Below are 58,040 nucleotides of genomic sequence, written 5' to 3'. Positions count from 1 at the left end.
TGACAGGTGAGAACAGGTATACAAAAAAAAAAAAACGTTCCAATTGCCTAGATGAGTGTCTGCTCATTTTCATCCAAGCACTTATTGCTTCATTCAATCCGGTTGTTCTTGTAAACGCGCTACGCAGTCCAGAAGTTTTCACTAAAATTTGTGAAACTGTAGGTTGCTTGCAATGGCAAGCGCAATGTTAGAAAGGTTTGCCATCACAAGGAGAATACTTTTCCAGAATTAGATTTTTTAGGATAGTGTATTGAAATGATTGGACAGGAAGCTAGCTAGGAGATAGATTAGGATTTTTTATAGTTTTTTTCTTAAAGCTCTCTGGAACATGCATTTATTTCTGATAGAGTATGGGATTTTGGTCTATATGACTGGTCCAATATACCTTATGGATTGCTTAGTAATATTATGTCAACAGTAGATTAAATTTAATGAGCAACTGCTTTTCTCGTTTAGTTATTCGAATTTTCATAGGTAGCCTAATAACAGTGTGTAACGTTGAACATACCGTACTTGAATGTGCACTAAAAAGCGATGAAACGATTCGACTATCGAAGTATACGATTGAGCAACTTATTTTTAGGCCAGCTCTCAATTCAGCGGCACATAGTGGAGTAATTTTCAGAAAATAATACTTCCACAGGACATCAATTGGAAACTTCATTCGGTGACCGGGAGTGCGTCAATGATTGAAAGCCTCTTCAAGTAGTTGAAACTGTCAGGATCAAACGCTCAAAGAAGCTTGCGAAGGCATGTTACGGGATGAAAAGCGTCTTCAATGATATTGCTCATCAGCACAAGTGCAATGGGGCCGAGTGCCGAACCTGAGACCCTTCGACTTCCACAGACTTTACCAGTGCGCCACGCGCACCACATTATTGCAGTGGATTGAATCAGCCGATGTCACTCGTGTCACTGATGCGTATGAGAATGGCCGCTGGGAATTGATCTCTGGTGTTTGTACAAACTGTAATGAGATGATAGCAAATGAAATGATGACATGTGAGATGATGACATGTGAGATGATGACATGTGAGATGATGACATATGAGATGAACAGCATGACTGCTTAGTTGGAGCTGTCAATCAATTTGTGGCCAAACTCACTTTAGCTCAGTGTTGTTTCAGTGACTTCCAGAATTATTTGGTCAGAGTTGCAGTTATTTTTCAAAATTTTAGTGACGCTGAGAAACAGACGTAGATTGTGTCGTCACCAAAGGATATATATTTGATGTCATTTTGAGAGTTTCTCGCTCCTAATACCTCCTCCCTACATAAGCTATCATCCATAGGCGGTCTTTGTTGGAAGTAGAAGGCCGAAATGATGGCAATAATAATTACCGTTCTTAAACCGCAACTCTTTGTATAGCAGATATTCAAGTTAATTAGTCTGAGTGGATGTTTTAAGAAGCAATAATGACAGAAGATTTCAACTTTGACTCAAGGAGAAGCAAAGGCGGTTGCAAGGTGAGTTGGCAATCATTAAGTTTTCAGTTGCAAAATTGTGGCTTGTTGGTTTGGTAGACGGGGTGTGTTGTTCTGGGGACGCAGAGCTACTAGAGACGTGAGGGATGCAAAGAAGCAAAGTTAATTCTGTTCAATCCAAATCATCTTAGATAGGTAGACCTCATAGGTAAGCTATTGTAAACCCAATCTAAATAAGAAATTGAAACAATCTCATTGAAAATAAATGAATAAGAAACTGACCAGTTCGGTGTTTGGATATCACTGTTGAATTTATTGAACTTTAGTATAAAAGTACCTGTAGCTAATAAGGCCCGCTAATTTTCAAACCTCAATATTTTTCTAAATATTGCATAGTTTTGAACAAAACTTAGAAGATATTTTTAGTATAATGACATGTATCTCAACGTCATATTGTAAAGTTGATGACCTCACCACAGGGTTGGCAAGTGGCGATTCTGTGCTCTGTCTTGGTCGCGATTGGTCTAGCTGTTGGGTTGGGTGTCGGATTGACCAATCAGACGACAGTATATGTTACAGTAACAGGTCAGTATTAAGTATTCTCGATAGAAACGAAAAGAAAATTACAAAGCATGATTATGATTATTATTATAAAGATTACTGTCTGTAAAAATGTGAAAAAGCTAACAGGATTGATTGATTGAATCTTTATCCTCGGACTGGGAAAGCTTCTTGCAGAGCTTAATCCTGGCAGTTTCGCATACTTGTAGAGGCTTTGAATCACTGACGCAGGCCCGGTCACCGAGATTGACAGAGTGAAGTTTCCGATTGTTGAAGTCTTGTTGCCGGGGAATTATTCCATTCATTAGATGCCGCTGAATGGAGAGCAGTCCTTAACGTGCGTTGCTCAAGCGCACACCCCGAGAGTCGAACCAGCGCCGCTTGATCTTGCAGCTTCTTCGTTCCAGAAGTGACGCGCTAACCAATTGAGCTATCGAGGAATCCCCAACAGCACCTAATAACAAGAACGACTTCACTGCCGTAACAAATTTATCGGTGCTTCGTTGATGACGTGATAAGTAAACGCAACAATACTATACTTCAATTGCAATTTAAAGTAGCGGCAGTGGCGCCGGCAGGGGGGGGGGGCAGGCGGGGCAGCTGCCCCCCCCAATGTTTTGGGCATCATCTTTTTAATTTTTTTTTTTTTATTAAAACATATTAATATTATTTTTTTAATATTTGGATCCCAACCTCAAGTAATTCAACTCAAGTTGCAAGGGGGGAGGGGGGGTAAAAGTTTTCTCTTTAAAAAAAAAACCTTGATGACTAAATCGTACAGTAGATAAAAAGATTTTCTACAGAAGCAAAAATATAGACTTTTTAAAGTTTTAACTAACGTCACATTGATGTAGAATAATAACAACCTGTTAAATTTTTGATATCTCACACTCCCATGACTTCTTCCGCGCGCATTTTGGCATTGGTTGCTTGCAGTGATTCTTTCACTTAAACAAAACGTTTTGTTTCAGCAGTTTTGAGTTGTTCGATTATTAAGTTGTAAAGGAGACTCAATTTCTCCAATATTTATCATTTATGTTTCTTCTTTAATCTCAGCAGAGTATAAAACTTGTAAAAGTTTTTCATCCATACGACGTCATGAATGAAATTATATCTCAAATCGGCGTAATGACGTGACATCATCTAAACATTTTATCGAATAATAAATTAACAATTTCGATCGTCAAAAGTGGTGGTGGTAAATATTACGTAATGAAAAAAATGTGATAAGGTTGGAAGACATGACGTCATGTATTTTCAATACAAATTGAAGTTTAAAATTTATTCTTTTGTTCATAGTCGTAATCCACCTTCAAAGCGGTACTACAAAGAACAATTTTCGATAAGGGGGGCATCAAGAATAAGTCGACATGACTTTTAACCCTTAGAAGGTTGGGCTCCTGGAGTCTTGCTCAGTTTGGGGGGGGACTGTCGATTCTTCTTATGCTTTAGGAGTGATATCTCTGTTATTTTGGCACGGTTTTAAAATTTGCGATTCACTTTGTAAAAGTATTCACGCTGAGCATATCCGAAAATTAAAACTATGTGAATTTTAGAACTGCTCATATACGTTGAAATGTTGAGGTCACTTATGAGTGTAATTTGTAGCGTGAGTTTACACATTATTTTTTGGTAGAGTAATGAATAACGTGCATTGTAATGTTGTGATTAATTTTTTTTTACATTATTTTACATACAGCCAATGCCCTTCACGCTGTGAAACAGTTAGGATTAACGAGACATGGGCCAAATTAATTACTTTCATCCAGCTGGTGGAAAAACGTTTCACAATAGAATATGAAATATTTCAGAGGATGTGCTGAGAAATGCCTTACATCTTTCAATTTATAACCTTTATTCGCTCAAAATTTCAGCTCAATAGAGGTGAATAAAAATTAGGAAAAGTCAAGAAATCTCGTAGTCGCAGCCTCAGTGGTTTTAGAGATACATCTGTTGATACAAAAAAGTTAAATTGACAGCCCCCCAACCTTCAAAGGGTTTGCATTGAGTCCAGATCTATGCCTTGAAGTTTACGTCAGCTCCGGAGATCAGTAAAATATAAGGTTGTCATCTTCGGTGCAACAAGACTATTGATTGATTGGTTTAGTGAGGATTCGTAGTCCCATTGCTTTCATTTTGAGTGATCATACTGATTTTCAATTTATTCCTACAAGATGTTACGTAACGTAATGAAAAAATATATAACTAAGGTTGGAAGACATTACGTCATATCTTTTCAATTCAAAATGAAGTTTAAAATTTATTCTTTTGTTCATAGTCGTAATCCTCCTTCAAAGCGGTATTACAATAAACAATTTTCGATAAGGGGGCATCAAGAATATGTCGACATGACTTTTAAGGTTTACGTCAGCTCCGGAGATCAGTAAAATATAAGATTCTTATTATCGTGATTGTAAGCAGCGGGAAATTTTTTCTCTAAAAAACAGATTCCCGGGAAGGTAAACATTTTTTCCAGCCCTGGTAGAAAACAAGAGAAATTAAATAATATACCGCTGTCTTGCACCAGTGGCGTAGCCAAGGAAAGGGGGATCGGGGGTTTCAACCTTTCAAATTGAATTTACGGATGTTAACACATTGTTACAAGAAAAGCTTTAGCCTATGATGTAATTTCTCGTCAAACTGTGCAAGGATGCAAGCCATCTGCAACTGCTGAGATCGCTTGTTCGATCTAGATTAACATCTAAACAGCTATTCGTTATACAAAACTTGAATATATCAGAAATAGCCTAAAGTAACTTCATTGTCTCAAAGCTTTTTGTTTGACACTCATTAAGATGTATGACCTCTATGACGTTACATTTTCTAAACTTTGGGTTGACTTCAGAGCATAAAAGTTAGTGACTTACCGGAATAAGATCGCTTTTTCAATCAACCAAGGAGAAAATTGATAAATAATAAAACTGTAATAATCTCGCAAAAAAAAGCAATCAACCTATGTCTTTAAAACAAAGTTTGCCTAATTTTAAACGAAACTGCATTAAAAGAGCGAGTTTTGCCAATACCAAACATTCAAATATCTCAGTCTGGAATTAGCAACAAGAAAACATAGAGACTTAGCTTTATTTCCGAAAAATGCCGAAGAAAACATGATCTTATCCTTTTGCTATGCCACCGGACAGCACCATTTTACAGAAATATGCATACCCACAATTTTGTTGAAAATGCTCTCAGAATGCACCAAACTGAAAGTAATTTTTCAAAATTTTCTGGGGGAGGCCCCCCAGACCCCCCGCCGCTATGTGTCGCCTTTAGCGAGCACGCCATCGGGCTTCCCCCTTTTCAAAATTTTTGACTACGCTACTATCTTGCACTGAAAATGTTTTGCCCCCCCATTGTTGAAGGTCTGGCCGCGCCACTGAGTAGCGGTGCTGGCCAAAAGAAAGCTGGCAACACAAAATACAACAAAATGTGAATGGAATTAAAAAATGTTTTAGAACCACAAATGTAAAAAAATTTTTTTTTTATTTATATATTTTTTGAAACTCTAATGATTATGAAGGATACATAGTCGTCCAGCCACAGTTTCGCTTTCATGAAGTGGTCACTGCCATGGATGACTTAGACAAATCCCTTCCTTATAGGAAGCCGCTCCACTTTGTATGTGGATGCGGTGTCCGAATGGTTGGGGACAACACTACTTTAATACGAGATCAACAACTTTGATGGAAGATCATTGTGTGGAAGAGAGGAAAGCTTGTACTTTTTGTTAATTTGTATTGTGACATTTGTAAAACTAAGACCATAGTCTGAATAATCTCAAGCTGCGCTTAGTATCAAGAAGAACATGATTAGTTGTTAGTATCGCATGGCTTTCAAACTCATTAACAGCTTGATGTATCAATCCGCTAGCAATATTTTTACTACGGGATCTACGTTGTAACTAATTACTCCAAACGGTATTTGTGCAATTATTAATATGATGATTTCGCTTTAATTTCTCCTTCTATTCTCTGATAAAAATTCCATTTTAACGTTGACGAGACGAACAGTCGTATTTACGTAATAATTGCAGAGATGTCACAAAGTAATGAAATAAAGCAGTAAAGACGATGAAGGCGCAAACGAGCTGACCCATGCATTGCCACTAATCCTTCGCTAAACAAAATGCATTGTCGATTGAATGGAATTAACGATCTCGTAAAAAGCCAAATGAAACCTCAATAAGCCTGAACAATGGAAACATCTGTTGCCACAATTTATGTTTCGATGCTGACATGTTTGATCTTACTTTGATTACAAAATATAAAGTTTACTTATCAACAGATGGATATTTTGATGAGTTGACAAAACGTGCAATAAATTTTATATCACGTTAAAGTTTAATTTCAATCGTTGCGAACTGCGCATTATCACAAGCAACATGGTCTCTTTGGGAGCTTAATTATGGCTGTTTAGCATTCCTTACTTGTAGAGGCTTTGAACCACTGACGCAGAGCCGGTTGCTGAGATACAGCCAAGATGTTGCTCATTGTTGTCTGTGGACTGTCCACAGTGTTGGGCGCGATAACTCATTTTTCAGTTAAGCGATAACGATAATTGATAAACGAAAAATGCCTAAAGCGATAACGATAAACGATAAATCAAAAAAAAGTTAAGCGATAACGATAAACGATAAATTATCGCCGATAATGTCCGATAACGATAATTTTTTTTTCTTGATTAGCGCTGCCCCATCCCATGCAGCACGAACTGTTTTCATCAACATGACGAAAAATCGAACATAATATAGCCTACTGTAAAGGGACAAAACTTTTTGTAAGTTATGCATGAATAGAATCGCAACAGCGGCAGTAGGTATCGAATCTTCAACCTCTTGATCCAGAATCAAACCACTGAGGTAACCGCCGTGCTTATAATTATACCTTCAGATACCAGTTGGATGCTTTTATCAATTGAGTTACACTGCCGCTTACGTGCAGTAGGCAAAATAATTAAATCAAATGAAAATACCATAAAAAATTCCAAACTTTGTAGGCTGTATCGCTTTCTGTTTACAGCAAAGTCAGCAATAATTGAAAAAATTCCAAAAAACGCAAAATGCTTGAAAATTTATCAGTAATCTTAAGCGTTATTGGCAGTAAAAGTGTGCATACTGTGAAATCCATCAAGCTTGTCAAATTAGTCGTGTTTAATAATTATCGTACCGGTAATTTACAGATAATTTCAGATAATTTTTTTTTTTCTTTGTGAACACTATCATTAAAGCAATGGTAGAATGCTGAGTTGTTGAGATAAGAATTACAATATAGGCACTGTATTAGTGGGAATAAAAATATTTGATTGAGGTAGGCTATGTCGCATAGGTAAATGAGAAAGGTTACTTACGCATTTGGTTATTATTTTTGGATTAAAGTTATATCGCCAAGCTAGAAAAAAATCGATCTTACAGTCTATAACCCCGATCTTGTGTTGTTATTGTGTGTGAATTTTGTCTTTTAAACTGAGTTTGTGACGTAACCGCACGTCTCAAGGCAAGTTCTTGCAATTTTAGTTAATCTACTCATCTAAAGATTTAATGCGCTTAAAACAGTAAGTTTCATGTTTTGACGAAAAAGATTTTATTTTTTTACGACAATTACTAAAAACTAACACTTCCAACAAAAAAAGAAAACACAAGAATAAAATAGTTGATCGCGAGGTGGCGCGAAAGACCATGTTTCCGATGTACAGGCGGCCTCGTATTGCGACACTTTCACAAACCACTTGCCAATTTCTTTCGCTTCGCTTCAAAGGAATCTGTACCCCCTGTGCGCTTACATTTTAATTGTAAAATTCACACGCGATTGCCGATTGCAGCAAAACAACAAGAGACTTGTTGCATGCATTTCATTGCATTGCAATTTGCAACTCTAAAAATTATTGTGTTGTCAGGGCCGTCGCTGCAGGGGGGCGTGCCCCCTCTCCTGACAACGACCTGTGCACACACACTTCAGGCACTGAAGAAGAGGTTTTAATTTTAGTTTCATTAACTAGGTGGCTAGTCAAAGTATTACTTTTCATGGCCTTTTCACTTGTGTGTTGATCCGAAATAAAATTTATCGGCGATTAATTATCGGCGATAATCAAATATTGCCTTTGGCGATAACGATAAACGATAACTGAAAAAATAATTGAGCGATAACGATAAGCGATAAAAATTTATCGCCGATAATGCCCATCACTGACTGTCCACTAGGTGCCGCTAAACGTAGAGTTGTGTTTTGTCTTTAAAGTGAATTGTTCTAACTGCACATGTTAAGAATTAAGCTTTTGTTGGACTTGGCTGAGATTGTTCAGTGCTCTAGTCTTTATATACTAAGCTATCACGTATTGTTAAAAGCAACGACGCGCGATGTCGTCGCGATAGTTTGTTTATTTATTATATTTTATGTTCTACGCCAGGGGTCGGCAAACTTTCTGTACTACTGGGCCAAATCTACAAACTTCCGGTAACGTGCGGGCCGCATAAATTTCAAACAATCGCCACATTATCCTTAAAATCATGGCGCACCAGCAACTCCTATTCCTGTGTCTATTGCACAATGACACGTGTTTGTTGCCGTTTCATATTTATTATCAAACACGTATTAAAACGTAATGCTTTGTTTTTATTTACTTATCATTTATCAATGTGAAGGATGATGTTGTTTCTGTGTCATGGCCAAGGTGTTTAAATCAACTGGCAACTTTTTTGATGATATTTGCAATACCCGGTAGCCTACGTAATTCAAATGACGATCTGACAGGCGAGTGCAAAGTTTATTCTTTGCGTAATTCATTTTTGAAAAAAGCTGCTCACAGCAATATGTGCTTCCAAACATGCACATTACACGTTTTGCATTGTCAACACATGAAGATAGGTGGATTTCTGGACATATTTTTTATAAAAGTTGGAAACTGGAACTGAATCGTATTTGGCCTTCAATATGTTGAATGATTGAAGTTCAATTATTTCCATTTGCATCTTATGTGGAACAGTATTGACATCCATTGAAAATGGAAGGCAAATATATCGAATCTGTTTTTTTGATTTTTCAAATTGCAAGATCGAGATTCAAAGTTAGTTTTAGTGGAAACGATAAGTGATATTTACTTATCAGGGTTGGAAGACTTACAAAGGCCAAAATTGGAAAAATGAGCAAAGTTGGAACTGATTAATTGAGTTTCCCAAAGACGTACCGGTAGCTTGTTTACGAAGGCAGTTATATGATCATACATCTGATTAATGAATTGTTCCCTTTCCTTGTAGTTGTAAGTTTAGCTTGTTCATATCATCATATGAGAAGTGAAATCAGTGAGAAAGGCTAAATCTGTTAACCAATCAGGATCACTAAGTTCATCAATGCCGAAACCTGCATTGTTTTGTTTCAAGAAAGTCACTATTTCGTTTCGCAAATCATAAAACCGTTGTAACATAGCACTGCGACTTAGCCATCTAACCTCGCAAAAATACACCAGATCTTGATGCACAGCATTCATCTCCTCAAATAAACTTTTGAATTGGCTGTGGTTAAGGCCTCTTGCCAAAACAAAGTTGATTATTTTAACAACAGTAGCCTAGACATTGTTATGATATAAAATAAATTCATGCGTACATAATGATGAAACTTTAGTTTATGCACTAAAAGTAAGATCGTTCGAGGGCCGCAAAAAGTTTGTCCGCGGGCCGCATTTAGCCCGCGGGCCGCAGTTTGCCGACCCCTGTTCTACGCTCTAACTACTTACCTCTGTAATAACAATGTTACTTCCATCAGATCCTCCACCCAGTACCAGCAAATCTGATGTCATCACAGCTACAAGCGGAAGTGACGCAGCTACGACGACAGCACAACCAACAACGTCATCCATACCGGGTTTGTAGAACATAAAAGTCTATTGAAACAATTGCGTCATTGCCTGGATTTGGGCCTGGCCTACAACTTTGCAAGATTGCGAGATCAAAAAGGATCCTAGGGACAGTTATGTGCAAAATATACGAAAATTTTTAAATGAGCACCCTTTAAAGTTAGTTCATCATGAAATGGTTAACCTGCATTTATTTTATTTCATGTTGCTCATCAGCTGATGGTCCGTGGAAAAACTACAGACTTCCAACCTACATAACCCCGACCCACTACAGGCTCACCCTCCACCCCAACGCGACAACTGACACTTACACTGGAACCAACGCGATGAGCATTGTCGTGTCCATGGTAAGCCTCGGCGTTTGTATATGATCTAACAAAGCCAACCAGTGGATTTCGTGATTGATTAATTGATGGAATCTTCATCCTCAGACTGGGAAAGCTTCTTTGAGAGCATAATCCTGGAAGTTTCGAGTACTTGTAGAGGCTTTGAATCACTGACGCAGGCCCGGTTACCGAGATTGACAGAGTGAAGTTTCCGATTGTTCAAGTCTTGTTGCCTGTGAATTACTCCATCCAACTAAATGGAAAACAGTCCTTGAAATGCATTGCTCAAGTGCACACCCCGAGAGTCGAACTAGCGACGTTTAATCTTGCTGTTTCTTCATTCGTCATAAAATTTACCCGCCAAAGTCAAACAAAAGTATATCAACGTTTATTCATCGTATATCAACGTTTATTCATCGTATATCAACGTTTATTCATCGTATATCAACGTTTATTCATCGTATATCAACGTTTATTCATCGTATATCAACGTTTATTCATCGTATATCAACGTTTATTCATCTTAACCGAGCCTTGTAATTGTGTCCAGAGCACAAAGTACGTTCTTGTCCACGTGGACCAACTCGTGGACGTGACCTCCACAAAGCTGGAACAGGTTGGTTCAGATGGATCACTTACTGATGTTGAAATTGTCAATGAGTTTAGGTATGAAGAGTTTGAGTTTTACGTGGTGGAGACCAAAGACCCTCTTGATGGGAACAACCAGGGTGAGATTTTTAAACTAATTTTAAATTTTAAGATTAAATCCATTAAACTTTTGTGGAAATTTCAATGATAAGTTTTTTTTATTCATTTGAATTTATAGCATTTTTTTCTCTAGATAAATGTAGTTTTGCAACTCAGCGGACATGCATAGCATCACTTGCTATCTGTAATTGTATGGAAAGTTTTAGTAGTCCCCAATAAATAAAAATAATTCCGCGTATATGTTTTAATGTGCTTCCTGACAACATTATTCAGAATACCTTCTCACTTTCGGATTTGAGAGCTCACTTATTTTGAGGATTGTGGGTCTGTACAAGTCAGTTTACACCGATCCTATCAGTGGACAAGAAAAGTGAGTGCTTTTCAACTTTTCTTGATGAGTTTTTTAATTTTTTTTAATGTTGTTATTTTTTTTGCATCATCTTTCCTGAGTTAACAATATAACTCAGTGAAATAGTGGTGTTGCAATATAACTCAGTGAAGTTAAGGTGTTAAAGTGTTGCGACCGTGCCATATTTTAAATTGATTGTCCTGCTTTGGTATCATGCACGCTATAACGTCCACGTTTTGTCGCTTCTACCTTTTTCTGGACCTCTGCTATGTTTGTCATATATTGTTTTTTTTTCTCGTTGTGATGGTCAGAAATAAAAACAAACTGAAACTGAAATAGGTTGAAATAATTAGTGACCATGTCCACTGTATTGATTGATGAAACGAGAAATATAAATTCGTTTAGGCTACCTCTTTGTAACATATTTGAAAGTAGAGGAGTTTTCTCTTCTGCTTTGCCGTTTCATTCTTGTGCATTTCATTTTTCAATTCATTGTGTAGATCAGTTATTTATTTTAAATGTAGATGTAAAATCAGTTATTTTCGTTACTGGAGAAGGGCTAACTTGAGTATGGCCCAAAACGTTCGTAATTTGTAGTTTAGGTTCACTCGAATGTATGATGTTAAATGCCGTGTGGTTGCTTGGTTTTATTTGTCTATAATAGGATGTTATTGTAAAACTTATTATTATAAAATTGTGTTTCTATCCAGGGCGGTTGTGGGATCTGACATGGAGCCAACAGATGCAAGGAAGGCTTACCCTTGTTTCGACGAACCTGCAATGAAGATCAACTTTACAACCACACTGATTCATGAGCTCAACCTCACAGCTCTATCTAACATGCCGATTGCAGTGAGTGAATAATGATGAAACGTTTTGTTATTTGCAAAACAACAACAGAGAACGCTTAATTGTGTGACAGCTTAATTGCTGCACAGCTTTGCGGATAACCTCAGTTTTTTTAACCTCAAACGTTTAAATTTTGAAGATGAAACTACCCATCATAGCTTGCTACCCATCATAGCTTGCTTGAAAATGTATTTCGTACCAGAAGGTTTGTTTTCTGCAGTAGATAGGTCACAATTTATTTTCAATGAGAAAAAAACTGTCTCTTGTTTGCTCACACCAAACAATCAATGACGTGTGCAACAATTCAATAAGTTCTTGTGTTTGTAGGAACAAACAGTTAGAGATGATGGTTTAATGGAGACCAGGTTCGAGACTTCCCCTAAGATGTCTTGTTATCTCGGATGCTTTGCGATCAGTGAGTTCGTCTACGAAGAAGCTTTCAGCGAAAAGAACAATATTTCAGTGAGTCCATTGTTTACGTCATGGTTGCGAAAGTGAGCAAGTCACTGAAAGTTTACAGCAGCATTGCACAGATGGATTGCAACTGGAAACTCTTCAAAAAAATGGCAATCATATAAACTACAAGTTATGTATGGCACTCAAACTTTTATAAGTGATGACCCAGTTGAGAATTTCTTTAAATAAGATTTAAATTTTATGGCCATCTCTAACCAGAAGCATCAAAGAATTGTTTGCACCTGATAAAAATGGATACTCACTACTGTTTTGAAACAATGCCCTGCACCAATATTCATCTGCTTTCAGCTTCGCGTGTACATTCCTCCCCATCAGAAAGCAGCAGGACAAGCCAGGTACGCCCTCGGGGTCATGAAAATAGTCTTCGACTACTTTGAGGTGCTGTTCGACATGGACTACGCTTTGCCTAAATGCGGTAGGTAGTTATTGGAATGTTGAATGCTTCCACTGATGTCACGCTTTCTACCCAGACAGCAAAATACGTGATTTTTACATTGATTCAACGTCTGCAGGTGTGGAATCAATGTAAAAATGACGGATTTTGCTGCCTGCTGGGTAAGAAATGAGTTGTTGCACACCCAAAAGAATTTTTGGTGGCTTTTTACAGTGAAATAAAACAAGAAACTTTTGTGCACAGACATGATTGCTATTCCCAATTTTGGGACCGGGGCGATGGAGAACTGGGGCCTGATCACGTACAGGGAGACCAACCTTTTGTGGGACCGCCGCGAGTCGTCAACCTCCAACAAGCAAAGAGTCGCCCAGGTGGTGGCGCACGAGCTCGTGCATCAGGTGAGAGATGAGAAGATCAAACAAAGATACGTTGTTCCATCACAGATGCATTGTTGATTGGCAATACGAAGATCAACAATTGTTGAATGTATAATAAACAGCGATGCTAGGAAATGGCTCGAGTGTGTTTTGAAATTTGAACAAGGTCCCGACGTGACTGTTTTTCAACCAATCCCACCCGAATCTCGCTGTTTCATGCCGTAAGTGCAGAGAAACTTCTAATTGGAAAGCACACCAAAGAAGTGTCCATTTCTTGAAAACATCTTTAAATATCACCAAATTATTGAAGCTATCTTGTGGTCAGAAGAAATTCCATTTTTGTAGTTGATACAGGGGTGTTAAATTGTAGAACATCTTTTATTTCCCTCTAGACTGAGAAAGTGTGTGATGCCACGAACGACTGCACAAGGAGATCAGATCTACATTTTTTAGCCAGGGAGAGGCCTATGCAAACAAATGTGATCTTCATTTATAAAAAGTTGTTATCTGCTTCAGAAATGCTTACAATATTTAAAACTATCTTCTGCTCCTGTTTATGGATTCGATCACCAAATCTGTGAATGTTTTCATCATAGCGCTGACCATAGTGATACTTATGATCATTTTCCTTCAGTGGTACGGCAACGTGGTAACTATGGATTGGTGGGACAACATCTGGCTTAATGAGGGATTTGCTTCCTACCTCGAGTACTTTGGGGAGCAGGCCGCTGAACCGGACTGGCAGATGGTGAGCCGTTAGAATCGTGGGCTTGTTTATGACGCATTAGGAAAACCAATGCTCGGACACGAGCTGGAGCCGACGACGAGGATGACGTGATAGTCATTTTAAAATGACGTTTTTAATATTTTTCAAATACTTGCTTTTCTTGTAGTCAATCGCTATTTTTCCCACTGTGGTTGTATTGTGACGTTGTTGAGACGCCATTGATGACTTCACAATTTTTGTATTGCGCATGCATAGTTCGATCAGTTTGTGATTGATGATCTTCAACCGACCATGCTCAGCGATGACTCTGTGACGTCACGTTCAATTGTATCTCCCGTGACGACACCGAGCGAGATTACGTCAACGTTTGACAGCATTTCGTACAGCAAGGTCAGTTTTTAGTCAGAATATGGATTTGTAAACATTTTGAATATTTCATTTGCGAACTCTTGCAAAGATAAAAGTACTTTTTTACAAAAATCTTTTAAATGAAATATTCAACATGTAACCTTTTTTCCAAATACTTCTTCTTCTTCGTTTGAACCTTGTTCTTCGCCACTTCAAGGGTCGAGGGGCTCTGCCTTTTACCACCCTTGGGCAGTGGCGGCGACGCGGTTTAAATGTTTGGGCAGGTGTCGAGCAGCCATTGAATTGATTCTAAATACTGTAAGTGTAAGACAAGCAACTGCCATGATCTTTACAGCTCAGTTTGGTTGATGGTAAAGACATGTTAATAAAGCAATACCAACCTCCTACAGGGAGCCTCTGTGCTGAGGTACATGCACACCTTGCTTGGAGATGACGCTTTCTTCGGGGGACTGCAGCACTACCTCAAGAAGAGAGCATTCAGCAACGCCAATGAAACGCAATTGTTTGGTGACATTCAAGAGGTAAGTGACGTCATAAGGTCAAGATCTGTTTCAACTCGCAACAACTGCATGACACACAACATGAACCCAGGCAGTAAATCAGTCGTTTTACATTCAACGTCTGCGAACGTCAAATCAACGTGAAAAATAACTTCTTTTCTGTCTGGAAGGGTTGCCACGTGGCAGTGTGGCGCGATAAAGGAAACAGCAAATCACCCTTTTATTCGCTCAATTTTACCTCAAAACAAAATGAAAGACTTTCGCCTGTTGACTAGCCGGATGACGGCTATGAAATCTTGCATTTGTGTTTATTACATCAGGGTTTCCCAAACTTTTTTGGGCCACGGACCACTATTTGTGAATCTGTTTATTCGCGGACCCCCAATACAAAGGTAAAAATGAATAAAACCGAATTTTGTTTATTTAAGAAACTGACAACATCAATGGGACGGATGGGATTGCTTCTTGTTGCATAAGTCATCAATTCTCGGAGTTATTTGTGAAAGGCAAACTCGTAGGTCCACGGAAAGTCTAGTTCTTCTTCGCGTCCTGACAGATCAGTCATTGTAACAACAAAAGGGTTTAAAATCCAGTCAAAATTTTCCAATGTCTCTTTTAAAAAGTACTTCATGAAATGTGCAGAAAGCTGTTCCAAACGTTGTGTAACGTCAGAGAAAATTAACTCTGTATTAATTAAGGATTTGTTGGTAATGTAGTCACACAGAACAGGAAACATATCCACAAAATTATCATTTATCCTTGTTTTCCATATGTTGAGTTTCTTGATGAATGCTGTTATTTTGTTTTGAGTAAGTAAAATGTTCGCATTTCTTCCCTGAAGTGACAAGTTCAATTGGTTTAGAAGGTTAAAAATGCCTGCCAGGTATGCAATAGTTTCCCAAGCCAAATTTCATTGGCTACTAGTGAAGCTAAGTCAGCATTGTGTGCTTGCAGGAAAACTAAAAGCTCCTCTCGCAGTTCAAATACAAGTTCTACAAGTTTTACTAGTAGTCCAGTTTTAATCTGGTGATGTCCCCGTTACTGAGGGTGGCCGGATTCACCTCCAAGTGCCGCAATCTGCCTCCACATCAATCTGTCTAACGCGTCCTCTCTTGTCAAGACCAGCTTGCTGCTTTCCTTCTCAACTTGCCTTTTCCACGTTTTCTTGGTCTTCCTTGTTTTCTACGACCCTCCACTTGCAATTCCAGCGCTCTTTTCAAAACATCATCTTCATCTCTTCTCAAAACATGCCCATTCCATCTCACACCAACAAGTTAAATGAGAATGTTGAATACGAGAATTTTTCGTAAACAACTTTTTAACTGCGATGAAGGTGCAACAAGTAAGATTTACGACACTGGATAGCAAAAGCTTTCGAAATCATTCAAGTTCTAAAGAACTGCGGCAATTATCTTTGACAGGGCACGTAGGCTACTGTACAACGTATATGTGTGACTTTCTAATTTCTAGTCATATCGCCACGGACCACCTGTGCAGTCGTCGCAGACCACCAGTGGTCCGCGGACCACAGTTTGGGAAACCCTGTATTACATTATACAAACGACATCTCCGTCATAAAACAGATACTGCCAAAGTTGCTGAGCTTTTAACTTCTCCACTGCAATCTAACGCGTATGAACTAACTCGAATGAACTTCTCATATTATTTTTTACTTAGCTTTCTAGATGAGCCTGTGTGTGCATGTTTGGACTCAATCTCATTCAACATTCTGCCCACTTCCACTTTTTGAAAATGTAATCACTTATTGCACTCCTCCCTTGTGGTTGGAGACAAACCTGTTCCGGGCTGTTGAGAGAATAATTTTGTGCCAATGGAAAGCCTGAATCCCACAAACAAGATAAATTTGAAGAAAACGACTCCACTAATATGCTGTGTTGTCTTTGATATTGTTCCTCCTGAAACGACTTCGGGCTCCTAAAATCACTCCAGGCCCAGGTCCACAAGTACCCCCTAGATCCCATGTCAACGCTACTGCTACTGTGTCCGCTGTTGTGAGGGTGACACCTATTGTTACAAACAATGAAAGGTTGCTTGCTCTTAGTCATCAATGATGAAATCATTAACCGGTTTGTTACGTAGTATGTGGATGCATCTACCAGCCTCAACATTGACGTTTCTGCAATGATGTTGCCATGGGTGCAACAAATGGGATTCCCCGTCGTCACTCTGACGTCAAGCGGTGACGTTTCCCAGGTAAGACTTGTTGCTTCATCCATAAAATTATTTCCTAAGCTCAGCATAATGACATTTTCCGGGAGTTTAAACGTAGCTGGCATTCAGAGTGTTTATGATGTCCCGAGTTCATCAAACGATCCAGTTCCTGCCGCAGATCAAGCGCACAGGCCGCATCTCTACATGAGATTCTTTGCTGCGCAACGCTCCTTATTTCCAAACACTAAAGGCTTAGTAGATGTTGATCAGGTTTCTACAAGGCTCATTCCATAAATGTAATAAAATAATAGAAACATAATAATTTGTTTCTTTATCGCATCACTGACGTTTCACGCGCCATGACAATGCGCTTCCTCAGAGCAAACACCGTGCAATATAAAGTTTCGAAGTTATGTAGAAAGTTATGAGTGGTGGTAACAGTGATGGCTATCTGTACTAATACCGTCAGATTGGCATTTTTTTAACTCTTCTATGATATTTTGAAGAGAATAATTTGAATTACATTGTATTTACTCGGGTTCTTTTACAGTTGTAAGAGGTTTTAGAAAGCAATAACTATATTTGATGTAAATTTCGTTTGTATGCTTAGGATCACTTCCTTATTGACCCCAATGCAGACAGGGACACCCGCCCCTCTTCACCGTACGATTACAAATGGCCCATTGAGCTCACTTTTATCACAAGTGACAATGATACAGTGATAAGCAAGATGATGGAAATTGGGGATGCTTGTAAGTGCGTTGATTGATTGTGATTGGTGCATCATCAATTAACCAACAACATTACAATGCACGATTACGTGGTAATAATTGCAACTAATGATCACAATATATTCATTAGTTATAAGAAGTTATATATCACATTATGTTGTAATTACCACATAAAATTGCCCGTGATTGTGCAATGAAACCAATCTTGTAATGCCCACCCTTCAGGTAGTTGGGTCAAAGAATTTTCAACACTTATATTTAGTTATCTGAAAAGATTAATTGAACCTGATCCAGTTGTTTAGACGCTTTGCAAGGGATAAACGTATAGCCGAAAACTTTCGTATGTTTTGATTTGCACCATTACAAGTTGCCATAATTTGCTTAGTTGTTTGTTTACGATTGATTTGTGGAAGCAATAACTTTCCCGGATGTTTACTCTTCACTGCATCAATTTTAACAGATGGCATCTTCATAGCTTTTGCAACTTCAAGTAAATTTGCAACTGCCATGTTGCCCTGAACGTGAAAATTACGCTGCCATGACGCAATAATGATCGATAACACAGCTGTAACCCACAGCTTGTTTGTTGATATCCAATGTATCATACATCCTCATTCCAGCGGTGATGCTCGATATTGGAAGCCTTGGGGCAGATTCATGGGTCAAAGTGAACCCAGGAGAGACGGGATTTTACCGAGTTAACTATGACGACATAACGTGGGAAACCATTTCCGGTCAGCTGATCTCTAACCGATCTGTCTTCAGTGAGATCGATCGTTCAAACCTCGTCGATGATGCCTTCAACTTAGCACCGTATGACATCACAGTTCTTCTGTTTTGAAATTATTTTTAAACTTTACATTACGTAAATTACAAAGATTGTCGTCATAAGCTTGACGTTACCATGGAAATCGAGTCGAAAGTCAAGTTAACGCTATTTACTCTGTGACGTCAAATTTTCTATTGCTTCACTGGTATTCTCAATAAAGTAAAAGTTTCCACCTAATTCCTCTTAGGTTACTTATTCGACTTACATTATTTAGTCGCTTAGTCTCAGAAGACATGCGTCTCAGGGGGAAGTTACAGAAGCACTAAAAATTGAACAAAAGGTTTAATTTTGTTTCAAACTGCTTTGGCATCGACAGTGAGACTTATGAAACCTGAACGAGTTAAGAAACGCTGAATGTCTAACATAGACAATTTTTTAACTTTATTTTATGGCTTGCCAATTTGGTTTATATGCAACTTACATTTATTTCTGAAGATGAATATTGATATGCTGAACGAAAATCTAGTAACATAAGTGACACTCCTCCACAGAGCTGAGTTGATCACTTATCCTCAAGCACTCAACATGACGAGGTATTTAGATCAGGAGGAAAGCTTCTTCGTCTGGGATGCGTTTTCAAGAGGAAGCTCTTACATCCAGAGCATGTTGTCAGCGACTTCCTACTACTCTGACTTCACAGTAAGTTGATTTGCTTCGACTTATTTTTATTTATATGTTTACGTTCTGAGTATCTGTCTGTATATTTCACAATATAAATTACATCGGAGTTGTGTGAGGAGAGCAAATATCGTACGTACGGGAGCAAAACATGGATATTAAGAGAGAGTGAACTGGCTATTCTAAAAAGAACGGAAAGGGCAATGGTGAGAGCAGTGTGGAGTAAATCAGAACGAAAAAAGGAATGAACAACTGATATATATGCTTGAAATGAAGGAGACTATTGAACAACTTGCCAGAGTAAATGGACTAAGATGATATGGATACAGGACGGTGTGAGCACCATCTCGCTCCCCCTCCTAGAAATCCACTAGTAGGCCCCTATGTTTAGTGATTGCTCTTAAAAATAGGACAGAAAGCGTTTGGAACGGAAAACTTTTTCAATGTGGGAAAAATTTACATTCATCAATTTACCAAAAAGTAAACAACTTGGCTTTGTAGAAAAAATTGTTAATAGGCTATGCCGACAATGCAGAATGGAATTTAGAAAAGCGTTGGGAAAGGACTAGAGTTTTATCACAATCAAATTTATAACATAAATGAACAATGCAAAATTTAATGTCAAAATAAATGAAACGGAAAGGGAGTGTGGGGAATTGACCGCCAAAAAAAGTGACAAAAATAATCTTGATTTGGTCATTTTAGGCATTTTTAAGAGCACTGATGTTTTTTGTTATCAAGATGCATATTTTGTATGTAACCAAATTAGAATTGAATTAGGAGTAGAAGGTTTGTTTAAAATTTAAGTTGGCTTAACATTTCAAACATTTTTTATTTACAAACGCAGAAGGGTTTCAACAATTTATTTCTTAAAAGTTTGTATAGCCCATAATGTGTTGAAGCCTTTCAGCAGGTTAGAACTTCAAAATTTTATCTGAAGTGTCTCCACCTTCACAGATAACATTTTCACTTCGTAACTTATTTCTCTGACTTGTTGATGAGCGTCGTTTCGCCTTTTCATTTGTAATTGAACTCGGCTACTCATAGGAGGGACCACCTGAAGGTGCTCATCATCCCACCCCATCTCGATTTACGTTAAATATATCAATGTGATTATTATTAATTACCCAGGCCAATTGAGTGAGTAGTGTTTACTTCGAAATATTGCATTATTTTGTTAGTTTATTTTAAACACAAAAAACTTTTTACTTCCTCAATTCCCAGCTATACTTTCCCAACATCGCTGAGATGAACGAAATGTGGTGAGCGAGCGAAAATTTTTACAAAAATGGAAAAGAAGATTGTAAATTTTAAAGCCCAAAAACTCTGCACAAACGAAATAGAAGTGGGCCCCCAGTCGGAGTTTGGAAAGCAGTAAATAGGGCCTTGCATGATTTAATTAGCTATTGATTATCGAGCTTCTAAAGTAATTTTTAATTTTTTAAACAGTCAAAGAACATTAGACCGACCGAAATGAGTGGGCCCCTAATCAGTAGTGGCCCCCGGCCTGGGGATAAGGGAGGCGGTTAACACGGCTCTGTGTGGACATGTAGGCTAATAAGGACTGAGGAAATTGTCTTTGAAAGGGATTGACTTTGAAGTTACATGGGAAGAAGAAACGGGGTCGTCCATACAGAACGTGGAATGAACAGGTGAAGATTGAGGAGACAAAGTCGGACTAAAGAAAGACCATGCGATGGACAGAATGAGATAAACAATAGCAGTGAAAGCAATCGCTGCAAGGAAAGAGCCGGCCACTCCCACTAGCAAAGAAAAAACCAAATTTAGATGATGATGGTGAAATGAGGAATAAGAAATAAAAAACATGCTTTTAAAAGTGACGTTCCTACATATCCTTTTCCTTTGCAACTTCTATGAGTTACTGCAAACACCTATCCATAAATTTGAACTTCATTACATCTTTACTTTGTCGTCAACGCAGTTCATGATGATGATTGTTGTAGTCATTCGTTGTATCCTGCTCCTGGATAGGAATCTTTGAAGCAAACTATCTTGTTCGGATTGCAGTTTGGTGGATTGTTGCTGTTAATATCACGTCATATAAACATACAATTTGCTTTACTTTTTGTCCAGTAGTTCTGTTGTAAGGAACATCAGTAATAATTTGTCTTTCTGCAGAGATATTACCGTGGCAAGGTAAAGCCGATAGCAGTCTCGCTGGGATGGAACACCAGCGTGGGAACCCACATCCAGAAGTATGTATGAGCAATAACAGTTTTGCAATGACTTGTTTCTTTACACCTCATGCTATCTATTCACTTGCAGAGTATAGTGATTGATCTGCAAGCGAATATTTGATGTCTACTTGTGCTTAGAAAACAACTCAATAGTTTTTTTTTTAAGTCATAACCTTAAAATCATTTGGCTAGGCTATCACTCACAATAGTATTTCAATTTATTAGTAATATAAACATGGAAATATTATTATTATTAAATATAAATAATTTACAAAAAAAGTAAATATTCTACTTGTGAAGAAAGGGGTGTTCTTCCGGGTATCAGCACAAAGCTGAGCACTCACTAGTACAGCAGTTGCGATGCGCTAACCATTTTCCATTTTGCTGCACTTCCATTTTGCTACAACCATTTTCCAATCAATCAATGGTTTATTTGTCAGTAACAGGAAAATAGTACATGTTTGAAAAAATATGCAAATAATATACAGTAGGCCTACACAATGCAAAGTTACACAGGTTCCCATACCGACAGGGAGACAACGAGACGACCATACGGTCTACTAGTCAATTGCCACCCCACGGAAATGACGATTTTGCCATTTAAAATACAAGATAAAAAATAAAATAAATAAAACGTTAAAACGTTCCCTCGGTTCAACATACGCACCAAAAAGCATATTTAAGATAACGTACACACAAAATTCCAAGAAGCAAGCAGACATTACTCAAATTTCCGACTGAACAAGTTCTGCATTTTTGCTCTGTGTTGTGTTGTTTGAAGCAAACTGTGCAATGCCTTGAACTTGCCAGCTTGAATAATCCTTCGAAGGATTTTGTGGCTCGCATCATGTCTAACCCTTTCTAGCCGTGTTTCTGTTGCATTGACTGGTTTCTTGCTTCGCCAGATTACAGCGCAGTCTGGTGTTGGGGCGGGCTTTGTCATATGGCGACACGGACGCGATCAACAACGCGACGAGTTTGTTCAGACAATGGATCGACGATAAAACTTATTAGTAGGTTTGCTTTGCAAGTTTATGTAATTTTGTTTTCATAACTGAAGTTGTCCTTCTGCTCATGTCTATTTTATGAATGAACAATATGATTCGGTTTATACTCGTCATAATCGGCTCTATACATTGACAATAGCTTGGAGCCGGACACGCGGCAGCTGGTGTATCGGTACGGAGTACCCTCTGCAAGTGTAGAGGAATGGGAGGAGATGCTTAATAGATACGTCATCGAACCAATTGCCTCTGAGAAGACTAATTTATTGAGAGGATTGACATCTACACAAAACGTGGATCTGATTGACAGGTTGACTTTATCACTTACATATGCTACATAATTATGTAGCTGCTTATTGTTCATACAATTTACTTGCGTCGTATAGCTGCTTGTAATTATATGCTAATTGCTAATTGCAGCAACATCATTTTGAACTGTTAGAAGCCAAATTAACTTAGATTGCTCGGATTTGATTTTTTGTTTTTCTGTTGAAAAAACTCAAGTTTCAAACTTGTTATTGCCGATCAGACCAAGCAAATGCAATCAAATTGTTTTACAATGTTTTGCATTATTGCTTATTTACTTTTGAATAGTGCATACAGCACGACCTGCAATATTTTATGGACCTATTTATAAATAACTTGGAAAACGCAGAGAGTTTGAAAGAGATGATTGTGGTTACGTACCTATTGTTTCATACATTCTATTTGAATAAGAACCTTCTGATGATTCTCCTTTAGGTGAAACAGGCTGTCAAGGGTTTAGATAATAATAACTATGTTTGATTTTATTTATTTATTGTTTCATACATGTACATCCATCTCAGTCAGCAATCTTGAGAGTTGTTGATGTCCAATTCAATCGGGATTCTATGTTTGCGAATATTTCAGAATGCTTGAGTACAGCAAGAACGCATCAATCATCAAATCCCAAGATTTCTTCACTTGCATCACATACATTTCCTACACTGTTAACGGGAACAGGATGGCTTGGGCTTGGGTGCAGCTCAATTGGGAGTACATGGTAGACAGGTGAGGAACCATTGGTGTACATTTGTGTCTATCATTAATTGTCAACCACCCAAAGAATTTAAGTTATCCCGAGGAGAAGAAAGTATATCTTATGCTAGTATTGGGTCTCTGGTGAAAGGGGGTTTAGTCACGCGATGTTCAAAAAGATTTGTAAATGGCATCTTATTATGACGCAATGTTTTATGATACGTTTCGTTGGTTTAGATTTGGAATTACAGACCGGTCATTCGGCAGGCTCGTACCTAACATCGTTTCAGGATACAACACAGAGGTTCAACTATGGGAGGTATGGATGCGAGTGAATATCCACAATTAATGATATAAAAGTATATTATGATAAAAAAGTGACGATTTTTTAAAACTATTCATCATTTCCTAAGCGAGAATGAGCGCGGGAAAGCAAGAAAAAATACGTTCCAGTGCGAACAGCTCCGCCAGAACACTCGCTTAAGCGAGTTGTCTTGTTTGGAAATATTTTCGCGCCAAAATCTCTAGTCTATATTCTCAGTAGTCTGACTGCTGGTGAAGCAACTAGGAAAATTGTTGTTTTGTATTTGATACACCCAGTGTTCTTGGACCAGACCAATTTCTAACTTTTCAACTTCACTAAGGTGTCTGAATACTGCTTTCAGAAGTAAAGTCTCCCCGTTTACTCAGTGGTTAAGCTCCCCACTCAAAATCATGAGGCGCTGGTTCGGCTCTCGGGGTGTGCGCTTGAGCAACGCGTCTCAGGACTGCTCTCCATTCAGTGGCACCTAGCGAATGGAATACTTGTTCGTCAACAACACTTCAACAATCGGAAACTTCACTCTGTCAAACTCGGTAACCGGTCCTGCGTCAAAAGCCTCTACAAGTATGCGAAACTACCAGAAATAAGCTATCAAGGCTTTGTCAGTCCGAGGATAAAGATTTGAAACCAAAACCAACCGACCACATTGGGTGTTTGCAACCTTAGCTTTTTGTATTTTTTTTACATTAGTTTAGGTCTTTTGTTTTTATCTCTGATTATGACTATCACAACGAAAATAATACACGTCAATATTTGGAACCCATTATGGAATGACTGCAACAACTCGAAATGCCAGCTTACTCCGACTAGTTATTAATGAGCAGTTGGTCTCCTTCCTTGCCATAGCGCGAACTTTTTGGAGCATAAATCGTCGTTGTGGTATTTTTCTAAATACTGCATAATTTTGAACGAAACTTGGACTGAGGATACTTTAGGTCTATCTAAACAATATATCTGTGAAACAAGTTTCTAAGCGAGAGGAGTTGTGAAATATTAAAAAAATCTCAAGCGGGCCTTATTAGATGCATGTGTTGTGAATAAGGCCCGGTTTGAATTTGCACCAAAAGTGATGGAAAAGGTGTATTTTCACAATAACCACACCACAAAACAACTTCTAATCGACAACACAGGCACAGAACTAATAAGTAAATACACAGAGACAACTATTCCCTCTCCCGCCCATGGTGTTTTTAGATATGGTGTTTTTAGACATGGTGTTTTTAGATATGGTAGGGATGATAAAGTATTTTGATACTGAAATTATGATATTTCCATTGCGATAACAAATTGGATTAATGGTGTAACAAGAATTTTTTGGGTTACTCAAATCTTTAACCCTCACTTTCTTAACCAGGGGTACACAACGGTACAATTTTCCTACTCCAGGGGCCCGTGGGCTTTATTAACAACATTGGCTTAGTCTGATCATCATTATCAGTCTTGTTTTAATTAGAAAAAAAGGTTCAAATTTATTGGTTTTATTGCATCAGCATGCACATATCTTTCACATAAAATGCGAAAAAACGGAAGTCAAAGCGGTTTAGAACAGTCTAATTTATGTGAAAATTAATAAAACCACTCAATTTCAGTCCCCCCACACTTCAACTTTCCGTAACTCAAAAAGTTCTAAACTTTAGGCTGTGAAACTTTACCAGTCAGTCTCAATTCACCATAGCAGCAATCAGAGCTTCCAATTTTGTTTAAAAGATTTGTAACAACGGAGATCCCGGGGGTGGGCCTTATTAGCTGCAGGTACCTTAGTAGCCATGTTTCTCACTTACGTTCCAACTTTCAGGTGGAAAGCTTCTTCGCTAAATATCCCGAAGCCGGAGCAGGCGCTAGTGGGCGCATTTCAGCTGTGAACTCCATCAAGACCAACATCAACTGGCTCGAGAAGAACAAAGACGTCATCGGTGTTTGGTTGGGGGAACAATTGACGACGTGACGTCACAATGGTGTCATACAGCGCCAATTTGTAAATTCTTGATTGTTTTCACACAAATAGCGAATTAGGTAATTCTTGCATTTGACGTCACAATAAAATTTCATGTAATTTTCTGAGGACCTTCAAACCTCCCGCGCTTGGATCGCGCGATTGGCGGACGCGATGACTTCAATTGAACGGCCTGGATAACATTGCCGGACGTTGCTTTCGACAGACCCACTGAAGCGTTGGAATGGAGGCAAGTTTACGTCACAGACCATCGAACATTTTAAGTCATGGTCAGTGTGGTTATTATTACGTCATTAAAAGCGGAATGAATCATGCTCGATTGAAAGCAAGGTGTGTTGGATGCGTAGTTTGCAGACGTGAAGTAAGCAACAATCATGCTGCTAAAAGCGAAACTCAATCTATTGCAAAGTCAAGCGTATTTTGAAAATAAAAGTGCAAACTCTAAATCACAAGTTTACTCAGATTGCATCAACAATGACGTCATGTCATCAAAAATTGCTTTCATTGCGTCACAATAGAGTCGATGAAATTGTTAATCGGTGATAAGCCACATGTGACATGTTGGTCAGTTTTCATACGTCATCAAACGTTCATTCAACGAAAACGAATCGATTGGCGAATTGAATATCTTGCTGTCGTGATCTTGTGATGTGAGTTGAGTTCATTTCATTCTAGTTTGGATTGGTGACAAGCCTCCCATCTCCTAAATCATGGTTTTGTCCACAACCTCACATCGTCAGAAATATAAGTAATGGGAGAGGCAGAACTTGAAAGTTTTATTAAAGTCATCGTCATTTATTTGAAGAGCAAGCTACTGCACCGAAACTGGCTGTTGCTGAGCATGCGCTTGAAAGCTTTTAAAGTTCATAGCAGCGTGCAATAAAGAATTAAGTTTCCATACCAAAACTGTAAAAGTATAAATTTGCTGTAAAATTGAGAAAAGCGTTTTAGAATTAAATTCAGAGCTTTTATTTAAACCAATAACTTTTCTCACATTAAGTTTTTAGCGCATCACATATTTTGTTTGAACCCACAGGATATTTCAAAGTTAACCGCTTTGCTACACAACTATACCAAGAGTATCTGTGATGTGTCAATGTCAAGTGTGTCGTCGCATTGACATTGCGTGTGTCGTCATAATTTTACAAGACTACGGTTATGACAAAGAACTGACTTGTTCACAACGCCAACAAAGCAGCGGGGTTAGAGGTGCGTTGGTCTAAATGGATTTGACAAACCAATTGTTGATTTGAAACTAAGAATTGATTAAACGTTTTGTCAAACTTACAAAAGCAAAGTTAACATGATTGGAAAGAGGATTGACCAGGCAATGTATATTTAGAACAATATCTTTTCGTAAAACTATCATCCGGTGGCATGAAGGATTTGTAGGTCTAGTTTGCAGTATAAACTTCTACCAAGCAATGACAGAATCAAATGTATGTTTATAATGTGTCTTTTTGTAGCACACAAGCTAATGCTTGGTTGAGGAAGGTTTAAAGCTGATATTTGTGGCTAGCTTGAAAGAAACTGTCTTGCTAAAGACCCAAATGGTGCCGAGTTGTCGTTGTTTCGAAGTATTGCCAGTGGTTTCACTGGGCTTATTCTGCCACACAACCGACGGGATCAAGACATCCTGCTGTGGCTGACAATGAGAGACAATTGACCGCTGCAGATCTGCTGTAGGGACATCTCAGCGCGAGACTATCTGATGCGAATTCTATTTTGCATTGTCCTGATATTTTTGTTTCCCGGTGTTACACTTCCGTCACAATTTGTTTCACTAGACTCTTGTAGGGACACTAGACACTTTCACAAAGTTTTTACAAACTCCAATACAATGTGTTGGTGATGGAGCGTTTTTGTGTGTGCGTAGCTTGTGCTTTCTTATGTTTCGAACACATGTTGGATGACTTTACAAGGTAAGATATGTTTAATGAATAAAGTAAAAGTTGTGCCAAATAGTCTTGCGGTGAGATATCTTTGCGAATGGTCCGCCGCTGTCGATTGTCTAGCGTCAGGTCGGCTGCGTCAGAATGTCGTTTTACTATTTGAATGAGACACCACTGAGCATCCGGCCTGTGGTTGGCGTCAACACGTCGAGAAGGGAGTGCTTCTTTCATTTAAAGAAAACTTGAGTCAGTTGTGGCTTGTGCTGTGAGGTTTCCATTTAAAAAAAAAAAACATTCCTCCACAGACTGATAAGGTAAGTTCAATAAAGGCTCTTTTTTTGCCAGCTTGCGAATGGAATTGACTAAACCACACCCAGGTAAGAGAAGCATTGTGGATTGTTTTACAGTTTGATTGACCAGTTTGTTGGTGATTGATTGTGTGTAGATTGATGTGTGGGCAATATTATGAGTAATGAAAGCTTATGAGGAAGTATTCAAGCTCAGAGTGACAAAGCGTATTTCATATTGTTTGCTGCTGACGCAGAAGGCGCGAGTGAGGTCACCGAGCAAGCTGTAGGGAAATGTGTGTTTGTTATTGAAGTGATGTTATCTGTAGGCCTAAATATGCACCACGCATCAAATGGTGCTGAATGGAGAGCTGTCTCCTGTTTTCCAAATGTATTGCTTAGCCACACGCGCCGAGCATCGAACCATTGTTGTTTGATTATTCTACTTGTTGGTTCTCTCAGCATGACAAAAAACTTTCGGTGCTTGAGCTGAAAACTTTAAAGTACGACCTGACCGGAGCAATGGCTGCAAACTTCAAGAACAAATGTACAGCGATGTAAAAGTTTTGATAACGTCCGCCCCGATAGCTCAGTTGGTTAGCGCGTGACTTCGTAAACGAAGAAGCTTTAATTAAGATCAAGCGACGTTGGTTAACTCTCGGGGCATGCGCTTGAGCAACACAATCTAAGGCTTGCTCTCCATTCAGCGGCACCTAATGGATGGAATGATTCCTCGGCAACACTAAAACAACTTTAGCAACTTCACTCAGTCAATCTTGGTAACCGGCCCTGAGTCAAGAGCCTCTACAAGTATGCGAAACTACCAGGAATAACCAATCAAGACTTTGTCAGTCCCAGGATAAAGATTCAAAACCAACCAAACCAACCAATAATGATTAGGAGTAATCAGGGCCGGATTTAGAAAAAGAAAGGCCCTAGACTATTGTCCATTTTAGGCCCTTAACCTACACCCTAACAGCCATAGAGACGAGTATTTCAAACAACCACCGATACCATAGTGAATTATTTGTGATGGAGAAATATGTCCACAAGCAGGGACGTCGCCAGTCCATAGTTTCGGGGGGAGGGGTAAATGAGTAAGCTATTATTGCACATGTCAGTGAGCTCAGGGAGGATCTGGGGGATTCTCCCTGAAAATTTTGAGGAAAATGTCTAAAAATTGCGCATTCTAAAAGCACTTTCAGCCCGAATTTTTTTTCACTTTCAGCCCGAATTAATAGTAAAACTCTGTCAAATGGTGCTGCAACAGAAGGCAAAAAGTTTATTTAAGTTAGGCTACATCAAACCAAAACGACTGTTCTGTTTTGTTCTGTTTATTGGCATCGTTGTGAGACGTGACACTCAATCAATGAATTATTTGTCAGAAACGGTACATGTTTGAAATATACAAGTTTTATATACACTGCAAAAGTGGCACAAGTCCCCATACTGACAGGGAGACAACGAAACGACCATACGGTCTACTAGTCAATTGCCATCCTACAGAAACGACAATTTTGTCATTTCAAACACAAAAAATGTAACTGACACTGACAGTAGGCTATATCAATATCTATTGGCCAATAGCTTATCTTAAAGTCTGTTAGTCGGTGCATGTATAGAAATATTTTGCGAGGGCACTTCCCCCCCCGGATTACGCCCCTTCACGCAAGTGCTGAAATTAACCATTTGAAGATAACTAACTTTTGTAATTTGATTGTAAACATATTGTGAAATATTAGGCTACTGTAAAGTGGGAAATATTAGTCAAAAAAATAATTAACTAACATCGTTCGTTAAAAATTAGCAGATAATTTTCTCAGTGACTAATTAACAATCAAGCGATTTTCAAAGTAGCACTTAAAAATGTAACCTTCAACTTGTGTCATATTCCCTTTCCATAAGAAACACACCAGAAGTTTAGTTTGCATTACGATCTGTTTATGGATAGCCTACTTACTTTATTAAAACTGGCTGCCCTAAAATTTCATGTTATTACCAGGTGAAAGTTTTTCCAAATATATAGGCCATATTGAAACGTTTTATATATACGTGGTAGGCTACATATTAAACTTTGAAGCCCTTAAATCTTGAGGCCCTAGGCTTCAGCCTTTCTAGTCTAATGGTAAATCCGGCACTAGAAGTAACAATACTTGACAGTTTTATAATAACGTTCCGACAACAAGCCAAGTTGCATCTTCATTGCTGAAACTTTGTTTGATATTCCTACAGTCAAACGTTACAACGATTTGTAAGACACTGGCTATGATTGCATCTCTGCTGTTATTACATTTAATCCAATTAACTTTCCCGCAGTGGCGACAAATATTGAGCGCATGCGTTGTCAGTGAGCTAACAATGAGGCAATCCCCACAACAAAACGACAGCCACTTCTCGTCAGTCGTCAGACTACAATCACTTACGTCACAAAGAAGGAACAAAAATAACTGTATGACGTCATCAATAGCTTAAAAACTGGAGCAGCCGATATTAAGCATTGGTTGAGAAGCTCTCATAATTCATTGTTGATCATGTTCAAAGTGATGCTACAACAGCTTTCAGTTATGCTACATGTTGGTCTATTCCAGGTTTAGTTGAAATATTTTACCTACGAAATACGACACACCCACTCTTAACACCTTGTGGGGGGTCTAAACGACATCATTTCTACGTTGTCAGAGATTGTTGCATGTCGAATCATACGCTAGATGTCGCTGCATGGCTTGTGTATTGCACTTTTTATTTTCTTGGTGCGTTTCCATTACAAGTGAAACAAGTTTCAAGTTTGACAACAATTTCAAAAGTTGTTGTGAAGTTTACAAATGTAACGAACGAATTGAGAGTTCCAGCAAATGTCTGATCTTGATGGTGTTTTAATTTCTTCACAGATTACCTAGACAAGGAATGGAAAGTTGACCCCAAGTCCGTGTTTGACTATGACCCCGCAGAGGATGGAATTGAGTCGATCAGTTTGAGTGAGTTGCAACTTCACTAGAATTTAGTGGTTTGGGAAAGTTCTGAAGAATTTCTGCCCTCCTTGATTGACGTGGTGATAAAACTTTATCGATTTTAACTTGATCTCATCTATTTTTTTGCTTTTTAACAATTTTCATAGTTTTAAGATGTTTGTCTCATTTCTTGCTGCACCAATTAATATTCAAGTGAGGTCTTCCGTCTTTTGTTTATGCTTTCGTCGAAATACGTGCTGAGACACGATTCTGTTTTGTGCTCTACAAGGCTGAAATTTATTTCCAAGGTTTTTCACCAAATTAAATCAAACAAGTTCTTTATTTGTTGGTTGCCTGTACCACCTGACCCAGCCTGCAAGCCCATATGGGCCCCATATACTATTTTAATGGGCTTGTGGGCATGTGGGTTTTTGTGTTCTTGCCATATGTGCCCAATATGGGCTTTCTTGCAGAATGTGTTGCTAAATGACAAGGTGGAATATAAAATTTCCAGTCTTCAAATGCGTGATCATATAAATGCATTTTAATAAATTTAGCCACATAAAATTATTGATCATGGGCTAAGCATGAAATATTGATGGGCTTCCCACTTTGTTTATGGGCAGACTATGGGCTGCCCACTTTGTTTATGGGCAGACGATGGGCTGCCCATATTTTTTATGGGCAGAACATGGGCTGCCCACATTTTTTATGGGCAGACCATGGGCTGCCCACATTTTTTATGGGCAGAACATGGGCTGCCCACATTTTTTATGGGCAGAACATGGGCTGCCCACATTTTTTATGGGCAGACCATGGGCTACCCACATTTTTCATGGGCAGGCCATGGGCTGCCCACATTTTTTATGGGCAGACCATGGACTGCCCACATTTTTTATGGGCAGACCATGGGCTGCCTACATTTTTTATGGGCAGACCATGGGCTACCCACACAGTGATTCAAAGGTTTGTGGGCAACCCATACTAATATGATATACACCTCGATCAGCATTTGTCTAGACTTTGAGATTTTTTAGTTGTCTCAAACGACTTTTATTGATCTTTTAAACAAACACAAAATGAAATTGAACAAGCAAAATTACTGGGGGCACCTTGCTATGCATTGCGCAAAACTCACTGCTTGCAGTTGGAGCACTATGGCAAGGTTGCCAGTAGTACTATTTTTGGTGCTTACGTACCACAAATAGGAAAATGTCACATGGAGGTATATACCTTCCATTTCAGTGTATACTAAACGGTAGTCACTGTCTGTTAACGCTCTTGATTTACGCCGATTGAGCACTTTACTGGGGGCACCCCAGCCAGCAAGCCCATATGGGCCCCATATACTATTTTAATGGGCTTGTGGGCATGTGGGTTTTATGTGGTTTTTTTTGTTTTTGCCATATGCGCCCAATATGGGCTTTCTTGCAGAATGTGTTGCTAAATGACAAGGTGGAATATAAAACTTCCAATCTTCAAATGCGTGATCATATAAATGCATTTTAAGAAATTTAGCCACATAAAATTATTGATCATGGGCTAAGCATGAAATATTGATGGGCTTCCCACTTTGTTTATGGGCAGACCATGGGCTGCCCACATTTTTTATGGGCAGAACATGGGCAGCCCACATTTTTTATGGGCAGATCATGGGCTACCCACATTTTTTATGGGCAGGCCATGGGCTGCCCACATTTTTTATGCGCAGACCATGGACTGCCCACATTTTTTATGGGCAGACCATGGGCTACCCACACAGTGATTCAAAGGTTTATGGGCAACCCATACTAATATGATATACACCTCGATCAGCATTTGTCTAGACTTTGAGATTTTTTAGTTGTCTCAAACGACTTTTGTTGATCTTTCAAACACAAAATGAAATTGAACAAGTAAAATTACTGGAGGCACCTTGCTATGCATTGCGCAAAGCTCACTGCTTGCAGTTGGAGCACTTTAGCAAGGTTAGCAGTAGTACCATTTTTTGTGCTTACGTACCACAAATAGGAAAATGTCACATAGATCTATATACCTACTCGTGCGTTGTTGATCAAAATAAAACAGTTCATCATCATGTGCACTGTCTGCACTGTCTGCACATGTGCACTGTAAAAAAAAAAAAAAAAAAGCACTGTCTGCAGTTGACGCTCTTGGCTTACGCCGATTGAGGACTTTATTGGGGGCACCTTGCAATGCATTGCGCAAAGTTCACTGCTTGCAGTTTGGCATTTGTCTGCAGTTATATACCTGATATACATATGGGCAGCCTGTATTAGATTTATGGGTTACATATGGGCAGCCCATATTAGATTTGTGGGTTGAGTGTGAGCAACCCATAAATGAATATGGGCAGCCTATATGGGGGCAATGTGATGCCCGCGGACACAATGTGTATGGGCCCCATATGGGCATCTCACATGGGGCCCGTACATCAGCCCATATGGGTCCCCATGTGGGGCCCATATAGGCTTGCTGGCTGGGACCTTGCTATGCATTGCGCAAAGTTCACTGCTTGCAGTTTGAACACTTTGGCATCTGTCTGCAGTTATATATATACCTGATATACATATGGGCAGCCTGTGTTAGATTTATGGGTTACATATGGGCAGCCCATATTAGACTTGTGGGTTGAGTGTGAGCAACCCACATGAAACCCATAAATGAATATGGGCAGCCTATATGGGGGCAATGTGATGCCCGCGGACACAATGTGTATGGGCCCCATATGGGCAGCTCACATGGGGCCCGTACATCAGCCCATATGGGCTTGCTGGCTGGGGAACCATTCACCATTCTGCACCACATCAACCATCTGCGCCTCCTTTATCACTTGTACCGTTTTCATGGCCCGTACCTTCTACATTCTACAACATCTGCACTACCTGAACCAATCGAACCATCTGCACAACCTACACCATCTGCACTATTCGCACCAACTGAACCATCTGCATCACTTGTACCACATGAACCACCTACACTACTCGCACCACCTGAACTATCTGCATCACCCGTAACACAACCATCTGCTCCACTCGCACCACTTAAACCATCTGCACCACTCGCACCACAACCATCTGCACCACTCACCTCATCTGGACTGATGATTGTTAATCACCTCTGCAACAAGCAGGAGCAATCTTTGCAAAGTTCGTCCATTTTGACACTGGTGGACAAACCAAAATATCTTCATCAAAATTACATCATTTGATGGAAAAAAATGCAAAAAGCTGAAAAGTAGTCCCTTCAACTTCTGTAAACGTTAAATTAATAAAAAACAACATTTCATTGATGGATGGGTTACCGTTTGTAACCGCACGCAACCGATGATGTTTTATGAGGTCACAATTGACCTTAGGGCCAAACCGTTTGTTTCCTTGTGTGAGGTAAGCACCTGTAAACAAGCCAACGTTTGATGCATTGCTGGAAAGTTGTGATGCATCATCATTGAAAGAAAATATTTCCTGGTTGAATGTGGTTCTCGGAAGAATGTCATGTTATTTCAATTTAACTTGTGACTTGGATTATCTCCATTTTCATATTGGTCACTTTTTGGAATTTTTATGACGTTTTGCCGGTAGCATTATGACATGGCATTTTTTCTTCTAAAAACAAAACGGTTTTAGAAGTGACTGTTTGCAATGCCGCGTAGTCAGATAAGTGGGGCTAAAAAAAAAAAAAAAGTAAATGGGGGCTGGTGGGCCCAATAGACGTCTATTGGAGATATCGCGGAATCAACAATGGCCTTTAATTTAAATTAATCTTGGCCGGAGGAGGAGTCCAAGGTTCATCTGTCAAGAGTGGCCTTGTAGAAGAACGGGCTACTATTCAACCACAATAAACATTATAAAGCTCTGTCGGCTGCATAGCAGAGTGGTGAAAGCTTTGGTTTGACGTCCAAAAAACCACCGCTTCGACACCACTCAAGAGCATGCGGCTGCGTCTTTGACAGGGCACTTAAAAACATGCCTGAAGGTGGACACGAAGATTGGCTTCCTTGCCTTCCCGTCCACTAAAGCTAAAAGTTCAATCACCGGGCCTAAGCCTCGATACGACATAACAAACATGGTGCCAAACAATGGCCGTTACAATCGCATCATAAAAGATGTTTTCACGCGATTTCCTTTTTGTCTTTTCGGTTCATGACAACGCAGTTCAAACACAAAATCAATTGGATTGGCCTGATTCATTATATCGAAGGTTACTTACTCAACTAAAGTTTCATTGTTATAATATGTTGAACTGACGCAAAATTGCCGTTTGATTGGTTCATGGTGGCACAGTGTGCTTGTTGTTTAGGTCGCTTGAGGAGAGGAGACGAGAAACAAGTCTACGAGGGCTACGGTCGCCGCGATCTGCTGCATTCTTGCGCCCCAAAGGTGAAAGGCATTGACCCCAAGCCAGCGATATCGTGGGTGCACAGGGGGACAGCACGCTGGTCGAACGAGGCGCGATTGGCCGATGCTACGTCACAATTCAATTATTCTGGAATTAAAGTCAATGGAATCGCACTGGACGTGGAGGAGCTTAGGAAAGCGAAGATGACGATCCAAGCTCGACATCAACAATTTATGGCTTCTAATGGATTGTTGTTGCAAACCAATCTTTATGATGCCATTACAAAGACTGAAAATCATAGCAACGTCACAATAGTTAAAGACGTAATCAATCACAACACTTCGTCAAGAGACACTCCAGATTTCGTCGAGCTGCCTCCTAGTTTTCCTGCGCCGCGAGTATCGAACGTGGAGCTGTTTTCTCCGAAACCATTCATCGCTTTTGACAAACCCCTGAAACTAGATCAGCCTCTTTATAAGAACTTCAATAGAAGCCCAAGGCCATTCGGGGGCGCCAGCGAGAGAACAGATTCATAGATTATTATCGTTGAATTCAAATTCTTTAAAAATAATAAAAAATATAATTTGTGTGATAATAATAATAATAAATAATAACAACATTTATATAGCGCCACATCCACAGTCAAACTATGCTCCTGGGCGCTGTACATGACAATGGTGATAATTAATACGATATGAGAATACTCCAGTTATTTATCTAAAACGTGGAGTCGGATGTGCCATGGTGGTGCTTATGATAAAGTAAGATAGGGATGAAATATAAATGAACCCCACAAACTTCAATGAAGTCGCCAAAAACATGTATATTGTGGTTTATAATTGTGACGTCATATATAGCGTTGCTTTTTGTATTTGTGAAACCGCTCCTTTGAGTTTCTGCTTTGACGCAGCAAAACTGCATTGGGTTCTATCACTACTTTCATGGAATGTTTTTGCGAATAAATTCATTGCAAACTCTGTTTCTATCGTCATCCTGCTCTATTAGGCTACATGGTGGTATTTTGTTGGTCTCGCAATATATCTCCGCCAACCTTCCAACAATGCCTGCTATCATACCACTTTATTATAAACGTATCTATGGATCATGCGATATATTCTTTCTACAACATGGATGACCTAAATATTCCTTGTTTAAGAAAAACGCCCATTTAAATTCGACATATATGCTTATAGCATTCGCATTCTACATTAACGCTGTCGGTTTTCAAGTAAGGAGCAACTTAATTACTCCTTGCCTTGCTTGCCTTAAGAAAAATGAAAATTCTTCATGATATGTTTTTGTTTCCTTGTTCTTGCAAAGGATCGTTGTAGTTTCGCTTTTATTAAGCTTCCGTGTCTATTGATGGAGGTGTCTATTGATGGAGGTGTCTATTGATGGAGGTGTCTATTGATGGAGGTGTCTATTGATGGAGGTGTCTATTGATGGAGGTGTCTATTGATGGAGGTGTCTATTGATGGAGGTGTCTATTGATGGAGGTGTCTATTGATGGAGGTGTCTATTGATGGAGGTGTCTATTGATGGAGGTGTCGTGACAAAGTGTAGCGACTTGCAAACTATCCACTTCAGCGCCATCCCTACTTTGGGTTTCAATATAAATCACAAATTCCAGATTGTCCACACAGTTTACAGCCATTTTGTGAAAATTTATTGCCGATTTTGAACGTTAATGTCGATCGGTTTGATCATTGTACTGTATATTACAAGTACCATGAATGTATGGCGGTATGATTGACAACAAAATAATAGCGTCAAATAGCATTGTTTAGATACTAACAAAATGTACAACAGAACAAATAGCCTACAAACGTTTTCGGCGCAAAGAAGGACCTTCATCAGATTAACAACAATCAACTACATCTGAAGCAACAACAACAACAACTATAAATAATATTTAAACAAATACGAGAGCAAGAGCAATCACAATTTAAGTCACACCAGCTCCAAACAAGGCCAGTAACCTACCAAAACGAGCATGGAAAGTGCCAGGACTGTTCTGTAGCAAGAACTGATCAACAAGGCAAACATAGCGGCGAGAAAGTAAAATTATCAATAACAATTAGTATCACAAAATTATGGTTGGCCTGGTATTAACTCAGACCACTGCCAGTCCCATGCCGATTAAGACAGGCCCCTCCAGACCTCGCCCTTGAATTAGGAGCTATTCCAGAAAGTAGCCGGAGAGGTGATGATTTCAACAAAATGCAACGATGTGTGAGTCCACACCGACCTTACAAATATATTGTACCGTGAATAAAGTTACTTTTTTGTGTATGAAGGAGGGCGATTGCCCCAATCGTCCCCGCCAGACCCACCACTGACTTGAATTAAGAGATATCAAGACTTTTTACAAAGAAAACATCGCGGCTGATTGCGATACACAATGGGAGATTAAAAGCAAGACGTTTTTGTTCCCGCCGATTTTGGTTGTATCTTCCCAGACAGCCACTTTCTTGCTTCATTGTTAGGCTTCCTTGTTGATCGAGTTGAGTAATGAATGTTTATTGTTTTGTGACTTTGAAATATACAAACCCAGACAGCCACTTTATCTGGGCAGATCCGTACCCGATCTAGTAAAGATCTGGACCAAATGAAGTGGCTGTTTGGGTTTGTACATTTCAAAGTCACAAAACAATAAACAATTATTGCTCGCCTCGATCAACGAGGAAGCCTAACAATGAAGCAAGAAATAGTTTTCGATCACGTCACAGAAAGACAACAGCCGTAAGTGATCCAACTGCACTAAGCGAAGATAAACAACGTCTCAAAAGCAATTGTGACAAGCAGGCAAGTAGCTGCAAAAACACTTATCATCGGACTGAAAAAGTTTCTTTGCAAGCTCAATCCTGAAGCTCAATCCAGTATACGTTTCGCATACTAGCAGAGGTTTTGAACCACTGACAAAGGCCCGGTCACCGAAGTGACAGAGTGAAGTATACGATTGTTGTTGAATCTTTGTTGTCTGAATTTTCTATTCACTAGTTGCTGCTAAGCGGAAAATTCAAAAAATTAGGCCTGCGCTACCTCGAAAGTCGAACTAGCGTTAATTGCTACATCTTTCTAGTTTTGCTCACAAAGCAAGATGTTGACGAATGTCATCGCTGCAAAAATAACGAAACAACAATCAGTTCAGCAAGAAATGACGTAAACAAACAAATGTGCAAAATGAAACAAACGAAGAGCACAAACTTATGACGATTTGCATCGCAAGACGCACGACGTCATTCTCACCACGGCAGTCTTGAGGTTGGACATGTATCGGACCAGGAGGATGGGGCAGAGGAGAGTGTACACCTGAACCAGCACCATCGACGTCACTCGGAAGCCGACCGCAGGATAATGGCCTGAACCCAAATCGGCAAAGAACGCGATGGGGACCATCACTGTGCAGATGATGAACGTCATGCTCAGGTACGACACCAAGCGAAGACGTGGATTCATCGAAAAGAAGCGCCGACCGCTCGATGTAAATACGTCATCATTTTTGCCTTGCTTCTTTACCTTTGTTTGGTTGGATCGCGTCACAATCTTCTCGGCGATGATTTTGTCCACCGCCGACGTGGTCTCGCTTGTGCTCGACTTCAGAAACTCTGGGCTCTTCTCGGGGAGTTCCTTCTGATGAAAGATGGGGGAGCGATCTAAAGATATCGTGCTCGATCTGGCACGACCCGATAACTTTGCGTTGTAGTTCTGGTAGCTCTTTATTCCACTCACTGTGACGTATATGAGAACAGCCACCTAAAAATGTAACAAACAAATTACTTTTCGGTCTATAAGCTTCTCCAGCAGTTTGTTCTAAATTTATAAAAGTTGATTTATTATAGCAGCAGATTGCTGACGTCATCAATGATTCATCCATTGTCACGTTGATCGGTAATTACCTCAACAAACCACAAAGCGATGTTGACGGCAATGAAGGAATTCTCCATTGGAAGCCAGGTCCTCGAACACCCAAGTTTCTGGGGGCAAACATCACCTAGGGAACCAGGAGAGCAATGGCAAACACTGGCGCAGTTCCAAGTAAGTACAGCTGCTATTGTAAGAGCCAGAGGAAGAAGCCACACGAACGCGACTAGAAACACCGCTCGTCTTCGCTTTGCTTCTAGTTCACTGGAAAGAAAAAAATTGTAAATTAATTCATGAAATAGTTGATAGCCTAAAGTCAACAAATTGCTTATGCGCCAAGTCACCTAAAAATATGCCACTTTTTTGTAAGATTCGTTTAGTTGGGACCTTGAAGTCTGCCACGAATGTTTGGTGTGGTTGCTTGTATATTGTTCGTATTGTAACTTTTATGTGGTACTGCTATTTTGTATTCATCAAATGCTGGCATTTGCACAACAATCTAACCTCTTAGTGTAATTTATTAAGAATCGATTTCGCTATAGTAATAGCATCTTCATCTAGTACATGTAAAAAAGAAAATGTGAACATGTTTGATTCCACAAAGCTGCGTCTGCTACAACCCACGCTCGATGCGCGTCAACCGGCGACATGGCGTACGTCACAATGCTATTGGTTTGCTTTTGTTTGAGCACTGAGCACAAACGCGAAAATAATCCCCGATCGCTCGATTCACTGCACGTTAGAGATGCCGATCATAACACACCCGGGAGCAGCGCTCGGGATAACAAACAACAAATCTAATGAAAGCCACAGATAAGTTTCAATTCAACAAACACGACTTGGTATGAACCAGTTGTGGCTGCAATAATAATACTTCGATAATAATACTACGATAATAATACTTCTAAGGAATACTTCAGTTGTATAACATTCAAATTTAATTTGACAAATCGCGACGTTTCGAGCTTTTTTTTTCTGGTTTCACCATTCGTGCTGTACAGTTTGTTTGCCAAACAGGACATTCGTTCATGTTTGTCACAATATCGTGAAGTGAATTGCTGAAAACGGAAACTTTTAAAAGGAACTAGCAAAGTTTCGTCGTCTTGTTTGCTCGATACAGAAATAGTTCAATACATGAAATGATGGTTGGGTCATCTACATTTAAATAATGTAGTTCTTGGCCAATTATGACGTTTCAAAGCAGAGAGCGCTTGAGATCAATACACACTGTACATTCATGCTTAATTTATTGTCAATATTTCAAAACTTTTGTAAATCCAATTATAGCCAAAAATTGCTATAACGTCCACTCCGTTAGCTCAGTGGTTACCCGTCAGACTCTAGATCGAGCGGAGCTGGTTCGAGTTTCGCGGTGTGCGCTTGAGCAATGTATTTCAGGAATGCTCTCCATTCAGCAGCATTTAGTGAATGGAATAATTCCTCAGCAACAACACTTCAACAATTGAAAAACTTCACTCTGTCAATCTCGGTGACCAGACCTGCGTCAGTGACTCAAAGCCTCTACAAGTATGCAAAACTGCCAGGAATAATCTTAAAAGGCTTTGTCAGTCCGAGGATAAAGATTCCAAACCAACCAACCAACATAGAAACCTCAAAGTATTAAACAACCTACCTCGTCGTTAGCACTTTGCGCACTTTGCAGTTGGTGCCTGTGGAGCGATGTCGCTGGGACTTGTGGAAGTAGGTGCTGTCTAGCATAACATAGATGAGCACTGTGACGTTCCCACAAACGACAAAGAGCATGGAAATGGACGCCGCGGTGCAGATGGTCCATAGTAACTGCAAACAATGAGATTTGATGACACAATTGGAGATGGACGCGGTGTGACGTCGTGATTCATATTTTGTGTGTTGACACCTCCTCCTCATTTATGCTTTGGCATTTTAGAGAGGTTAGACGCAAGATATATTTTGAAAAGCTCCCCAAGAATTTTTGTTTAAATAGTCCTCACCACTCCGTCAATTGTTCACTTGATGGAAACAAATAAGCAGTTTAAGTTGATGTCTCAGACGCACAGTTTGTAAGCAACCATTGTTCTTTACGTGAGATAGTAACGTGTGTTTTGATATAGCGCTGTATCCATCACAGATTAGCGTGACTTCAAACATTCAATAAACCGAACAGTCACGTTCTAAACGTCAAAATATCAAACTAATTCTCTTGGTCCTTCGTATCATTTATATAAAGTTGCATGGTCGAGTGGTGCAAGCCCTGGGACGGCACTTGAAAAGGCGCTGGTTCGACACCGCTCAAGAGCTGTGTCTTGGCAAGACACTTCAAAGCATGCTTGAAGGTGGTCACGAAGAATGGCTTCCATGGTTTCCAGTTCACTTAATCTAATTCAACTATTGGACGTAAGTCAAGATACAACAAAACGTAAAAAATTCTATCCATTTTCTTCTAATGTCCTCTCACCTGCATTCTCTCTCCTGGAGGTTGGATGGACACCGCTTCCGGCATCATGAACCCAGCAATCTCCTCCCAGAGGTGGAACGAGAGAAAGAGAGCGTTACTAACCAACGTGCTGGTGACGCAAGAGTATACGTAACTCTGACGTAAGAGCTTCTTACGGTAGCAAGTAGCCGCTAGCCACACCAGGAGGTTGATGGTCCCAGCAAGCAGTGGCAGAGGCATCAGAAGCGCGTAAGTCCATTTATTGCCGGCTGGCTCGCAAACAAATTCTAAATCATTTATTGACTTATTGTTGACTGAATTGTTCCAATCCATTTTAACTCCTAACGGCTGAAAAACAAAAAAGTTTAAAACTCAACATTCCGCTTCAAACTCGTACGGAACAGATCAATCTTAGATCATTGTTTTATCTATATCATCATTCCTTCCTTGTTTTTTTTTCGAGGCTTCCATAGCACTAAAAAAGGACACCATTTGTAGGAAAGTTTATTGAAACTACGCAACTTTTGTGAAACTTCATGAAACACAACTTTACTTCATCTGCTTTTGCTCGACTACCGCTCTGGTCGCTTGGTGCTGAAACTGCAGCACGATAATCAAGCTGTTGTGACGTAATAAGCAATCGATCACCAGGCCGAAGTCGCAATTCTGCGAAAGTTCATGCGTGGGCTTCTCTATGAGGAAAGCACCGCGTTGAAAGCGCAGCCAGGAGGCCACGTGTTTAGAGGAAAACGAAGAAAATGTGACAAAAATACTTTTTCATAATTAACGTATTTATTGGAATAATTTATTTGCACGAAGACATCCGACAGGTGACACTTCGACCCAAGATTGTTACGGCGACCAAAGCGTTGATGTTAATTTACACGTTTTTCACTGCACTCGTCTCCTACGATGACGTGTTATTACACCTTTTGATAGAAGATTTATTGTGCAATAAACCAACTGCTCGCATTGAACAAATTTACCGCGCACGAAGTTTCTTGTCAAGTTCTTGAAATTCAACTGAAGCGTTTCAAATCAATCGCAAGTTTCTTTACGTCTGGAGGTTGATTGATTTCAATGTCGTCTGCAGCTGAATCTGCAATTTATAAACGTAGGGACATTTTTTTCCTTTTTTATTCCTTTTTGTCGCTTGGAATGCATCGCTTGGCATCGGCTTGTTCTATGCATCTGATGACTGATCGCTTCGAACGCGATTGTGACTCACAGAGACATCGAATGTTTGATGCCGCGATAATGTCCAACGTGTGGTGCGTATGTGCAGCCAGTTGTATTTTTCAATTCTTCAACTTCCTTCACTTTACTTTACTCATAATTATTTTGACCTCTGTTTGTTTTTTTTTTATATACCCTGCAGTTCCACGCTAGTGCAGTTCCACGCTAGTGCAGTTCCACGCTAGTGCAGTTCCACGCTAGTGCAGTTCCACGCAGTTCCCATTGGAAACTTATTTTGCAAAATTCAAAATTGGCAATCATGCTATTTCACCTCAAAATGACCGCGATCAAAAACAATATAAATATCACGTTCAAGGTGAAAACGTTCCCCCCCATTTAAATCAGATTCCTGTTTGTCTTCATAAAAAGATCGTGGTGTGCGCTCTTAGCTTTTCAAAAACTAATCCCAGTTAAAAAATTAATCTTTTTTACTTTGGTTGCAAGCGATTAATGTAAAAATGTAAATCTGAGTAAAAGAGTTGATGTGTTGTTTAGAATAATTAGGCCGCTGAGGCTAATTTGTTAGGTACCAGTGATACTCCCTGACCCACGAAACAAGATAGGCTTACACTACAGCCAAAAAAACACCACTTAGCCTACAAAATATTTAAAGGTGGCGAAACTAGTAAAATGATTGTGGAAAAACGTTTTTTTTCTCGAAAAACAGGAGTTGTCTTTAAAATAAAATGGACTTGGAAAAAAATATAGGCCTATATCTGATTTTGTTTAAGTTTCCGGGGCCATTCAAAGATTCTCCACGTTTAAAGCAATCCCAAGTCAAAAATACCCCATGAAAACCCTATCAACGCCACTGAGGGTATTGTTCAACATCGTGCTTCTTTTGAGTTCGCAATGAAGCTTACAAACGGTCTTCTGCAAACGCGCGAGTTACAACGCTTCACCAAATATATCAATGCATTATATTGTTTATGAAATATTCCAGCAACATCAAATGTCGTCTGGGCGTACTATCTGAACGTTTGCAGTTAGATATTCTACTCGCAATCTGCCAAACTTTAAGGAAATGCTTCATTGATGACTAAAATATCAGGGTTGCCCTTTGCGACGGATTCAACGCTAGACAACAATCGACGCACCTTCAATGCTGCACTTCGACCTTTCATCACTTGCAGCCTTGGCTGGTATTCAACGAAATCACAACCCTAAAAGTTTTGTTGGATAATGAAAATTCCATCTACCTTCTATGCTGCTGTTTTTCATCTCAAAGCAACACTGACCCAAACAGTTGTGGAGATGCGATCAGCGCAATGGGAAGCTGCCAATAGCAAGCACACTGTGTTGTTCATCAACCGCTTCCATAGTAGGCCTATAATCCATTATGCGTCATTAAGCTTCCGCTACTGGAGATGGTTGTACAACAGAGATATACCTTGCCATGTACAGATCTTTGTCGCTATGACGCATATCAATACGTCATTTTGGCGTCATTTGCCCAATCATTGTTTTGAAACAATTCCACTGAACGAACATCCAATCACGTCATTGAAATTCAACAAACAAAATGGGTGTCTTTGTTCGGTCTGTGGAACCTACAAAGCATCTTTAAGCAAAAACGCGACAACGCAGCTATTTTCTCATCTTCGTTGCCATCTTCCTTGGACGATATTAGCCATTGCAACATTTCTAGGCGGTGGAAGGTTTGTTAGCAAGTCAGGTTGTTAAGAACAATAGCAAGATATTGTGAATCTGTCAATATTTCAATCTTACTTCGGTTTCAAGCACATCTTAGCATTCGCGTTTTGTCGTTCTTGCCTTTTCTTGACCTATGCTAATGTTAGGTATTGTTTTCCCTGTGATGGTAAAAATAAAAGCAAACAGCTGAACTGACAATCTGAAAAGTTCAACAAGACGAGTTGTGTTTTAAGCAATAGAGATCTTTGCAAGGAACTAAACCACTGCCCATTGGTTCCAACACGCTTCTAGCTCTAGTTCCTGATGAACATCCGAACCTTCCAACACGAGTTGGTGCGAAACTGAGAGGTTGAACGGGATTGAAGCATCAACATCCTACACAACAGCTACGATTCTATCACATCTGTTACTTGCTTCCGTTCATTCTGAAGTCGCGTTGTGCTCGCCACTGATAGATGGAGCGCATCAGATGGCTGTTGACGTCATGCATATGGTAGATTGCGTGATTGTGTTTCACGAACGGAAGCAAGGAGTCATAATCTTCATGTACAAGGTCGTGTTTAGATATTTAAGACATACATCTTACTGATGAAGTTGTCTGCTGCTGCTATTGCAAGACAAACATATTTCATGGAGTTTGTATTTCTCAAATGCTTTCTTTCAGTTTGTGACTAAACGACCACCTCTCATCAAGTTGCTTGGCAACCTGACACCTACCCACGTCATCTTGCTTGTGAACAAACCATCAACACCGGATGCCTGTGTGACGTCACTATGCTGAAAGTTGGTAGACGTAGAGAAGTTGCACAGAACTAATACTGTAACGTCATCAACTCATTTGAACAAACAAGGTGGGCACGTGGTAGATAGCTCAGTTAGTTAGCGCGTGACTTTGTGAACGAAGAAGCTCCAAGATCAAGCGGTGCTGGTTCGACTCTCGGGGTGTGCGCTTGAGCAACGCACGTTTGCTCTCTATTCAGCGGCACCTAGTGAATGGAATAATTCCTCGGCAACAACACTTCAACAATCGGAAACTTCACTTTGTCAATCTCGGTGACCGGCCCTGCGTCAATAGCCTCTACAAGAATGCGAAACTGCCAGGAATAACCTATCAAGGCTTTGTCAGTCCGAGGATAAAGATTCAAAACCAACCAAACCAATCAATGTACTCGAAATATTTGTTGATTGATTGCGCACAACTTGTAGGTCAGTTGTTTTCCAGCGGCAACATGCGACGGATTCTCTTGGTGCAAATCTTCACTTCCTCTAGCAAGAACAACTTATAGGCTATATTGCTCTTTTTTGTTTGTATTTTGACTTGGAAATGAATTTATTGCATAAAATGTATGGCTGGTGAGCCCCCTGCATCTACGCCCAATGTTTAAAAACGTCGCATTACACCACTGGTTGAAATAAGGTCCTACCAACTGGCAGCATCACAATTTTGGCTCCCTATTCATAATGTTGTGACGGATTTCACTGCTAGACCTTTCGAAACGATATTGCGCTAAAAATTTCAGACAAATTAAACGGGGAAGGTAATTATAGCCACTGGAAAGTTGATTGGTTTAATTTAATGACGTTGCTATGTAGACAACAATTATCGACTTAAATTTAAAAAAATTAGCATAAAAGTTGATGTTGAGTTTGGAACAGCGCGACGTTTATGTCTCTTATTAACAAAGTGGCAATTTTGCCAAGATCGGTGGCGAAGTGACACCTTGCCACGGCTTGAATCGCGCAACCTTTTTGTTGTCATAAAGACTTTTCAAACAGTCTGTACAAGAAATGCTGTCACTGTGTTGAAAATTGATTGAATAGGAAAATTGATTGAATAGGAAACTTACCAAAAAACGGTTCAGGTCCGCTGCTCTTCTTTTCACACATTTATGTCGTTTATGTCTATTTGAATCTATTTTATCTGGACTCTCAACTTAACACATAACCAAAGATTGACTCATCTATTACGTAACAACCTATCGGGCCCAAGGCCACATCAAAAATTAGAAGGAACAATGTTCAATCGATTACAAATTCCAGGAAGAGATGTTAGTCTCAATCGCATGCCAGCTCGTAATGAGCTTCATGCTTACAACAGATATTAATGAGAAACGTGTTCAAAAACCTTCCTTGGAAAATCAAAAATAGCAAGAAAATGTTGTTCGAACAGTAAGCGACGCTTCCGCAAGCCGTCGCTATTTTTGACAGCCTGACCGAAGGTGGATGCATTATGATGTCAAAATAACTTTATAAAGGCACCAGAGAAGACTTTTAAGGTTGGTGAAAGAAGACTTCACTGCTGCTGTTTCATCCGATAGGCAGTGGATAAATCTCCTCCAATAAAGTGCTTGATTCTACTTTTGTTGATGACGTCACAATTTATATCTGACTAAACAAACCCAAACATAGTTTTGAAAACTTTATTTTGAAGGTCAAAGTTAATTTTGGCCACAGCTAAATGTGAAAAAAACTAAAAGAAGCATCTAGAAGCTTTCCATCTTTACCTGAATTTAACTAAATGTAAAATTTAAATGTAAGCACTGTGCTTATAAATGATGAGATTTCAACTTGGAAAGATATAAATTAACTTTCTAATCTAACATTACGTCATTATCACTTTTGACAACAATGTTCTTCTATTGCAAAGAAATATTCTACAAAAAATATGTCGTTGTCATTCACCTGAGTGAAGCTTTTCGCTAAATTTTGCATTTTTACTTCTTTTGCAAAATAAACATACAGAAGCACAAACTTTGATGTCTTCACTTTCCTCGCCTGTTTCGTGGCGGCGTGTCTAGCTATTTAAACCAAAGACATTTTGGCTAACTAAAAAGAAATGTTCTTTTTTTGCTTGTCGAATTTTCATCCTAGACTTTTACATGGCGACGACAAGCTGAAATAAAATAACCAGACATCTCTACAAAGACGCCTTGCCATCTCTGATCACGCTGACGTCATGGAGCAGACCAAATATGGGTGGCTTCTTACACGTGTGCCGACCACTCACGCTGCAGATCTGTGATTATCTAGTACTTTGCATAATTATCCGCTTTAATGGAGCTGGGCTTGCGCTTTAATGGTTTAATGTTCCATCAATTACCTTCACGCAACTTCAAACAATTAATTCAATCACTCAAATATCAACGGCATCGCTGTCATCAAGAGTGGTGGAAGTCAATGGTGATCTCTGCGAAACAAAACTTTTAAATATATTCGGCTGCTTGTGAACAGTCAAATCGTAGTTCTATTATCATTTTCCCACTTTTAGCAGGAAGTGCGATGTTGTTTTGTTTGAAATCTGACGGAAATTCATATCATTGCTTTGTTTACAAAATAGAATAGTAGTATTGCTGATGTCATAAAACAATGAATACCACATGAAAGTGCTCATAGGCAAGCAAAAAAGCCAAGCAGAGCGCATTGCATCGAATACAATTACTATTCACCCTAACCCTTATTGAGATCATTAGAAGGGTTTTGTTCAAATAAATTCTATTTGGAATCTATCAGATAGAATGGAATAGAAAAAATACTTAAATACAATTTTATTAAATAAAAACCTTCTCATGGTTCTAAAAGGGTGAAACAGTCTGTTAAGTTTCACAAATATAAATACTAACAACCTGTTTCAACCTTCATTGGTTATTTGAATTCGAATTTGAGAGATTAAATTCAATGAAGCTCATAAACGAGTCTATTTTGGATTCTATCCCGTATACTCGAATTGTGACTCACAAATGCTTAGTTGTATTCACGTAGATTCACATTAAAATATTGAAAAGTCTGCTTGCGTTTTGGGTATGACGTCATACAATATATCATGGGACCGATTTTGTTTGTTGAGTTAAAAAATAAATCATTTCATTGAAAATTATGAAATCACATTGTCAGTAAAACAAAATGACTTGTTGAGAAGTTGGAGCATTTCCAAGCGGGTTGGCAAAGACCAGCCGGTCAGCTACAATAATAGCGGTCCACTTGTTTGGACTCTAGACCAAAGTGTGGACTTGTCCCAGAGGGCGGCCAAGTTAAGCAACTTGAAACTAATAAATAGTTTATACGGCGATCAATATCCACACAAAGATCCACATACTTTTGTGGCTGATGAAGTTTCATGTTCAGGAGTGATCCACTAAACCAAGGACGACTATCACATCCCATGGCCACCTAGTAGAATATGGCCGGCTATGTCACATATGAAGGCCTTTTTACAACGGGCCGATAGAAAATTACTTGAAATTTTGACTAACAAAGAAACTGCTCTTACTGGCATGGGATACAACAAAGCAGATATTTTTCAGACTTGTTAGGCGTTTTTAATGCATATACTGTAACTGGTGCCTCACCTTACATTTAGACATATTGTATTACCAAACTACATAATGAATGGTGCAAATTAATAATTTGTTAGTGAACAAACATCTCAAAATAAGCAATAACAAACAGCACAGACTATTTTTTACAACAGAAATAGAGTAATGACGTGCGAAAGTAATGATATATGTTTTATTCAATGAAGTGGGGGGGGGGGAGGGGGGGGGGGGAACTACAAAGACGATAGTGATCATGGTGACGGAAAAAAGACATCCCATAACTACAATAGAATTTTAAACTACTTTTGCCTTTGCTTAAATGCTACAATGTCATCCTTTCTTTTGGACTCATTTATAATCTTTTGGTAATTATTATAATAAATATTAACAACAATTTTCGATGCAAAGTGGTTGCCCCAGACCACCTGTGTGTCACATGCAAACTTTACACGGGAGAAAATATATTTTTTGAAAACATAGGCTACTGCATAGCTTTTCGACAAGGCAATCCACATTTGCGTACCTTCTCTTCAACAACATCTAAAGCAGCAAAAGCACTATAAACAAAATCAGAAAGTAGCTGAGAAGGCACATTGAAGCCCCCCTTGACAAAAGCTGAAAGTATGAAGGAGCTTTAGCTGCAGAATCAGCTGTAAGTAAACTTTTGCACATTGCACATTTGGAGCGTTTAACAAGTTTTTTGCAATATAACCGGCTATTGTAAAGCCAACTTCTGCACTATTAGAAGAGAATGTTGCGCTAAACATTTCATTGGCAACTTCATCCACATCTTCCTGAAACTTTTCAAAGCTTGAAATGCATGGATCACTTGCAGCTAGATCCTCTTTCCAAAATAGAATATCCCTTTTCAACAAATCTTTTTGCACATGCAAATTTCGATCTACTAACAGCTTCAGCAACCTTGGGAAAGCCAGACAACTTGTCAGAAATAATGTTGTAAAAAATCAAAAAGTTTTATTCCCGACAGTAGCCTACTGGAAACCATCTGGGCAGTGTGCCCCAGTTATGTCACTGAAAATAAGATATTCTGTTTTTCTGCGAGAAGTCTACCAGTTCATAAAGTTGTTTTATATGAATTTTGGGTGCTTTTCGTGGAGGTGCTGCTAGTGCTGGAGTTGGTAAAGCTGATGGAGTGATGGCGTTTTAATGCTTGAATTGAGTGAACTGTTGGAACAGGATTTAGATGCCACTTGAGGGTATTTCTTTTACCATAACTTATAGATTTCTCTTCAAAATGTTTCATACAAAAAACGTACTTTTTGTAGGCTCCCAGTTAGACCGGTTAACAAATTTTATCCATTGCGGCAGCAACACTACACTATATCCAGAGGAAAAGCAAACTTAGAAATATTGGTAACAGAAGTAAAGTAGCCTGATTTGCAACCAAACGCAAGGCATTTGTTAGGCAGTTTGTCACTTAATTCCTATAAAATGCAATGAAACAACAAGTCCATCATCTACTTGAACATGTGAACTTCAGATCATGACCGATTCGTGGTCATGTATAATTGTATAGGCTATCCTACATGCCAAGACTTGCATTATATTACGATTCATACATTGGTCAAATAGTTACAATATTTTGCTAACAGAAAACGATTGGTTTATCTGGTTTAGTTTTGCAAACATGAAGCTAACCTGCTTTCTTTTCGTCAACTGACTACAAAGTTAAAGTAGGCTACAGTAGCAATTAAAAAGTATGCTGAAGTGAAGATACAACTAGGTCTGTAGCCATTGCATATCAGAAACTTGATTTGCTCAGTAATCAGCTGCATAATTTCGGTACCGTGCATTACTTTTCTGTGCTATGTTGTTGAGAATATCACATGAAAATTAACTACACATATTGTGCGACTTTATTGTTTTCCTTTTCACTCTAGCTGCTAGACTTGCCTATGCTGTGACTAACTGCGTATGAGTTTACTTCATGGTTCACTCCCATCAAGCAAAATGTCCAGCTGCGCAATGTTTCAGCTCTCAATTTACGAACTTTCCTTACATTGAGTCAACGTCCAAAAACCTGCGATTCATGTCTACATAATCATAAGGCAAAAGTAATGTGTTTTGTCTGCCGAACTGCTACGAAACAGTCGGCCCGGTATTTTAAGGCTTCAAAATGTGACATAGCCGGTCATCTCTACTAGTATGGATGGTCATGCACATCCCAATGATTTCATAATGTTCCGGTGTTGCAAAGCAATCTAATTATTCCACTTAACTAACTTTACTTTGAATATCGAACTAATTCGAGGTTCATGTAGTGAAGTTGCACATATTTATACAATCTCTTTCGAGCGATGTGACGTGCAGCGTGGCCATTGTGGCGTTAAATGGCTTCTGGATGAAGATGAAAGTCATTGACGATCGGCATCCATGAAACCTAAAGGTGTTTTGTGTTGGAGAAGTTACCCATGCAAGATTTTCGAACCTGTAACGATGTTTGCTTCTCTTCTCTTGTCAACTGACCACAGCCGAAAGAAAACAAATTGTTGATAATGAAACAAATTGTTTGTAATAGATTGAAAGTGTTTGTGTTGTTTTTGTGGAAATTAATAGAGAGAAGATGCTTCATTCAATTTGTCGAGTCATTTGCAAGACTTGCTCATGCACGTGACGCTGCGTATACTTGTTAAGCGTTTTAGCTATGTTTAATAGACAGCAGCGCAAGATCATTGTTAGTCAGCATCTAATGCATTGTGACGTAATAGATCATCGCCACACGCTTATAGATGCTTACGTTGTATGTAACAAACTAAACCTAAGGACGTGATTGGAAAATCCGTGTTCATACTGTTCAATCATCGTGCAAAGAGGGGTGATTGCGCAACAATAAGTGTGGTAATTGTTGAACGCTTTTACGACAAAATGCTTTGAAGCGTGGCTGTCTAGCTGATGTCTGGTTGCATGTGGCAGTGAGTTAGCATCAACAAAGCGCTGTAAAGTCATATCAGAGTAGCCTACTCCAACGAGGCCGGCATGTCAATCTGCCGCAATAATGTCATTGGGAAAAGTTTGTCCCACTTAGTTTGAAGAACCACACTGGTCCAAAGATGGTTTGATATATTTTTAAAGACCCTGCTCTTTTGTGACAAATTTTATTTCGCTTTTGAGATTAGAAATAAAAATAAATTAAATATGCTTGCAAAAACATCGTCACAAGAAAGGTCTAGCTTTATGATTCTACGCCAGAGACTGGCAACAACAGAACATAAACACAACACTGCTTTTCACCTTGCAAATCATTGCCGACCATTACGACGCAGTTTCCAGCATTGTTAGAAATGCCACTTCGTTCATGCGATACGTCATCGGTCAGGAGTTATGACGTCACAGACTTACCAAGATGACACAAGTGATGTTGACATTTGACTTGTTTGCGTGCTCTCATTGCTCATGCAATCTTGTTTGGAACTTTGCAAAGTAAAAACGGGTAAATGTCACATTGGCACATGCTTTGAATCTCAGCATGGTAGAAGGCTATTTGATGACACAATCCTTTGTTGAATTGGGTTGTGTGGAGTGTTTTATCACTAGAACATCAGTGTTAACCGTGGATGGTTAGTTTTTGCGGAGAATTTGCAAAGTAACGCACTTACGATAAACCATTGCGTAAAATACCCCACAAATGATGTGAAAGATATAACTTGGGTCTAATTTAAAAATTAACGTTTAAGGCTTTAACACTAGAAGTCCTGAAATATTTCCCTACCTACAAAAGTTCTAGAAAAAAAATATTACAGCTACTACAACTATATCAAAAGTTAGGAAAACTCAAGGAGTATGACCAAGCAAATCGCAAGAACGCCAAAATATGAAGCACCAAACTCAAAACTGGTCAAAAATGACCTGTCAGGGCTTCTAGTGTTAAGCGTCCAAGACTGTTTAGAACAAATCGGTGTGTTTTGTAAACTGAACCTTTTTTTGAGAAAATACACTTTCAACCATACATCAATGTAACTTCACACAGGTGTGACTTAGTGGTGGACACATGGTAGTGTGTTAGTGGTAGAAGGTGGACACGAAGATTGGCTTCCTTGCCTTCCCGTCCACTTAATCTAAATCTTCAACCACCGGCGTAAACCTGGATACGACTTAAGTTATACAATCCAGCGATATACCAAGAGTAGGTAGGCCTGCATAACAATATTGTAAACAGCTTTATCAGAAACGTTTTGAAACTCATTAGGAGCTTTTGCCAATCAAAAAACCACACAAAATTTTACAAATCATTCTGCAGACGTCAATTATGATGACTCAGAGAACGAAGTGACTATATGTTGCAAGCATCCATTGTGTTGTCATGTTACCATCTGTGTTTCACTGTGCAGCATTGTCTGTCATCAGATTTTCTTCAATGCGCATGATTGGCTGTGTTGGGCAGGTACAACAGAATAAATTCAAACAAGCTGCTTTTTGATTAATTCTATAAATAAATTCTTAGTATTTGTTCCATCCAGTGGTGTAATTAAGGCTCAGAGGAAACACAAGCTTGGCGAGTGGCCGCTTCATTGAGGTGGTCGGTCAGAGACAATTAATTAAAACTAATCCTTACGTTGTGTCATGGCAGATTGTCTTTCGGATTTGCATTTTGAATGATTTGCATGTCCTGACAAAATTAAACTGAAACTCGTGTTTTAACTCGTCCTCTCAACAATAACTTGTAAAGTACGATATATATCTGTGCCACCTGTCAGGGACTTTGAGAAGATAGTTTGGGCCAACTACCAATGAGATCTTACGGCCCCAAATTAAAATATTTAAAAAAAACGCACTACTCCTATATTCAAAGAATACTCGGTGGTATTTTCAAGTTTATGGGCCGCTTAGAAATTCTACCGGCTTCCAAAATCACTCCGGGCCTGGGTCCAAAATCACCTTCTGGACCCCTGTCAACGCTACTGGCTACCTGTCAACGCTACTGGTTCCCTGTCAACGCTACTGGTTCCCTGTCAACGCTACTGGTTCCCTGTCAACGCTACTGGCTCCTTGTCAATGCTACTGGTTCCCTGTCAACGCTACTGGCCCCCTGTCAACGCTACTGGCTACCTGTCAACGCTACTGGTTCCCTGTCAACGCTACTGGCTCCCTGTCAACGCTACTGGCTACCTGTCAACGCTACTGGCTACCTGTCAACGCTACTAGCTCCATATCAACGCTACTGGCTACCTGTCAACGCTACTGGCTCCCTGTCAATGCTACTGGCTACCTGTCAACGCTACTGGTTCTCTGTCAACGCTACTGGCCCCCTATCAACGCTACTGGCTACCTGTCAACGCTACTGGCTACCTGTCAACGCTACTGGCTATCTGTCAACGCTACTGGCTACCCGTCAACGCTACTGGTTCCCTGTCAACGCTACTGGTTCCCTGTCAACGCTACTGGCCCCCTGTCAACGCTACTGGTTCCCTGTCAACGCTACTGGCTCCTTGTCAACGCTACTGGTTCCCTGTCAACGCTACTGGCTCCCTGTTAATGCTACTGGCCCCCTGTCAACGCTACTGGCTACCTGTCAATGCTACTGGCTACCTGTCAACGCTACTGGTTCCCTGTCAACGCTACTGGCTCCCTGTCAACGCTACTGGCTACCTGTCAACGCTACTGGCTCCATGTCAACGCTACTGGCTACCTGTCAACGCTACTGGACTCCCTGTCAACGCTACTGGCTCCCTGTCAATGCTACTGGCTACCTGTCAACGCTACTGGTTCTCTGTCAACGCTACTGGCCCCCTATCAACGCTACTGGCTACCTGTCAACGCTACTGGCTACCTGTCAACGCTACTGGCTATCTGTCAACGCTACTGGCTACCCGTCAACGCTACTGGTTCCCTGTCAACACTACTGGTTCCCTGTCAACGCTACTGGCCCCCTGTCAACGCTACTGGTTCCCTGTCAACGCTACTGGTTCCCTGTCAACGCTACTGGCCCCCTGTCAACGCTACTGGTTCCCTGTCAACGCTACTGGCCCCCTGTCAACGCTACTGGTTCCCTGTCAACGCTACTGGCTACCTGACTGTGCGCCACCATTGTTTTGGGCAAACTCCTTTGCGGTTACAACTGTCCACTACTAATTAATCATCACCATCATTACGGCTTGCATAGTCGAGTGGTGAGAGCCTTGGAAAGGCAATCGAAAAGGCCCCGGTTCGACATCGCTCAAGAGCATGCTGCTGTTTCTTTGGCATGACACTTAAAGGCATGTCTGAAGGTCAGTGTTGTACGCGTCAATGAAATAAATTGACGGCGTCAGCGCGAATTGCCTAAAAACTTTACGGCGTAAAGTACTGCGTCAGCTCTTCAAGAAATTGAAGGCGTCAGCGTCAGCGCTAGTTTTTAGCGCTATTTTAGCCAGGGTTTCACAAAACAGAAGTATTTTAACCATATGTAGGCTAACAATGGCTATAAATAAAGAGCAGGTTTTATGTTTTTAGACTGTATTGCAATTATCTGCTTTAGCTTATTAGTTATTTCTTTGTAGAAACACAAGCATTTCAAAATGTTTGTCTGACAATCTGCTGCGTTTGGGACGCATAATGTCCTTTCCAAGCAAAAACATGTGTTCCACAGAAGCGCTGGATGGTATTGGTCTGTTGTATTTCAAAAACAAGTCTTGAAAACGTTTACTCGGAAGGTATCACTGTTCCAAGCGTGCTGTGATGGTTTAGCATATATAAATCTTATTTTAACGAGGTCCACTGCACTAACATCGCTCTTTTCAGGGACATAGAGCTCTTGAAATAAAGTTTCTTCAACCTCCGCAATGACATTCATAGATTTTTCGCTTTCTCTCTCTTATCCCTCCTTCTCAATACAGCTCACGATATGAGTGATCACCATTTGGCAAACTTCTTCCGCTTGTATTCCAGGTAGCTATTCCAACCAACGCGAAAGCCGGTAATTCGGATGAGTCGCGCTGGCCAGAAAACATCATGAAACTCTCATTGTGAAACGAGATTTTCCATGAAAACAAAAAATGACGCATAGCGCATAGCGCTTAAAATCGGCAAAATAGTTGACGGCGGTATCACTTCCGTCAACCAAAAAATAAACCGACGTCAACGTACAACGTACAACAGCGTCAACGTACAACACTGCTCAAGGAGGACATGAAGATTGGCTTCCTTGCCTTCCCATTCACTTAATCTAAATCTTCAACCACCGAGTGTAAGCCTGGATACGCCAAACCATCATGGTTGTGAGAGTGTATTTTATCAAGGGAAGCGAGGAGCTTTTGAAACTCTTGGAGAGACGTATCTGCATTGTTACCTAGGTTGATGGGTGTTTACTTGTAATAAAATCATTTTTTATCATTGTTTTTCCAAATTGTCTAATTAAATCCTTTGAACTGCTTTCGCTAAGAAGCGAACCACCATTGCTGGGCGTGCAAAGATCTGTCTTAAAACTTGTTGAATGTTCATCTGCAGTAATTGATGATGTCTGCATGAGCATTGTCTGTAGGCTACTTCTATATTGTTTTAACATCGACCGACATTGGAAAGATCAAGCGTTTACAACAATGATCAATACAAAAGGTGAGATGTTGAAAGAGTCTGCTGAATAGAAAAAGCATCAACAAACGATGGTTCGATGCTCGGTGTGGGCAACTGAGCAATGGATGTCAAAGTAGTGGATAACTCTCCAGCGACACATAGTGGATAGAAAAATTGAGAAATTGCATGCTGAGAAAATGCAGCATTTTTTTTTTTAATGCAAGTTGAATAGGTAATTAGGTATGATTTCTGTATGACTGTTGGCCAAAAATAACACATTGTGAAACAACAGGCGTTGGCCATACCAAACGTATCGCGGGCCAGACTTTGGACACCCCTGAAGCTGTTGATGCTACTTTGTCCAAACTAAACAACTCGAAGAAAAAATACTTCATACTCGGAGATTTTAATATAAACATTTCTGACATCAACAGATCTTCCCTTGCAAACAATTATCTTACAATGCTTGCAAGCAACGGAGTTTATTCCTTAATAACTAAACCCACGAGAGTTACTGAAAAATCTTCGACCGTCATCGATCATATCCTTACCAATGACATTTCTCATTGTATAACGCCGAGAGTTATTAATCACGATATGACTGACCATTACCCAGTTTTCTGTCTCCTCACGAGTTGCAATTCTTCATCAAAGTATTCAACTACCTACTCACATGACAAACGAAATTTTGAATTAGAAACTTATTGTCAAGAAATTTCTGATTGTGTGGAAAAATTCATGCCTTGCCTTACGGCTATATCATCTGAAAATCTAAACGATAAATTCTCCGAGCTAATTGAAACGGTTAAAAATGTAATTGATAACCATGTACCCCTTAGAAAAATCTCGCGTAAAAAGGCTAAACTGCATAGAAAACCCTGGATTTCTAAAGGAATTTATGTGTCCATTAAAAATAAGCAAAAGATGTATAAAACTCATTTCTTAAAGGGCAATGACATAAGTAGGTTCCTTTACAAAAAGTACTCCAATAAACTAACAAAAGTAAAATCTTTAGCAAAAAAGCATTACTTCGAACAAAAACTATATGCAAACCATAATAATGCCAGGAAGACATGGTAAACTATTAACTCGCTTTTACCAAATAAAAAATCATCCCTAGCTGCTGTTGGTACAATTAACGTAGAAGGAACACAAATCTCCCAGCCAAAAATTATAGCTGATAATTTCAATAATCATTTCTGTAAAATTGGAAAACACTTGGCCGATAATGTTGAACCCAGTAATGATTATGATTATCTCAGGTACCTGAATAATCGAGTCCAATCTTCCATCTATTTTGAACCAACGGATGAAATTGAAGTAGACAATGAATTACGTCTTTTAGATACTAATAAAGCGTCTGGTTATGATAAAATATCGCCATATTTTATCCGACCTGTATCAAGCATTATCGCACCTCCTTTGACAGCTTTGATGAACTATTCGTTCACATATGGTATTTTTCCGGACAAGCTAAAAATTGCCAAAGTTATACCAGTTTATAAGTTTGGTAACAAACAAGATCTATCTAACTATCAACCTATCTCGTTGTTATCCTGTTTCTCAAAAGTATTCGAAAAGCTAATATTTAAACGGATTTCCTGTTTTATTGATAAAACTTCTATACTCATTCCTACGCAATATGGATTCCGTACTAATCGCTCTACAACACATGCCGCTCTCGATATCATCAGCACTTCCTACGATCAAATGAAAACCAACGATTTTACAGGGCTTGCTTTCTTGGATCTAAAAAAGACTTCCGATACTGTTTGCCATAAACGACTCTTGCGCAAACTTGACCACTATGGTATCCGGGGAGTAGCGAACGACCTTGTCTCATCCTATTT

General features: G+C 39.5%; 3 protein-coding genes across 4 annotated transcripts; 2 read left to right on the top strand and 1 right to left on the bottom strand.

Moving 5' to 3' along the window:
* Nucleotides 1-1,349: 1,349 nt before the first annotated feature.
* LOC145765892 (glutamyl aminopeptidase-like) lies at nucleotides 1,350-26,602 on the top strand. Of its 2 annotated transcripts, none has more exons than XM_082577558.1 (23): nucleotides 1,350-1,467; nucleotides 1,905-2,010; nucleotides 9,741-9,839; nucleotides 10,048-10,178; nucleotides 10,708-10,885; nucleotides 11,139-11,235; nucleotides 11,925-12,066; nucleotides 12,391-12,525; nucleotides 12,829-12,955; nucleotides 13,178-13,332; nucleotides 13,946-14,059; nucleotides 14,294-14,428; nucleotides 14,797-14,928; nucleotides 17,008-17,121; nucleotides 17,690-17,831; nucleotides 18,431-18,623; nucleotides 19,131-19,278; nucleotides 21,397-21,473; nucleotides 22,361-22,468; nucleotides 22,602-22,769; nucleotides 23,351-23,491; nucleotides 23,696-23,777; nucleotides 25,576-26,602. In XM_082577558.1, the coding sequence occupies exons 1-23, from the start codon at nucleotides 1,417-1,419 to the stop codon at nucleotides 25,723-25,725; spliced, it is 2,925 nt and encodes a 974-aa protein (XP_082433684.1). In that variant the 5' UTR covers nucleotides 1,350-1,416; the 3' UTR covers nucleotides 25,726-26,602. The 2 variants fall into 2 exon arrangements, with proteins under 2 accessions (XP_082433684.1, XP_082433683.1); XM_082577557.1 differs by having other exon boundaries at nucleotides 1,383-1,467; nucleotides 1,887-2,010.
* A 3,669-nt stretch (nucleotides 26,603-30,271) lies between these two features.
* On the top strand, nucleotides 30,272-36,080 carry LOC145766873 (uncharacterized). Its single transcript, XM_082578575.1, has 3 exons — nucleotides 30,272-30,362; nucleotides 30,802-30,888; nucleotides 35,161-36,080. The coding sequence occupies exons 1-3, from the start codon at nucleotides 30,272-30,274 to the stop codon at nucleotides 35,733-35,735; spliced, it is 753 nt and encodes a 250-aa protein (XP_082434701.1). The 3' UTR covers nucleotides 35,736-36,080.
* Nucleotides 36,081-36,850: 770 nt separating this feature from the next.
* On the bottom strand, nucleotides 36,851-41,812 carry LOC145766872 (uncharacterized). The gene is made up of 4 exons (XM_082578574.1): nucleotides 41,501-41,812; nucleotides 40,697-40,863; nucleotides 39,099-39,327; nucleotides 36,851-38,955 (listed from the first exon to the last, which is right to left on the bottom strand). Exons 1-4 carry the CDS (start codon nucleotides 41,810-41,812, stop codon nucleotides 38,407-38,409), a joined length of 1,257 nt encoding a protein of 418 aa, XP_082434700.1. The 3' UTR covers nucleotides 36,851-38,406.
* Between the last annotated feature and the right edge of the window lie 16,228 nt (nucleotides 41,813-58,040).

Source organism: Aplidium turbinatum, chromosome 3 (genome assembly GCF_918807975.1).
Source record: "Aplidium turbinatum chromosome 3, kaAplTurb1.1, whole genome shotgun sequence".
Taxonomy (NCBI): Eukaryota; Metazoa; Chordata; class Ascidiacea; order Aplousobranchia; family Polyclinidae; genus Aplidium; species Aplidium turbinatum.
The sequence above is the reverse complement of the archived record's forward strand: the minus strand, read 5'-3'. Positions and strand labels throughout refer to the sequence as shown.

Excerpts from the sequence above, each read along its gene's own strand:
- LOC145765892 (XM_082577557.1), top strand. The coding sequence starts at position 1,417 with ATGACAGAAGATTTCAACTTTGACTCAAGGAGAAGCAAAGGCGGTTGC. Across the intron at positions 13,333-13,945 it reads CGCACGAGCTCGTGCATCAG|TGGTACGGCAACGTGGTAAC; the intron begins GTGAGAGATGAG and ends ATTTTCCTTCAG. Across the intron at positions 21,474-22,360 it reads GTGGGAACCCACATCCAGAA|ATTACAGCGCAGTCTGGTGT; the intron begins GTATGTATGAGC and ends TTGCTTCGCCAG.
- LOC145766873 (XM_082578575.1), top strand. The coding sequence starts at position 30,272 with ATGAGGCAATCCCCACAACAAAACGACAGCCACTTCTCGTCAGTCGTC. Across the intron at positions 30,363-30,801 it reads AAGAAGGAACAAAAATAACT|ATTACCTAGACAAGGAATGG; the intron begins GTATGACGTCAT and ends ATTTCTTCACAG. Across the intron at positions 30,889-35,160 it reads AATTGAGTCGATCAGTTTGA|GTCGCTTGAGGAGAGGAGAC; the intron begins GTGAGTTGCAAC and ends CTTGTTGTTTAG.
- LOC145766872 (XM_082578574.1), bottom strand. The coding sequence starts at position 41,812 with ATGGATTGGAACAATTCAGTCAACAATAAGTCAATAAATGATTTAGAA. Across the intron at positions 39,328-40,696 it reads CGCAAAGTGCTAACGACGAG|TGAACTAGAAGCAAAGCGAA; the intron begins GTAGGTTGTTTA and ends TTTTCTTTCCAG. Across the intron at positions 38,956-39,098 it reads TCGCTTTGTGGTTTGTTGAG|GTGGCTGTTCTCATATACGT; the intron begins GTAATTACCGAT and ends TTACATTTTTAG.